The following is a 72089-nucleotide window of genomic DNA, read 5'->3' on the forward strand; positions in this document are numbered from 1 at the left end:
TCCCCTTAAGAAGTGAACATGTTGGCCCATTAGACTTAGAGGACACAGAAGCCCCTAAACAGTTTTTGAAGAGGCAGTAATTTTATAGTAACTAAGTAAAATATAAAATACTAATAGTATATTTTTATAGTGGTTCACAATATCTAAAACACATTCTCAGGATGTTCTACAAAAATTTCTCATAATTCTGTAGCTCAAAACAACATTTTCCTCCATTAAATCCCTTTCTGATTTATCTAAATAACAAGGGCTCATATTATGCCTTTTACTGGAATTTGTGTATCTGTTTGTCCTGTTAAACTGTGAGCTCTTTAAAGGTAGAAACAACCTCCCCTTCAAAGAAAACAGTATTAGTGAGTTGAATGTATTCAATGAATAGGTGTTGAATTGTATAGTATACCTGAGGCAGAATATGGTTTGGGGTACTGTAAACCTAAGACATATGTGGTAGACCCTTCCTTTAATGACCCCCGAATGCACCATGACTTCCAGTATTCATGCCCTTGTGTAATCACCCCTCAACTTGACTTGGGATGATGTATAACTATTTTAACCAATTGAATATGATGAAAGTGATATTGTGCCAGTTCTCCAGCCCTTCCTTGACCTGGAAGTTTCTCTTTTCTCCATCTTGATATTCTCACTCCTGGAATACTGCTTTTGGAACCCAACCACCATGCCGGAAGGCAGCCCAAGCAGCCATGTGGAGAAACCCATATGGAATAGGACTGAAGCCCCCACCCACAGCACTGAGTTCCAGTAGACCCTCCAGATGACTACAACCATCTGACACCACAAAGAACAGAATTACCCAGACAACCTGCAGAATTGTGAGAAGGAATTGTTATTTTGAGCTTCTAGGTTTTGGGGTGATTTTTAATGTAACAGTACATAATCAGAATACCAGGACAACCATATATGTGCAGCACAGGGACACCGTGCTCTGTCTTCTTCCTGCTGAAGCACTCTTGGTGGGACCATAGATCTAGGTTGAGAAGGCAGAGACTCTGCCACCTCTAAGCCATTGAATGGTTCCTGCAGCTTGGAAGAGAGTCTTCTTGCAGTTCCGGAGCCTGAGGAGTATAGGCTAAATGTGGCTTTCAGAGTCTGAGGACATGAATAGTCGGAAGGAGGATTGCCGGGACCTTGTGCTGATTTGAATTCCTCAGAATCTGACTCTCGCTGTCCTCTCTTTTTATCCTCTGAAGACTTAGTAACTAACTCACACTTTCCTTTCTCCTTTTCCATTGGTTTCACCTTCTCCTGACATGGGGGTCTTGTTTCTTATTGTTGAGAATGGCAGTCTTGTGTGTGTAGTCTTTTGATCCCTAGTTGGCCACATAAGAATGAGCTCTGGGCTGGGAATACTTCTTTACCAAGAGCTAAGGAGCCCACCCGCCTATGCTGGGCTTGCCACCTGGTATGGAAGTTATTTTCCCTGTTTGGACCCATTGTGTACTCCTTTGTTCTGCTTAAGTGCATGTGCCCATCAATGGGTCTCAGATGTGCCCCAAGTTTTCTGCATGTCAGAGCTCACAGGGGAGAGCTGGAGTCTTTCTACCGCAGCACATAGTAGGGTACGTGCAGCCAACACTGCCATCATGGGCTGCAGAGTAGACCCACCTACCACTGGGGACGGAGGCATTGCAAGGGGCAGGATGTTTCCATGAGCACTCTCTCCTCTCTTGCTCTAAGTAAATGCTGAGGCTGCTGTGTGCTTTGTTTGTCATCAGTGACCTTGAGCCATCTGCTGGTTTGTTCCCAGGGTGGCACTTATTTGCCTTTTAACCTTGGTGGCACTCATATCCTATCCTGTGACACAGCCTGACCACCCAGGGAATGGCAAAACATTTGCTTTGCAGCCTTTCAACTTCCCTCTTGACTTCCTGTCTTTGATTCTGTACTTTTTCCGGTTCTAGTTCTCCAGTGTAGGGAAAAACAAGAAATATAGAATAAAACAGAATCCATCCCTGAAGCCAAGTGACCCCAATTGCCTAGAGAGACATTCCTGGAAGGCACACCTGTCTGACCTTGCACATTCCTGCAGAAGATGCTGTGCTGTTGATTCACAATAAGCTCGTGTGCTATTAACAAGAAGGCAAAACCAAATGACCACGTGGCTCAAAAAGATGTGGCTCAGGAGCAGGTTCTGAAAGACGAAAGCACCCTTCCCACTCCACATTCTTCCTTCCTCACCCTCCACCCACTCCCCATTTTAAGACCCTTTAGGAAAAGACAAAGGCATTGACTCCATGAGCATTCAGTCCAGCATGAGCTGCTTGTGCTTGTGTGTTGTTTGGGGAGGGAGTGAGATGAATGAGGGATGGAATGGAGCCTGTGGTTTCTGTGAGGGACAAGTGGGAGGGGCAGCAGTGGTGACAAGGGTGGGGGCATGCATGCAGCTGAGGGTCCCCCTCCCTCCTCCCACTCCCTTTATCTACCATCTGCCAGTGTAAACTCCCGTTCTACACTCACACTGGTATAATGGGAGGGACAAGAATGGGTGTGGTGTAAGCAATTGTCTCAATTAGCAGCCTACTGCTACTGTGGGAAGGGAAAAAGGAGGCTGGGAAGATAGTTGCCATCATTGTTTCTAGGAGAGATTTCAATCCCTCATTCTCTAGAACAAGGCACAATTGTTTAAGTAAAGCATGTATTGACAGCTCGAAAAAAGTTTGGTCAGATTATTTATTTTGTTGCCAAGTCCTGTTCTAAGCACTTTACAAATATTAATACATTGAATCCTTACAGCAACTCCATGAGCTAAATACTTAGAGGACAATATTATTATTTTTCAGAGACAGTCTCACTTTGTCATCTAGGTTAGAGTTCAATGGCATGATCTTGGCTCATTGCAGCTTCAAACTGTGGGGCTCAAGAGAGCCTCCCACCTCAGCCTCCTGAGTAGCTAGGATGACAGGTGCATACCACCATGCCCAGCTATTTTTTTAAAAAAATTTTTTGTAGAGACAGGGTCTCATTATGTTGCCCAGGGTGATCTTGAACTCCTGGCCTCAAGCAGTCCTCCTTCCTTAGCCTCGCAAAGTAGTGGGGTTACAGGTGTAAGCCATTGCACCTGGCCTAGATACTCAGAAAATTCTATTTTTATCTCCATTTTGCAGATGAGGAAACTGAGGCCTACAAGGGTTAAAGGCCTTGTACAAGATAAGAGTCGCCAGATTTCAGAAATAAAAATAAAGAAAGCTCGGTTAAATTTGAATTTCAGAATAGCAACTGATAATCTTTTAGTAAAAATATGTCACATATAGTCTGCTCACAAATTCTTGCTAACAAATCAAATATTGTATGCATAGTATATCTAAGATATACTAAAAAATTATTATTTATTTGAAATTCAAATATAACTAGGAATCCTGTATTCTATCTGGCAACCCGAGCTCCAAGAACAGACTTCCAATAAGTGGTGGATCAGGGCTTGAACCTTGAAAGTATGGCTTTCTAGTCCAGGCTTCTAAGAACCTTGCAATGCTGCCTCTCTATTGAACACCGGAATGCTAAGGAATGCTAATTGGCTAAACAAAACACTTATAAAGTTGTGTTTTCTCTCTTGTAGGCTATTTGTGAAAGAATAAACACAGTTTTCTCATTCTGTCTCTTGGAAGGGTGGCCAGAGATTTGTGTCCAGTGGCCTAAGCTTCCCTGGATCCAGGAGAGAATTGAGAAGCTTTTATTTTTTAAATTCTGGGCCCTTGAAGCCATTGGACTAGCTCGTCTAGACGTGTTTCTCAGGCTTAAAGGACTTCAAAGACTGAGCTGTTCTAGGCTCTGGGAGGGCATAGATCTGTACCAGGGTGGAAGGAACTCAAATAAGGATAGCTGCACATATACCTAGAGAGACTGGACACCATGACACACTTGGGAACCTCAGCCTAGAGCCCCATGGTTGAAGGCTGGTACGAAGTGGGCAGAGCCATGTCCTCCCAGTGGAACAGGAGGGCTATGAAGCGAAGAGCCCACAAAGGGCTGCTGTGATCCCACCCTAACTTTTCTGAACTACTTAAACCATAGAATTGATGACTTCAAAAAGAAAAAAGAAGTGACTTTCCCTTCTATGCTGTGTAGAAATCCCACTCCAGTTTTGTTAAAATAAATATATTAGCAAGCAGTTACTGTGTGCCTGGTTCTTACATATTATACTTTCTCATTTGATCCTAACAGCCCTGATACCATACAGACCTAGACATAGAGCTGGAGAATGTTTGCTCTTGTAAATGCAGATTATTTCCGTTGAAAACATAGGGTCTTAATTACCTCCATTGTACTACCTCTCTCCATTCAAAACCTAATTTTAATTTCTTGAGCCAAATTTAGATGTTTGATCTCCTGATGCTGGAGGGCGGGTGGGAAGGGGGTGTAGTTCAAGAACCACATATAGAAAACATTCTTTTTAGACTCTGTAGAGGAAAATTATTCTCAAACATCAAATACTATTGGATTAAAAAGATTGTATTTCAAATCGTTGTCTTTTTTTTTTCAGAATTACATACCCTCTTTTTAATACCCTGAATTTAAAAGTTTAAATATAGATACCTAGTTTGTAAAGCATTGCAGAGAACAGGCTTCTCTCTATAACACAAACTCTGGTGTGATGTAGCCTGGTCTTAGTCATGCCCCTCATCTACATTCCTCTGCTACAGCCATGGTTGAGTCACCATTTCTTGACAGTCAGAGCTCCTGTGGACCCCACGAAGGTCCCTGTGGGAACCAGAAATGCAGTGCACTCAAAGGAGCCAAAGATGTTTACAACATGAATCAGCAATCCATAGCAATTTTTCCCCCTAAAAGTCACATCTTTCATATAAGCAATACTAATTATGCTGTTTAGTTTTGTTTTTCCAAGGCGAATGACAAGAAAAATGTATAACCAAGGGACTGGTTGACAGAACTGAAGAAATATGAGACAACTAAAACAGAGAACAAAAAATAATGAGATAAATGATTAAAAGAACTGAATCGTGTGGGTTGCTCTACTGGTAATGAGCCTGAACTAAATGAAGAAGTTGCATGTATTTATGGAACCTGCAGGAGAGATAAGGAAGTAGTTTTCTCTTAATCTCTAACTGGATTTTGTTTTCTAACTGGGTGGATAATGAAAGCAGCATGAGAAATCTGTCCTGGGGTCACCCCTGCAGCAGTCCTACAAGGGGAGCTAGCCTCATAGATAATTTTTGCTTTTCCTTGCCCCTACCTTTGGATCCCACTCTGCCTGGACTTACTTGGAATTTCACAGCAATTCATACCCAGTTGCGTCTTTCCACACATATATATTAATTGCCTCTCCACACTTACCCAAAGGCCCACTTAACAAGAGTCTTATATTTATGTGCTCCATCTACCTCCCACTCTGAATTAGTTTCTTGTGGCTGTGCAGCAAATCACCCCAAACTGGGTGGCTTAAAAGCAATATAAATTTATTCTCTGGAGGTCAGAAATCTGAAATTGTGTGTTTGTAGGACTTCACTCCCTCTGAAGGTTCTAAAGGAGAAGTTTTTTTGTCTTTTCCAGCTTCTGGTGGGTCTAGGCATTCCTTGGTTTTTGACTGTAGACCTCCAATCTCTGCCTGTCTTCACATGACTTTCTTCTCCCCATCTGCCTTTATCTTATAAGGATACTTGTGATAGCATTTAGGGCCCACCCAGATAACCCAAGATTATGTCATCTTGAGACCCTTAACATATCTGCAAAGACCCCTTTTTAAAATAAGCTTATATTCACAGGTTCTGGGTGAATGTATCTTTTGAGGAAAACCATCATTGAACTAGCTATACTCCCTCTCCTAAACACAAGTTACTCTTACTCCCTAAGAGGAGTAATCAAAGAAGAATCAATTTGTAATTCACCAAGGCACTTTTAAACATCCCCTTTCCTCACTGCTCCAATTTTCTTATAAGCCAAAGCTATTTAAGATCATCATTGTCTTGTAAACTTTCAAAACTCCCTCGAAACTTAAGGTGTACTTTGTCTTTGAGTTCCATATATTCAGCTCTCATTCTTGTAGGCCTACCTTCCACAGTCCTTCTTCCATTGCTGAATTATGTAGACCCACTTGGCTTTCCAAACCAGTGGCTATACATCCTGGTTTACAGAGACAGTTTGGGCTTAAGCCTGTTTGTCCCAGTGTCATTTCTTGTTGGCACCCCCTCTTTAATTCTCAAAATCTACTTCAAATGATACCCCTAACTAGAACACTTTCTCTTTTGTTGAGAAGGTTTGAGGGACAATTTACAGAAAGAATTCTGTTGAGTGAGTGATGAGTGATGAGTGATGAGTGATGAGGAGGGGGAATTTCGTTGCCAGAAGTTGCAAAGTTGGAGGCTAAAATAGGAATGGGAAAGGTCTGAAGGAGACAATTGGCATACAGAATGTATTATAGTGCAATTTAAGACAAGACTTCTGTTCTTCACACTGGGGAGAGAATGAGCATCTACTAGTAGCTTGGGACTTCAGTTTTCTTATTTAAAATAGTCTAGGAGCAATCAGCGTCTGAAGTTTGAGTCTCAGATGTAATTGTATTATTTGGTTTGGTGAAATATGGTCTCTATAAGTTTGCAAGCAAAACATTCCCTAGTAGTGCCACTGAGCTCTGCGTGGGGGCCCAAGGACAAGCCCACCGGGGTCACTGCCACCACTACTGGTGCCCACATGTGCTGCAAGGGAGACTGATGACCTGCCCAGTCAGTGCTTTTGCATTCCCCTGCTCCAGGGACCCAAAACTGGCCTGCCTAGAGTTTCCATCCCCAGAAAAGCTTTGTCATAGCCTTCACAAAAACCACAACCTAAACTATTGACGAACTCACAGGACACTGCTGATACTGATTATAGCTGAAGAAATTATATGGAGATTACATTAGCACAGCCACCCAGAACCAAAGCCAAAACACCCTACTCAATTGGCACTATAGACAGTTCTATAAGAAAAAGTCATTCCCTATAAAAGCTATTGAATAAAAGTGGAAGAAGTGTTTGGTACACCAGATGCACAGATATCAATGTAGGAATAGAAAAAGCATAAAAAGCAAGGGAACATGGCATCTTTAAATGAACATATTGATTCTCCAGTAACAAACCCCAAAGAAAAGAAAAATTTATACAATGCCTGAAAAGGAATTCAAAACAATGATCTTAAGGACACTCAGTGAAATACAAAGAATACAGACAATACAAGGAAATCAGGAAAACACTTCATTATCTGAATGAGAAACTCAATTCATTCAAATTCATCTATCAAAGAGACAGATATCATAAAAAAGAACCAAACAGAAATCTTGAAAAGCCCAAGAATAGACAGTGTTACTGCTGAATTCTGCCAAATTTTCAAAGAAGAACTAAACCAATTCTTCTCAAACTATTACAAGAACTTGAAAAGAAGGGACTTCTTCCTCCTCATTCTACAAGGCCAGTATTACCCTGATACTAAAGCCATATAGGAACACAATTAACAAATACAAAACTATAGGCCAATATCCCTGAACATAGGTACAAAAATTCTCAACAAGATACTAGCAAACTAAATGCAGCACACCAAAAAAATAACACATCATGATCAAGTGGCATTTATTGTAGGGATGCAAGGATAGTTTAACACATGCAAACCAATAAATGTGATGTATAACATCAATGGAAAGAAGTACAAAAACCATATGATCATTTTAATGGACATAGAAAAAGCATTTGATAACATTCAACATCCCTTCGTGATAAAAGCATTAAACAAATTAGGTATAGAAGGAACATATGTTGACACAATAAAAGCCATATAAGAGAAACCCTCAGCTAACAGCAAACTGAATGGAGGAAAGCTGAAAGTATTTCCTCTTAAGAACTGGAACAAGACAAAGATGTCCACTTTTATCACTCTTCTTCAACATAGTATTGGAAGTCCTAGCCAGAGCAGTTAAACAAGAGAAAGAAAAAAGGGCATCCAAATTGGAAAAGAGGGAGTCAAATCATCCCCGTTTGAAGATGACATCCTCTTATATCTAGAAAAACCTGAAAACTCCACCAAAAAACTCTTGGAACTAATAAATGAATTCATAGCCAGGCACAATGCCTCATGCCTATAATCCCAGCATTTTGGGAGGCCAAGGTGGGATAATTGCTTGGGTCCAGGAGTTCAAGACCAGACTGAGCAACATAGTGAGACCCCACATCCACTAATTTTTTTTTTTTTAATTAGCTGGGCATGATGGAATGCACCTGTAGTCCCAGCTACCTGGGAAGCTGAGGTGGGAGTATCACTTGAGCCCAAGAGTCACAGGCTGCAGTGAGCTATGATCAGGCAACTGCACTCCCACCTAGGTGACAGAATGAAACCCTGTCTCTGAAAACAAAACAAAACAAAAAAAACAACAAAAAGCCACTAATAAAAAAAATTTAACAAAGTTTCAGGATACAAAAATCAAAATCCACACATCAGTAGCATTTCTATACACCAATAACAAACTAGCTGAAAAAAGAATCCAGAAAGTAACCCTATTTGAAATAACTACAAAAATAAATAAAATACTTACGATTAAATAACACACTCAGGAATAAATAAAATAAAATCAAGGAGGTGAAAGATCTCTACAATGACAACCATGAAAAGAAAGAGAGAAAGAGAAAGAGAGAAAGAAAGAAAGAGAGAGAGAAATCAATCAATCAATCAATCAATCATACTGAATGGGCAAAACTGGAAGCATTCCCTCTGAAAACCGGCACAAGACAAGGATGCGGTCTCTCACCACTCCTATTCAACATAGTATTGGAAGTGCTGGCCAGGGCAATCAGGCAACAGAAAGAAATAAAGGATATTCAAATAGGAAAAGAGGAAGTCAAATTGTCTCTGTTTGCAGATGACATGATTATATATTTAGAAAACCCTGTCGGCCAGGTGCAGTGGCTAATGCCTATAATCCCAGCATTTTGGGAGGCCAAGGTGGGTGGATCACCTGAGATCAAGAGTTCAAGACCAGCCTGGCCAACATGGTGAAATCCCGTCTCTACTAAAAAATATAAAATTTAGCCAGGCATGGTGGCAGGTGCCTGTAATCCCAGCTACTTGGGAGACTGAGGCAGGAGAATTGCTTGAACCTAGGAGGTGGAGGTTGCAGTGAGCTGAGATCGTGCCATTGCACTCCAGCCTGGGCGACAAGAGTGAAATTCCATCTCAAGAAAAAAAGAAAAAAAAAAAAAAAAAAGAAAACCCCATCATCTCAGTCCCAAAACTCCTTAAGTTGATAAGCAAAATAGGCATTATTATACCCAGTTTGAAAATGGATGAAAATGCCTCAGGTTAAGTAACTTGCCTGAGATCACACAGCAAGTAAGAGCTGGAGTTAGGACTACAGTGAGTTTTAATTCACCCCAAAGCCTAAGTTCCTTTCATGACACGTTCATATGGAGGGTGACAAAAGAGGGGGAACGTTGGAAAATTGTTGAATTGTTTAATTTTCTTTATTGTTTTTGTGCAATGTAGTCTGAACACTGGCTATAACTTATCCATATTATATACATAACTTAAGATTAAACTTATAAAAAGAAAACAAAAGGCCAACATTCTTCAGAAAATTGGGTGACAATTTAAAGACTATCTTTTGCTTCCTCTACCCAAGGCAACAAGAGATTTTGACTCTATGGGGATGTGCTCACAGACCTCTGGCTTTATCTTCACCTGTCTCCCTTAACATACAAAACATAGGGAGCTGGTTAAAGGTTCTAGCATGTTGTTCTTTGGTTCAAGAGAACACACTTGACTTTTTCTTATTATGCTGACACTCCAATAAATCACCAAAGGGGGTGTAAAATTGTCCACTTCAGAACAGTGTGGCAGCCTCTTAAAATGCTGAATATACGCCTCCTTCGTGACTCAGCAGTTTCACTTTTAGGTATTAAAATAAAAATATATATTCATAACAAGAGTTGTACTAGAATATTGACAGCAAAGCTAATTATAATAGCCAATAACTGGATAAATCCCAAAAGTTAGTTAACACAAGAATTGATAAACATGATATAGTCACATAATGATTAGCCATTTAACAAAAAGAATAATTGATTCAATCAATCAATCACTGGTCCTAGAGATTCTCCTTCCAAATAGACCTGCTTCCCTCCTTATCACCACCCTTGTCTAAGCTTTGTAATCATCCTACGTTCTGAGGAATTCAGTGGCCTTCACCTGTATTTCCTTAACTGCTCTTAACTTTCTTAGATTCATTGACCACAGAGCAGCCAGAGTGATCTTCTAAAAACACCACAAACCTGATCTTGGCACCCACTTACTACATCTCTAGTGGCTGCCTCTTCCTTTTGGATGAAGTCTAAGATCTCTGCAGGCCACGAAGACCTGCAGAATCGATTCCATCCCCTTGCTCACTGTGCTGCTGCCACCTGACCTTCTCGCCCAGCCTCCACTGTGTCAGATTTCTTTAGGCATTGGACAGCCTTGCTGAGGTTGTTCTGCCTGCAGCACAGCACCCCCATGTTCTCCTGATCAATTCACCCTAGGCCTCCTCCAGAAAAAGCGAAATCGAGGGAGGTTAGCTCAGCCCATTTTAGGTTCGGCCTCTGTTATGCCTCGTCATGGGATTCTCTGCTTTTCTTTCATGGCACCAATCACATCGATAGTGATAGAGGGTTTCAGATAATTATTTGCTTATTTTTTTGTATTATTTTCCCCTGTTGCTGCTGTAACAAATTACCACAAACTTACTGACTTAAAACAACATTAATATATTATCTTACAGGTCTGGAGGTCAAAAATCTAAAATGAGTTTCAATGGGTCAAAAGCAAGGGCTGTTCTCCCTCTGGAGGCCTTAGCAGAGGATCCATCCTCTTGCCCCATCCAAACTGCTACACATCACCTGTATTCCTTAGCTCATGGCCTCTTCCTCCATATTCGAAGCTAGCAGCGAAACACCTCTCCTCCCTGCTGTCTGCTTTGTTATTCTATCTTCTCTCCCTGACTCTGATCCTCTTGCCTTCCTCTTATAAGGACCCTGATGCTTACATTGGGCCCACCTGATAATTTAGGATCATCTCCCCATCTCAAGATCCTTAATGGAATCATGTCTGCAAAGTCTCCTTTACCATGTGAAGTAACATATTCACGGGCTCTGGGAATGAGGATGTGGCCATATTTGGGAGACCATACTTTGAGCCTACCACATTTGACTTCTCCCAAGGTTTTAAGCTCCATAACGGATAGGAACCATGTCTGTCATATCCACTGCTGAACTCTGACTTCCTGGAAGGTGCTTTGCACAAAATAGGTGCTAAATAATTCGTTTTCTGGATAAAATAATAGCATTGAAGCCACTTGTATGCAAATTGCTTAAATTTTGTAATATTTATTTTTCAGTTTCATTTCCAAGTTATTTTTCAGTTTCATTTCCACATTTCAGACTGCATCACCTTTTGTGGTTCTGTAACCAATAAGGAAGGAGGGCCTGTTTTACCTGAACTTCCTAGTCTCATCAAAATGGCTCTAAAAAAATTACCTGAACCATGATTCAGTTATTTACCAATTCTGTTTGAGTTCTTTGTGTTAAATTCTCTTTGCCTAATCATCTAACACCTAGGAGCAAACACTCCTGAACTCCTCCTGCTTTAAAAGTGTTCTCACCTGCATCACAAACTCCAGAATTCATGTGAATCAGGATGCATCCTCCAGCTCAACAGGCTTCTAAGAGATTTATGTCCCTGCAGTGCTTCTATAAAGCCGGCTATGTTTTTTTGTTTTTGTTTTTAATTCCTACTGTAGGTTCAGGAGGTACATGTTCAGGTTTTTTGTATAGTTAAACTGCATGTCATGGGGGTTTTGTGTACAGACTATTTTGTCACCTAAGTAATAGGCATAGTACCTGATATATAGTTTTTTTATTCTCTCCCTCCTCCAACCCTTCACTCTCAAGTAGTCCCTGCTGTCTGTTGTTCCCCTCTTTCTGTCCATGTGTTCTCATTTAGCTCCCACTTATAAGTGAGAACAGGTAGTATTTGGTTTTCTGTTCCTACATTAGTTTGCTTAGGATAATGGCTTCCAGCTCATCTATGTTGCTGCAAGGGACGTGATCTCATTCTTTTTTATGACTATATAATATTCCATGGTGTATATGTACCACATTTTCTTTATTCAATCTTCCATTGATGGGCACTTAGGTCTTTGCTATTGTGAATATTGCTGCAATAAACATTCACAAGTATGTATCCTTATGGTAGAGCAATTTATTTTCCTTTGGGTATATGCCCAATAACGGGATTGCTGGGTGGAATAGTAATTCTGTTTTAAGTTCTTTTAGGAATCACCACACTGCTTTCCACAATGGCTGAATTGAATAATTTACACTCCCACCAACAGTCTGTAAGTGTTCTTTTTCTCTGCAACCTCACCAGCATCATTTTTTGACTTTTTAATTATAGCCATTCTAACTGGTGTAAGATGGTGTCTCATTGTGGTTTTGATTTGCATTTCTCTAATGATTAGTGATGTTAAGCATGTTTTTTATACGCTTATTGGCCACATGTGTTTCTTCTTTTGAAAAGTGTTCATGTCCTTTGCTCACTTTTTAATAGGCTTGTTTTTATTCTTGTAAATTTTTTTCAGTTCCTTATACATGCTAGATATTAGATCTTTGTCAGATGTGTAGTCTGTAAATATTTTCTCCCATTCTTTAGGTTGTCTGTTTACTCTGTTGATAGTTTCTTTTGCTGTGCAGAAGCTCGTTGATATAATTAGGTTCCATTTGTCAATTTTTGTTTTTGCTGCAATTCATTTTTGTGTCTTTGTTATTAAATCTTTGCCAGATCCTGTGTCCAGAATGTTATTTTCTAGGTTATCTTCCAGAGTTTTCATAGTTTTAGTAATAGGTTTTACATTTATGTCTTTAATCCATCTTGAGTTAATTTCTGTGTAAAGTATAAGAAAGGGGTCTAGTTTCTTATTCTGCTTACGGCTAGCCAGTTATCTTAGGACCATTTATTAAATAGGGAGTCTTTTCCCCATTGATTGTTTTGACTTTGATGAAGATCAGATGGTTGTAGGTGTGTAGCATTATTTCTGGGCTCTGTATTCTATTCCATTGGTCTATGTGTCTGTTTTTGTCCCAGTACCATGCTGTTTTGTTTACTGTATCATTTTAGAATAGTTTGAAGTCAAGTGATGTATTGACTCCAGCTTTGTTCTTTTTGCTTAAGATTGCCTTAGCAATTAGGGCTTTTTTGGTTCCATATGAATTTTGAAATAGTTTTTTCTTATTCTGTGAAGAATGTCATTGGTAATTTGATAGGAATAGCATTGAACCTGTAAATTGCTTTGGGCAGTCTGGCCATTTTAACAATATCCATTCTTCCTATCCATGAGCATGGAATGTGTTTCCATTTGTTTGTGTCATCTCTGATTTCTTTGAACAGTGTTTCGTAATTCTTGTTGTAGAAATCTTTCACCTCCCTGGTTAGCTGTATTCCTAGGTACTTTATCCTTTATGTGGCTATTGTGAATGGGATTGTGTTCTTAATTTGGCTCTCAACTTGGATGTTGTTGGTGCATGGGAATGCTACTGATTTTTGTATGTTAATTTTATATCCTGAAACTTTGCTGAAGTTGTTTATCAGATCAAGGAATTTTGGGACAGAGACTATGGGGATTTATAGGTATACATTCATATCATCTGCAAATGTCCGGAGCTGCACGCCCCGGCCATAGCGAATAATAACTGACGATTAAAAACGCCTGAGCTCTATTCATTTCCACCTTCTACCTCCTCCCTAGATTTACCTTTTTCCCTGTATTAATACCTCATAAAAGATGGCGCTCTTCCTGCTGCTTCTTCACCCATTTTTCCCGCGCCTGCAAAAATTACTACCTGACAGCGCAGGTGCAACATGACGTTTGACCAGATAAACCAATACCTATCTGGCCACGCCTCCACTATGAGATCATTTTCGCCTTGGCCCAACCCCTTCCCCTCCAAGTGTATATAAGGCACTGCATTACCGCCATTAAACGAGACTTGATCAGAGCACTGTCTTGTCTCCATTTCTCGTATCTCTTGTTCCCCAAATTCCCACCCCCTCCTCCAGGGCCTGCTTCGACTATCCCACGGGCCGGGATATGCAAACAGGCATAGTTTGACTTTCTCTCTTCCTGTTTGAATGCCTTTTTTTTTTCTTTCTCTTGCCTGATTGCTCTGGCCAGGATTCCAGTACTACGTTCTGTAGGAGTGATAGAGAGAGCACCCTCTCTTGTTCTGGTTTTCAAGGGAAATGCTTCCAGATTTTGCTCATTCAGTATGTTGGCTGTGGGTTTCTCATAGCTGGCTCTTATTATTTTGAAGAATGTTATTTCAATGCCTAATTTATTGAGCATTTTTAACATGAAGGGATGTTGGATTTTATCAAAAGCTTTTTCTGCATGTATTGAGATAATCACGTAGTTCTTGTTTTAAATTTTGTTTATGGGGTGAATCACATTTATTGATTTGTGCATGTTGAACCAACCTTGCATCCCAGGGATAAAGCTTACTTGTGTGTGTGTGTGTGTGTGTGTGTTTTGTGTGTGTGTGTTCAAAACAGAGACACATCAACTGTACACTGAATACATTTCAAACAGAAACCTTTCATAAATAAGTGAATGAATAAATGAGTGAATACTTCCATATGAGTTAATACTTCCAATCAACAAAAATAAAAGTAGAGAAAATAAAGTCGGCCAAACCATTTTCTTGATACAATTTTTTTGGTCAGGAAGAGAAAAATTTATTATCAGTTGTTCTGATTCTACATGGACACAATCTGAATATGGATACTGCTCTGGTTTGAATATGTCTCCCAAAAGTTCATACCCTAGAAACGTAATACCCAGTGCAACAGTGTTAAGAGGTGGGACCTTTAAGAGGTGATTAGATCATGAGGGTTCCGCCTTCATGAATAGATCAATGCTGTTATTGTGGGAGTGGGTTCCTTACCTCAAGAGTGTGCTCCTGATGAAAGGACAAGCTTGGCTTCTATTTATTCTCTCTCAAGTGTATCCATGTATTTGCCATGTGATGCTTTCATGTGGGGATACACACAGATGAGCAATTAAGGATGCAGTAAGAATATCCTCACCACATGCCAGTGCCAAACTCTTGGACTTCCCAGCCTCCAGACCCATGAGCCAAATAAACTTCTTTTCTTTATAAATTACCCAATCTGTAGTATTGTTACAGCAGCAGAAAATGAACTAAGACAGGCACACTACCCATTTGGCAAATAAAATAACCAAACAGATTTAGAAGATCTTAAACCTAATTATACCCATGAACTTGTGGGGAAAAGAAAGAGAGATCAGCCTGTTACTGTGTCTATATAGAAAGAAGTAGACATAAGAGACTCCATTTTGTTCTGTATTTGAGATGCTGTTAATCTGTAACCCTACCCCCAACCTTGTCCTTGCAAGAGACATGTGCTGCAGTGACTCAAGGTTTAATGGATTTTGGGCTGTGCAGGATGTGTCTTTGTTAAACAAGTGCCTGAAGGCAGCTTGCTGGTTAAAAGTCATCACCATTCTCTTAATTTCCACTACCCAGGGACACTTACACGGCCAAAGGTCGCAGGGACCTCTGCCTAGGAAAGCTAGGTATTGTCCAAGGTTTCTCCCCATGTGATAGACTGAAACAATGCTGCTAAAAGGTTTATGGAGATGTTTGCATATGCATCTCAAGGCACAGCATTTTCCTTTAAACTTATTCATGTCACAGAGGTTTTTGTTCATTTGTCTTACTGCCTGCCGATTTCCTCCCTACAATGATCCTATTGTCCTGCCACTCCCTTATCTTTAAGATGGTAAAGATAATTATCAATAAATACTAAGGGAACTCAGAGACCGGTGCCAGCGTGGGTCCTCTGTAAGCTGAGCACCGGTTCCCTGGGCCCACTTTCTCTTTCTCTATACTTTGTCTGTGTGTCTCATTTCTTTTCTCAAGTCTCTCGTTCCACCTAACGAGAAACACCCACAAGTGTGGAGGGGCAGGCCACCCCTTCAGAACTTCTTATTCTACCTGGTCTGTTTTGAATTTTTGTCTTGGCTTGCTTCATAAGGACCTTATAGAGAAGCCCCAACTTCAAAAAAAAAAAATCACCAAAATAAATAAATAAATAAACCAGTAGATAATTTGTTAAGCCCATTGTCTCTTCTACCTAGCCTTGCTTGGCCTTACAGGACATTGCCTGGACATATGAGACTGTGGAACGTTATTTATTTCTCACAGAGAAGCTAAGTGAGTTGGAATTAGTCTCAATAATGAACGCTTTGATTTAGCCAGGAGTGAGGTTCTTCTCCAATACAATGCATGTACACATTTAGCTAATTGCTCATCTGTGCATATCCCCACATGCAGAGAGAACTTTTACAACCCAGAGTGACAACCATGCACCATGTGTCTCTATTCCAACCAAGGTGAGGAAGGAGAATGTTCAGTTGTCTGCTTTTTATCTTATTGACTGCTTATCCTCGAATGCAATTAACTATCTGGGCAAAGGACTAGAGTTTACTTGGAGCCTGTATACAAACCACTTTGCTATTTATTAACAAATTTTTATTAATAAAAAACCATTTGACTTAACCTCAGATGGGGACAAAGGTATTCAGACATCATAACTGGAAGTTCACTAGATAAATTCTGGAAAATTACTTCCAGAATTACTTGGCCATTTTTATATTTAACCCTTTTTCTCCACTTATCTCAACTTACCACCTGCCTTTTCTTTTACCCTAAAGTATTATTTGTAAATTTCCTACTTCTTTACAAGATTGAGAGTTACTTAGAAAAGCAGATTTTTTTAAAATTATTACTGAAACAATTTTTAAAAACTGGACAAAATATATGGCACAATGGTTAGAAACACTTTGGATAAAAAACAATGTTTTTTATTCTAGTAATAAAAAATAATGAGCCCAGAATGATGGGAAACAAATGCAGTGAGCCCCCAGTTGGCCCAGTTTGCTGCCTGGAGAGAGTGTCTGGCTGAGGCACAGAGTGACATCCCAGCAGAGAACAGTGGCCTCCTGGAGTGGGGAAGAGACAAGAGTCTGCATGGCTAGAGTTTACAGGATAGAGAATAGAGAGAAGAAAACAGCGATCTACTGAGGGCTCTGCTTCCATCTTCAGCTGACTCCTGGTTCCTGTATGTTTCAGAGAACACTATCCAGGTCTGGGGAAAGAACTCTCTGAAAAGATGAAAGGGACAGTGATAGGCCCACACACAAAGCCAGGAATAGTTCCTGCTCCTACCAGCGAGGGTGGAAAACCTCATACTTCACAGGCATTGGGTTGAGTTTTCAGAAAGTCTTAGCTCGAGTCTTGAAACAAAGATACATCTAGATTAAAGGCTGCTCTAGTTCCACTTGGCAAAGCTCAAATGCAAGTTCTGAAAGGATCAAACTGTAAGTAATTCAAGTGCATCCCAGAAAAAAACGTCAAGAATATTTACAAGAACACAAACATATCCACCACCCAAAAAGGTAAAACTTACAATGTCTGATAACCATTCAGCAATTAGCAGAATTAACATTCCAAATTGGCATTTGGAAGTAGGAAATTATGATTTGTAATGAGGACAAAAATCAATCAATTGAAACTGACATAAGAATCATACAGATGATAGAATTACTAGACAGGACATTAAAATAGTTAGTACAACGGTATTCCTAAAGTTCAAGAAGCTAGAGGAAAGATTGCACATGATGACTAGAGGCATGGAAGACCTTCCAGAGATAAAAACTACAATATCTGATATGAAAAATAACAGCAGATTAAACATTGGAGAAAAAAAGGTTAGTAAACTTGAAGACATAGCAATAAAAGCTATCCAAAATGAAACTAGAGAGAATTAAAAAAAAGAAAGAAAGAAAATGAACAGAGCATCGGGGAACCAAGGGACAACTTCAAACATCAAATATACATGTAATTGGAGTTCCCAAAGGACAAGAGAGATTGTTTCCAGTTTTGAGCAATTTTGAATAAAACTTCTGTGAATATCTACATATTTATATGGGCATATGCTTTCAGTTCTCTTGGGTATATACCTGGGAAAGAAACTGCTGAGTCCTAGGGATTGTATATATTTAACTCTTAAAGAAATTGTCAAACCATTTTCCAGGAAAGTTTTGCCATTTTACACTCCTGCCAGGGTGGATTAAAATTCCAACTCCTTCACATCCTCACCAACATTTTATAGTGTTATTACTCATTTTAATTTTTTTAGCTTTCCTAGTGGATGTGTAGTAATATCTCATCGTGGTTTTGATTTGCTTTCCCTGATGACTAATATTGTTGAGTATCTTTTCATGGGTTTGTTGGCTACTTATATATATATATATACTTTTTATGAATGTCTATTGAAATATTTTGCTTTCTGTTTTATTGGGTTATTTGTCTCACAAAGAGTAAGAGTTCTTTATATATCCTGGATATAATTCAAATTTAATTATTGCACATATTTTCTCCTTTTCTGTGGCCTTCATCATTTTTGTAATGATGACTTTTTAAACAGGTTTTTGAGATGTAATTGACATACAATAAACTACACACACTTATAATATAAAATCTTCTGTTTTAACATCTGTTTACATCCCCGAAACACTGTGTACAATCAAGTTAATGAATATATCCTCCACTGCCCAAGTTTCCTGCTGCCCCTTTTGAATACCTCCCTACTACTCTTCTATCCCCATCCTCAGGCAGCTATTAATCTGCTTTATGTCACTACAAGCTACTTTAAATTTTCTATAATCTTATATCCGTGAAATCATATAGTATGTCTTCTTTTTGTTTGTTTTCTTTCATGAGCATAATTATTTTCAGATGCATCACATTGTTCGTGTAATAATCTGTCTCCTTTTATTGCTGAGTAGTAGTCTGTCATATAAATAATAGCACATTCATGTATTTATTTACCTGTTAATGAACCTTTGGGTAGTTTCCAGGTTTGGGCTATTAAAAATGAAGCTTCTGTGAACATTTGTATAAAAGTCTTTGTGTGCATGTGTGATTTCATTTCTCTTTGGTCTGAAATCAATGACCTCAGCATCCACCTTCACATGCAGGAAAAAAGCAAATGAAAGGTATAGATAGCACATGAAAGGAAATAAGAATTCGAGCACGGATCAATGAAATAGAAGACAAAAATGACGGATAAAAATCAATGAAAACAAAATCTGTTTTTTGAGAAGATAATAAAATAGATAAAATTCTGGCAGACCAATCAAAGAAGAAAGAAGACACCAAAAGATATACATTTATATTGTTATTGATATTAATATATCTTCATCAAAAGTTAAAAATTCTGTTCTTCAAAAAAAAAATAGTGCTATGAGAATGAAAAAAGAGGATTCCGAGTAAGAGAAAATATTTTCAAATCATATATGCGATAAAAGGCTGTATCCAGAATATACAAAGAACTCTCAAAACTCAAGAATAAGGAAACGAACAACTCAAGTAAAAAATCAGCAAGAGATTTGAAGTGTTACTTCACTAAAGAAGATAAACATGGCAAATAAGGACATGAAAAGATGTTAACATCATTAGTTATGAGAGAAACACAAAACCACCGTGAGATACAATTACACACTTATTAGAATGTCTAAAATTAAAAAGATTGGCCACATCAAGTGTCGGCAAGGATATGGAGAAATTGGATCTTTTATGAATTGCTGGTGGGAATGTAAAGTGGAACAATGACTTTGGAAAATAGACTGTCAGTTTCTGAACAGGCTAAGCATACATCTCCCAAATGACCTAGCCACCCCATTCCTAAATATTCACTAAAACCCAACATTAAATCTGCAAATTTGAATAACCCAACCATGGAAGGGAGCTTCAAATTTGTGGTTTGGTTTTCCTCACAAGAAAATGTTATTCAAATGTTAATGTAGATAAAATATTATGGTTACTTTGAACATAGGCTTTCTTGCTGCTGGCTGGAGAGCCACATACAGAATTCTAGGTTGAAATGTCATTTTATGTCTTTCAAGTCACAGCATTATTTGAAGAACATCATTCATTCGTTCAACCTTTATTATGTATCAATTCTTCTTAATAACAGCTTTTTCTGTATGCATGTTGAAAGGTCTTAAGCACATGTCTGAACAAAAATTCTTTAACTTGAGCACTTTTAGACTCCCTTTGATGATACCATTGTTTTGCATATTTGCAAAGTGACTATTCCTAAAAATCTGAAATCCTTTCATAGTTTAACTACATTTGGAGTATGTTTTCCCTGGCCTGGCTCAGTTTTTCTATTATGATATCCAGTTCATATTTTCTAGTGTGTAAAAAATCATTTTTTTAAATAAATGTATCTTCATTCTGGAGTCTTCAAGATAAAAATTTTAGCCATCAGGAGCCTGACTGATTACTTTGAGCCTGAAAACCAATTCGATTCTTGTTTCTTTTGTGTCGTTGTAACTCTGGACATGCGTAGAAGCTGGGTTTACAGATCAGTAGGTGTGATATGAGAAATACATTGGGTCAAGCCTCTATCATGGAATCAGGGAAAATCAGTTTGCACTCCAATAAAAACAGAACAACTTGTTTTCGAATCTCCCAGCTTCCAATAATCCCCAGTGCTTCCATTTGTTTGGTGAAGCAGCCCAGTCTCACACTCTCCTGCTGTTGTCAGAGTCTTTGTCTCTGCCTCTGCAGTGCAAAGACCAAAGGAGATCTCAGAAAAAGCAATGGGTAGCTGCATCTCTTGCAGTGGGGAGATATATGTGATTTCACAGTGAGAAAAGACATCTGATCTTTCTAGTCCCCTTTGTTTCCTCTCTCCAAGTTTTACAGCCCTTTTTATCTGTAAATAATAATAATAAAAAAAAGTTGTACATACATTTTCAAAATGTGCTGCATAATACAACTTCATACATTTAGGAAGTTGACAGCTGCCCTCTGAGGTATAGCCTGACAGTCTAAAATCCAGAAATCAATCATTTAGATAGAGCGATGCCATGCTATTGCTCCCGGTATGTATTGCGGCACCCAGGAACCACTTATTTGAGATATGCCATCGTAACTCTGATAGATTAAAGCACCACATCCAGGAAACAATTGTGTGTTGAGGGGAGGGGGGATGCGATCATAGATCTGCCATGTTACAGCCCAGAATCCAGCAGCCAACCAGGCAAGTCTGTGCTGAATCGGAGCTTCCAGAAACCTGCGAAGCAGCAGGATGACAGTTCTGTTCTTCAACAGCCCATTATGAACTAATTAGCATACATGAATTGCAGATTTGAAGTATTAAAGTGATGTACAAATCATTAATTTTTTGTCAAATCTATGTCATCCTTGTGTATGCCTTCCTATTTTAATGTTGCATGACAGTGAAGAGAGGTACAATCCTCTGTATATAAAGAGGAGAGATTTGGTGTAGCTGATATAATGAGATCTATTTAAACACTATGTATTTTTCAGCTTTGAATATATCTGCTTGGAAAAAAAAAATGCTACACTTGTCCCATTAGGGTTAATTGTGAAAGGATGTTAATATATTCAAAACCCCAGGGGTAGTTCTACATATTGTCTGAATGAAACAGGAGATGTAAGACCAACTTCACATTTGAGCTTTCTTTTATAAAAGTCCTCCTTCTGAGTAATAAAAGGAGCCATAAAATCTTGCTCACTGGCTGTGGAAGGTGTAACTATCTAGAATAAGAGCTCAGCTTTCAGGTGTGTGAAAGCTCCCATGCAGCAAGCAGATCTATTCTTGTTAACCCAATGCCAAATTTAATTTATAAAGATGTATAATGTAATGCAGTGGAAAAGGGAAAACAACATCAAAGTCGACTTTCATACTGCAAAAGGTTTCTAAGTATTAATTTGCAGTTTTCTGTATTGTCTCTATGTATTTAATTACTAAAGCTATTTGTGCTTAAACAAATGCTTGGTATTTCATTTGAATTTCTTATTTCATATTACAGTGGAAATTTGTTAGTACTGTAATAGTTTCCATGGTAACAGAGTCTAATGTTATACACAAATATGTATGTGGCATGTATACATGTGTGTATTATAAATATATTCTATAGGTGATTATGACTGTATTCCAAGAGCACATCTCCAAAGAATTAGCTCTTAAGGAAAACCCTAATTTAGAATGCTGGTATATTTTGTGAATCTAAAGAGATGGTTACAAACTGGGTTCTCTTTTTCATATGGGAAGAACGTTAAATTCTGAGAAGCAGGGAGATACTTGCTTTCCCTCTTCTCATAAGTTCTCTTCTGTCTGGGAGCAAAGCCATCTATGCCTAGGGTCCATACTCTATGGATTTCTCTTCTCCCTATCTGTTTCTCCACCAACCTTTTTAACAATAACTTTCCAGGAAGCTCTTACCCAAAACCCATGCTTACTTAATTGCAATTGGCCAGTCTTGTGTCACATGGCTACCAGGAAGGGAAAGGAAATCTGTGGAGTGAGTCATTTTAACTCAACCTAATGTTGCCCATAGTAAAATGAGGGTCTGCTTAGTAAAGAAGAATTGGAGTACGATTATAAAGTGGGCAATGAGCAGCTGTCATCTGTGATAGATATTTCTGTGTGACTTCACCAAAATACACACTGATGTAGGGAAAAGGGCCCTTGCATCACAAGAAATAACTAAACGCATATTCTGGCACGGAGTTAAACATCAGCTGGACATTACTCATTTCTTGCTATTTCTTGAACCTTCAGTTTCCATTCTCAGGCTCCTCTGTTTACTCTCTCTAATTTGGAGTACTGATTGGCTGCCTGATTGGTATTTGACCTTTTGCCTGTTCACTTGATACCTCTACAACACTAGTGAGATGGTAGCTCTGTGCACAGTTTGATGTGTTTTGCAGAAGCTGTGCAACAGAGTGGTTGTATTAGTCTGTTTTCATGCAGCTGATAAAGACATATCCATGCAGCTGATAAAGACATATTTGAGAGTGGGCAATTTACAAAAGAAAGAGGTTTAATGGACTCCATTCCATATTTCTGGGGAGGTCTCACAATCATGGCAGAAGGCAAGGAGAAGCAAGTCACATCTTACATGGATGGCAGCAGGCAAAAAGAGAGAGCTTGTGCAGGGAAACTCCCGCTTATAATACTGTCAGGTCTTGTGAGACTTATTTGCTATCATGAGAACAGCATGGGAAAGACCTGGCCCCATGATTCAATTACCTCCCACCAGGTCCCTCCCACAACACATGTGAATTCAACATGAGATTTCGGTGGGGACACACCAAAACCATATCATTTTGTGCCTGGACCCTCCCAAATCTCATGTCCTCACATTTCAAAACCAATCATGCATGCCTTCCCAACAGTACCCCCAAAGTCTTAACTCATTTCAGCATTAACTCAAAAGTCCACAGTCCCATGTCTCATCTGAGACAAGGCAGGACCCTTCCACATATGAGCCTGTGAAATCAAAAGCAAGTTAATTACTTCCTAGATGCAATGGGAGTACAGGCATTGGGTAAGTACATCCATTCCAAATGGGAGAGACTGGCCAAAACAAAGGGGCTGCAGGCCCCATGCAAGTCTGAAATCCAGCAGGGCAGTCAAATCTTAAAGCTCCTTTGTCCTTTGACTCCATGTCTCACATCCAGGTCATGCTGATGCAAGAGGTGGGTTCCCATGGTCTTGGGCAGTTCTGCCCCTGTGGCTTTGCAGGGTACAGCCTCCCTCCCAGCTGCTTTCATGGGCTGACATTGACTGTCTGTGGCTTTTCCAGGCACATGGGGCAAGTTGTCAGTGGATCTACCATCCTGGGGTCTGGAAGATGGTGGCCTACTTCTCACAGCTCTGCTACACGGTGCCCTAGTAGTAACTCTGTGTGGGGGCTCCAATCCCACATTTTCCATCCTCACTGTCCTAGCAGAGGTTCTTCATGAGAGCCCTGCTCCTGCAGCAAACTTCTGCCTGGACATCCAAGTGTTTCTATACATTCTTTGAAATCTAGGCGGAGGTTCCCAAACCTCAATTCTTGACTTCTGTGCACCCACAGGCTTAACACCATTTGGAAGCTGCCAAGACTTGGGGCTTGTACCCTCTGAAGCCACAGCCTGAGCTGCATCTTGGCCCATTTCAGTCACAGCTGGAGTGGCTGGGATGCAGGGCACCAAGTCCCTAGACTGTACACAGCATGGGTACCCTGTGCCGGCCCATAAAACCATTTTTTCTTCCTAGGCCTCCAGGCCTGTGATGGGAGGAGCTACCATGAAGACCTTTGACATGCCCTGGAGACATTTTCCCCACTGTCTTGGGAATTAACATTCAGATCCTGGTTACTTATGCAAACGTGTGTAACAGGCTTGAATTTGTCCTCAGAAAATGGGATTTTCTTTTCTATTGCATTGTCAGGCTGCAAATTTTCCAAACTGTTATGCTCTGCTTTCTTTATAAAACTGAATGCCTTTGATAGCACCCAAATCACCTTTTGAATGCTTTGCTGCTTTTGAAATTTCTTCTACCAGATACCCTAAATCGTTTCTCTCAAGTTCAAAGTTCCACAGATCTCTAGGGCAGGGGCAAAATGCTGCCAGTCTCTTTGCTAAAACATAACAAGAGTCACCTTTGCTCCTGTTCCCAACAAGTTCCTCATCTCCATCTGAGACCACCTCAGCCTGGACCTTATTTTTCATATCACTATCAGCTTTTTTATCAAAGTCATTCAACAAGTCTCTAGGAGGTTCCAAAATTTCCCACATTATCCTCTCTTCTTCTGAGCCCTCCAAACTGTTCCAAACTCTGCCTGTTACCCAGTTCCAAAGTCACTTCCACATTTTCAGGTATCTTTTCAGCAATGCCCTATTCTAGTGGTAAAATTTACTGTATTAGTCTATTCCCATGCTGTTCACAAAGACATACCCAAGACTGGGCAATTTATAAAAGAAAGAGGTTTAATGGGCTTACAGTTCCACATGGCTGCAGAGGCCTCACAATCATGGCAGAGGGCAAGGCAAGGAGGAGCAAGTTACATCTTACATGAATGGCAGCAGGCAGAAAGAGAGAGCTTGTGCTGGGAAACTCCCCCTTACATACCATTAGATCTCATGAGACTTATTCACTATCACGAGAACAGCATGGGAAAGACCTGCCCATGATTCAATTACCTGCCACCAGGTTCCTTCCACAACACGTGGGAATTCAAGATGGGATTTTGGTGGGGACACAGCCAAACCAAATCAGTGGTCAAGAGCTAAGGAGTCACACAGAACTAGGTTCAAACTTGAGCTTCACCTCTTATAACCTGTGTGATTCTAAGCAAGTTCCTTAACTTTTCTAAACTTTGATTTCCTCACCTTGTAGATGAGGACAATGAAAATACCTTCCTCAGAGGGTTTCTATGAGGAGGAAACAAGTCAATGTACATAAAGCATCCAGAGAAATACCTGACCTATGGTAAGCATTTGAGCAATGTTAACTGTATTATAATAATTTCTGTCAGTCAAGTTATCTGCCATTTTCTTGGACAAGCTACTAAAAGTCTTTGTTCCTCAGTGGATCATATGGAAAATCATTACTTCACAAGGTTATAGACTGTAGATATGGAAAGTACCCAATAAAGTGGCTGATGAATAGTAGGAATGGTAAACCCTACTAGTTAGCTGGAAATATCCATTCTTTTTCTCCCTGTCAGAATTTCATTTTGTTCAGAATAGTGATATGCTCTGCTAAAATAACTTCACCCCCATTTGCAGCTAGGGGATGACAAAGTTCTGGCCAATGTAATGTAAGTGGAATTTACAAGAGAGATTTCTTTCCTTAATAAAATGGCAAAAGCTTACCTTGTGAAAACCCTTCCACCTCTCTTCTTCCTCTTTGTACACCTGGAGATGCTGCCGCCATCTTCAAAGCATGAGGACAAGAGCCATGAACAAATGATGACAGAGCAGGAATGTAGACCTTGGGTCTCTGACAGCATCATTGATCTTCCCATTTCTCAACTCTAGATTTATAATACGAAGAAAACAAACCTAACTGCCTTAGGCCAATATTCCTTGAGTTTTATTTTATGTGCAGCCAAACAGAATGCGTTTTTAATACAGGTTTTTCTGTCAGGTGGAAATTACACTAATAGTAATCATCATCATCATCACCACCTGTATCTATGACACAACCCCAGGATATCCATATCTGTATTCTGTTCTTACAGCACTTACCAAAAGGGTTTGATCATGGCTTTGTGAAAGAAACTTAGCAGGAAATATTGATGAGAACCCCTCTAGGGTCTTCATTTTTCTGGAGAGAACAGGAAAAATCCTAACAGCCTCTGGGACTTGGGGGCAAGGACCAGGCAGCAGTCAGACCAAGTCATAGGGTCCTAAAGTGACTGCTAATCCAGGATAGCCCTGTGCCTACACTGCATCCCACTGAATCCCTCTGGATCTGTAGTCTGGAGATCTGTGAGTTTTCTACCCTCTAATTGCCCACAGGCACCTGGGTAACATTAAGAACATCTGGGACAAGCTAAAGCGAGATCAAATGCTGAGTGGAGGGTAATGTTGCAGATTATTTTGTCAATAACAGTGACTACCGATAAGTAGACATGGGTGATGAATAACTGTCTCCCCCACAACCCTTCACTAGTTTATCTTGAAAGCAAATCTCCGACCAAATTTGGCCACATATAAAAATGTATACTAAACATTTATTAGGAAGCAGTCACAAAACAGCTCATGTAACCAATTCTATAAATTTGGATGAAATTTCAAACTGTTGGATGAAATTCCAACTGTTGGCATTTTAGGTATCCTAACTGCACTGGTGCATGCAATGTTCACTTGAAGCAGATATGATCATATTCTAGAGGCTGGGTTCAATTTGTCTTACAGTAGACATCGGGCAACTCAAGAACTAAGGATTGAGTCAATGGTCAGACTCAGGACAGTGCGGAAATCAGTCTCCAGAAAATATCCCTGAAGGTATAGGACACAGAGTTCTCTACATTTTTATTCTATTTATGCAAGCAGGGAGAGTCAGTCTAAAATATTTTACACATCTTGAACATCACTATTTTCACCAGTGAAATCCCATTTCTAGCATTCAAATGCTAATTGACGAGCTATTAATTTAACCAATGAAAACCCATTTTTAACATGCATTCTGCTAATTAAGAATAACTTGGTGGTGTTCGGAGTTTAAGATAGCTGAATCACCTCTGGAAGATGGGCTTCTAACTAGAAGTCTAGGTGATGACACCTAGGGTATGAATTTTCGGTTTGGGCAAATGACTGCCCCTCAGGAATGGCTTAAGCTGACTGACATTTACTTAATTTATACTGTCTATAAATTAAGGGGAGGTTTAAATTACAGACATTCTGTTAAGTAGTCCATGCAATTAGTAAAAGGCAAAATCAGAAGTAGCCCTTGTATTTTCTGACTCCCAAATTTCAAAGTCTTACCACTGTAGCATCCCAGCTCAGTGTTAATCCGACAAACTGTCCACACTCATTGCCTTAAGAAGTAGCCTTTTCTAAGTTAGACTATTGATATTATAAAAAATGTCCCCACTTAGAGTGAAAAGAGCAAATTTAGTTGCTGATATTTTTCTTGGAGCAGTCTGCACACAGAATAAGGCAGGGTTAAAAAACAGCATCAAATAGTAAAAGTTTGGATTTATAAGAAGTGGTCAAATGTAAAATAACAAAGCTGGTTCCTAGAAAACTAAAAGAAAACAAAATAAGTGTTGACTAAGAAGTTCAAAGCAAATCTTGTTTTGTTATCATCCCTCCTTTATTTTGACTCTGCAGTGTCCATACTTTGCAGGCCCATGCTGATTTCATTACTATTTATGTTCATCTCTTTGATAATTTCTCTTTTATTAGTAAGCATCCACTCCATGACTTCTAATTTATTTTTACATGGCAAATTATGAGAAAGCAATGAAAGAACTCCTAAATGTGATAAATGGTTTCTAGCGGCTTTGCTTACGCTTTCTAAGAAGCTAAGAGATTCCAATGTGGGGATTCCCATGGGGGATTCTGACATGATCTTCTGAAGAAATAAGGAAGGTCTGTATCTACCATCCCAGGCTTCTGCTTAGCAAACCATGTTCCTCCCTCGGCTAGGCTCCCCACCCCACCCACACAGAGGGGATGCCTTCTAATTCCTGCACTTGCTTTATGGCTTTGTGTAAATGTGTTTAGTGCCTTTTGGCTGTTCTTCTGAAGAAAACTCATCTCAATTGTGCTCCCTGGTTTGTTTAATTGTTGTCAAGGTGAAGGCTGGATATTGCCAACAGAGCCTATCAAGAAGATCTTGTTTTACTGGAGAGTATGATTCAGGAAGAATGAGCACACTGATTGAAGCCAAAACTATGATGAAGTTGTTGGATATTTTTGAGAGGGTGCCGAAGGATGGGTAGAATTAATTTCCACCTGAAGAAACTGGTACTTCTCTCCCCACCCCTAAACAATGGTATATTGATATATTTTCTCCATCTGTAAAACAAAGATACTTTTTCAGTCTCATTCATCAAAATGGCAAAGGCTCCTACAAAAAGCTCAGTAAGACACTAAATGTTAAGTCAGTGCTTAATGATAATCTACCGGAGTCTTTATGGCTTGATCTTCTGAGAATTAAAAACCACTTGGCCTTCCCCGAAACGCTCCACTGGGAATAGCAATGGCTCCTAGATTCTGTGTAATTAAACTTCCTGGAAAGGAGTGGGCTGGGAAGCTGTAGACCACTAAATCAATAGATTAAAAACAACAACAACTACAGGTAAATGGGTTAAATGGTTAAGTGGTAATCCATCTGAGTATTGGCCCTTTCTCTAATAAACCTAATATCAAAGAATGAATGCCATGATACGGAGTTCAAAAAGCACCCTAAACCTAAAACACCTATGGAAAAACCAAGCTGGTTTAACTCACATAATTATTGTGGATTCATTGAAGTCTGAACAGCAATGTATTTAAAGCACTGTCAGGAAATATTAAATCTCCCTTCTGAGACTAGGATTGAAAAAAGGTAGGACAAGGCTCATTTTTTACATTAAAGCAAGATTGGGCCTGATTAGTATTTGAAATATTTCTTTCCCAATTTTGGACAGCATTAGATTTTAGCTAGTGAAATATAAATGAACATCAATTGTATATGACAAATGCTGATCCAAGCCACTTAAAATTCCCTGAATGTCCTTTTCTCTCTTAGACTGACTGCTAGAGTCTCATCATCGAAGTCTGCAGAGCCAACCAGAGGCAGCTCTGTGGTAGAGGCCCCGCCTAAGCTGTGAAGGGTTAGAAAGAGAGCTGTTTGTTTTGTAAGGACATGAATCACTATCAGGACCATAACAACATTGCAAGTTAGGTCACAGGACTCCAAGTCAGTGTGCATTTTGCTCAGGGAGAGGGAGCTTAGAGACTTGTTGCTGCCTTTTTGTTTCAGTGGAAATGAAATCCACTTGTGTCACCATTTCCTCCTGTTTCAGGTTGAGACCAAAGAGATTAAGAGAAACACACTAGTGTCACACTTTAAAGCCACAATAATAAAGATGGCCAGTGTACCTAGTAAACATTTTTGTTCACGATTTGGAAAATGAAAACTGAAAAAAAGGAAGGACCCTTTGGTTTGTCCTGGAGAGAAATGTAATTACGGTTAGTCCTTGGCCATCATAATGGGTTCTTTGAAGCAGCTTCCTGGACCAAAATAAACAGTTCATTATATACAAATTCAAGAGATAAGGTTGATTTGGCTCTTTGGAATCAAGGTCCTTATCTTTCTATTAGTTTAGTCTAGAAATATGGTAACCAGATTCACCCAAGACACTGACTCTCTCCTCCCCCCTCCCAGATTTGATTTCAAGATCTTGTCTATAAGATCTATTAGAACAAAGAGCCCACTAATTAAGCAGCTAACCCCAAGACTATGCTGTTAGCCTGGGGGGACTTGTTTTATTCCATTAATTTGAGAGCAGCTACTTTATATCCAGTGGTAATTGGTGCAGGACTATCTCTGTCTACTTACATGGGAGGAAATACCACAATTTACTCAATTTGAATTAAATATTCTACAGTTTAGACTGGCTAACCCCACATTTTTCTTTGTTAGTGATGCTGAAGAAGCCTCCTTTATAGTGTTCTGGAAGATTGCTCCATCTTTATCTATTAGCCATGCAAGTGTTTTGTATTTAGCTAAGGCTGTAGCTGATAGAACCAAAATACTTAGCAGATTTTGGATTGATTCTGCTCTCCACAGCCCAGTCCACTCTTTGCTGTATGAATTGAGCACGAAAGGTCACAGTGAATCAATGCCAGCCTGGCTTTGCAAAAATGTGACTAGAAGGTAGTCAGTCATGGTAGCTCCCTTTTGTGAGAAGGTTATTAAAGTTCACTGGAAAACAATTTCCCCAATCTCACATTTATAATTGAATACTGCTGTTGTGAAGTTTCAATGAGATAAAGTATGTGAAAGTGTTTTGTAAACTCTGTAAAGTAAAAAGTCAAAGAAGAGCTGCATAACCATTCACTGTGGTTCATGCTGAAAAGTGAGATTGTGGGGGAAACTTCACTGTCTCACTTGTACCCTTCTCTAATGTTTAAAATTTTAAAGCTTCAAATGTGTCTTTCTCATAAAATCAGGAAAATAGATAAGAATCTTTCCCTTTTTTCCTGTTTTACACAGGAAGGGATGTAACAGTAGGCTACCTTTTATCTTTAAAACTTACTGTGTCCTGGATTTCAGATGACTAAAACAGGGGTAATTATCAATAGATTTTCAAGGAGAAAAAACTCAAATATCACATACATAGCACAGAGGAGGAAAAGTAAAGCTAGACTTTTCCAGAATCATATCATATTCCATAGATATAATCTTAAAGTTGCTTTTGAGAAAATTTGAAATGATATCTTGTGCATTTAGCTCAGTGTGTAAAAACAACACAATTGTGATTATTTTGAGGAACATGTTTGAGAATGGAACATTAGGCGATTTCGGGACACCAACAGGATTGTTCTGTGGTTCAACATAAAGAAGATGAGGACAAATATAAAAATGGAAACCCCAGGCCCACGGGGCAGCCTAAGGAGGCCCCATTATGAAGGGCACAAGCACCTAAACCTCCTGTACCTTACTCAAGATGTCCTTATTCTGCTGTTCTCTTGTTCTTTAGTGTTCTCTTTCAGGGCTCCTCAAGCACCAATTCTAGGTCCGCCATTTTCTAGCAGTTTGAGGTTGGATCCATGCTTTAAGCTTATTGGGCCGCCTCTGCTAAAGTTCTATGACAGTTAAATGAGATTCATAACAAAAGCAATCCAGGAAGTGCATATCCACCTACAAGTGTAAGGTGAAGTATTACGTATTTACTTTCTATACCAACTTGTCAACATTTAGGCAACTGAAGCCCCGTTGCCTCAGGACTTTGTTTCCAGTAGTTAATCTGATAAACTAAATACTGCTTATATGTTGGGGGTGCTAATGAGCTAACTTAATGGCCATTTCAGATAATACATTTACAATAGGAAGGAACTAAAAGGAGCTTTTCCTAGTTGGGTTAGGGAAGGGGAAGAGAAGCTGGAAAGCGTGTCTACACTTAGTGCCTTATGTGCACTCTAATGGGAACTCCATATGCATTGCATTTTAAATCCATATGAGGTATGTACAGGTGCAAGATTTCATAACCAGCACTGGTGATATATAAGTGGATCAGTTCATTAGGGAAACTTTAAGATTGTAATGTGATCAAAGCAGGAACTGGAACCACAATTTGGAACTTGGGTCTTAGGAAAAAAGCTGTCACTTGCAGTTTATCTGCATTATTTTGTGCTTTGTTTATCTCAATAATAGGTCATCAGGATTATAAGAATACAACCCAAGGTTAATGATAGATCTAGAGGGGATTGGAAAAGAAAAAGACTTTCTCTTTCAGTAAAAAATTTCAAACAACAAAAAGACACAATAGTATAGTGAAACTCCACGTAGCAGATTCAATCCAGATTCAATATTTATCAAGATTTTCCTTCACTTATTTCATTTATTCCCCCCTTTTTGTTCTGAAGCATGTTAAAGCAAATAGTTAATATAGGAAAGTTAGGTTAAATGTTTAATTTCCCCCGAATTGTCAATTGTGAGAATGCAGTATTATATGCAAGTTACCTCCAACCTGACCAAGGAGGGGTGTGTGTGTGTGTGTGTGTGTGTGTGTGTGTATGTTTCATTTTGATTTTGTTTTTATTGCTTTGACTACCCTCTCTTTGTTTGAGCACCATAGCAGATGCATAGGTTTTTTCAGATATTCAATTTTGTGGCAGATGTTGTCAATTCCCTGCCCAAGTCATCCCAACACTCACCATTCCCGAATAGAAAGAAGGAAAGCACCTGCAACTCCCCCCCTGAGGGTTTTATATCCTCCAATGCACAAGGCAGATAGAAGAGCCAGAGAATTAACATATTTTGAGCATTACCTCCAACAGTAATGTAAGAGGACAAGTCTGAGGTGTATTCCACACTATTTCCCAGGAGTCCCGGCAGGATCGAGCCCCTGTTGTCCTGCACAGTAACCTGCTTATTAATACACCTTATATTCGCTTCCTACATTTTCCTGTCTCGCTTTATTCTTGTCTCCTGCAGTCATTCCCCAGTAAACCACATGCACTCAAATCCTTGTCTTGGGGTCTGCTTCTTGGGGAACCCAATCTAAGAAAGTTGATCCAAGAGTGGTTATAGGAAGCTGATTGGAGGGATGGAACAGCCCCTACAACTGGTAAATGGGGCAATGATTACCTCTGGCATGGCATACCATTACAATTTCTTAGATTACACCTACAGTGGATTGAGATGGGGAACATGAAGAAGGGAATGTACTGGCTTATGCAATATGTCTAATGGTTGAAAGATATAGGCCGAGAGAAATTATGAGGATTGGGGAATTAGTTGTTACTAACAGCCACAGGAGGAAAGAAAATAACAGACTGAGATCAGTAGTCTATTAATTCAGGACATGATATGAAAGTTAGAATGCTTTAATAATAGTGTTTATAGAGGCCACCATCTACTGCATCCAAAAGGCTGTGCAAAAAATCTGGGTGCCATGTTTACAGAGACCACTATCTCTTGCACCCAGTGGCTGAACTGAAAAAAGGCTGAGTCCACAGCTCCTATGCTACAGTATCTCCTACACTAAAGTCAGGACGGACCCTAAGACGTATAATGAGAACTGGGTGGATGTGCTTGACCACTGCCAAGGCCCAGAGAGTCCTCTGAGCCCTCTGGTCCAGGTGGGGTGATCTCCTTCTGCTGGCTTGTGGGAAGCAACCTTCCATTTTTCGGTGGCCATACAGAATACTTACTTGAGATGGATTCCCTTCAAGATGGTGTTTCTTCTTTTTAAAATCTCTACTCCTTCCTGACTCCTTTCATTGCATTTAGATCTGTTTTGTCAAATCCAATAGCCACTAGCCACATACAACTATAAACCAATTGCAGTAAAATACAATCAATTTTTTGGGGTCTTATTCACAGTAGCCACATTTAAAGTAAGTCAATAGCCACAAGTGGCTAGTGGCTACCACATTGGATGGAGGACAGATGATAGAACATTTCTATCATTGCAGAAAGTTCTACTGGACAGCACTGATCTAGACCAGAAATTGGCAAACGTATTTGAAAGAATCAGATAGTAAGTACTATAGTGTTTGTAGGCTATATGGTTCCTGTCACTACTACTAAACTCTGCCATCGTAGCGTGAAAGCAGCCCTAACGCATATATAAATAAATTAGTGTGGCTGTGTTCCTTAATGTTACAACAGTTTTAAGTGTCAGGCCAAAGGGCCTTAGTTTGCCCATCTCTGGTCTACACCAAAAACTAGGGTCAACTCTTAGTATGGTGCAAGAAAGAAGTATTGTCCACACTACAGAAAGAAAAGGAATTATTCACTGAAGGGCTTATGTGTACCAATGTGTTTCAGGACAACATGCCCGGGAATGCATCTTGCAGCTGCTCAGAGAAGATGATTACAAGGTTAGTGGGAAAGAGTGTACTGATATGAGTGCAGGCAAGATTTAACATCCCAGAAAGGACTTCTGGTGCCAAGCGTAACAAATGGCTTCTTAACTCTCAAGCCTACCATTCTCTGGAGTCTTATAGTAAATGAAATGGAGATTCCAGAACTGCCTTGGCAGAGTACTAGGGAAAGGATGAAAAGGATCAGAGACGTGCCAAACAAAAACAAAAGTAACAACAACGAACTCCAGCTATCTATGTTCCCCAGGAGGGCCCAGAGGCTATCCCTTCCCTAAAGCAATGAGGAATGGAAGGAGTTAATATAGTCATTTGTGGGCCAGGAGGTGGCAGGGGAGGTTGTTACAGACCTGGCTTACTTAGTATCAATGGAGATGATAAACTTCTGGCATAAGAGAGGCCAGGTGGTAACACTTAACCATCAGAAGCAAAGTGAATGTAATTTCCATAACAGGCAGTGCAGCTGGAATGACAACGAGGCGCCCTTGATCCATAGGAATCTGTGAAGATGTTCAATACACCATGGTATTTTAGTTGGGCAGCTGATCATCAATTGTGGATGATCAGAAAGCTGCCATATTGGAAAATCATGATCTCTCACACCATCCTGAGGCCCAGAGTTAATTGAAGGGAAGGCTATTTCCCTTTGAGGAAATATGCTATAACGCTACCGTAGCTATTTTCCCAATCCATTCCCAATGGCTTTATGTTCATTTACCAAATAATTGTACACTGGGGGAAAGGAGATTTTTCAAGGGCTGAGGGTACTGAATTGTAGGTGATACCGATAAATGAAGAGAATCAAAATGCCTATGGGCTATGGAAGCCATGTGATAAATAGAGTCTTATCCCAGCTCTATCTCACAGTGAATACAATGAATCTGTTTTCCCACCCTATGATGATGTTTTTCCAGCCCCCAAATGCATCATCAGGATGAATTTACCTAGAACTTGGTAGAACCCTCATATTTATGACTTGATTTTGTGAAGTAAGAGGGGTATGATAAGGCAAGTTAGTGGAAGTATTGTAGGCAGAATAATGGCCCCTTATATATGTCCATGTCCTAATCTCTGGAACCTATGAATATATTAGTTTATATTGTAAGGGGTAATTAAAGTTGCAAATGAAACTAAAGTTACTAATCAGCTGACTTTCAGTTGAAGAGATTATTCTGGATTATCTAGGTGGCCCCAAACAATCCTGAGTCCTTATAAATAGAAGAAAGAGGCAGAAAAAGAAGTCAGTCAGAGATTTAAACATGCTACGCGGCTGGCTTTGAAGGTGGAGGAAGGGTACATGAGAGTTCTTCCCTGCCTGCCAAGAAATGCAAGCAGTCTCTAGAAGCTGGAAAAGTCTAGGAAACAAATTCTCTAGACCTCAAGAATAAATATAGCTCTGCTGAAAACTTGATTTTATTTCACTGAGACCCATTCCGGACTTCTAATATCCAGAACTGTAAGATAACAAATTATGCTGTTTTAAGCACTAAATTTGTGGTAATTTGCTACAGCAGTAATAGAAAACTAATATAGGAAGCTCTTAAATTTGTACCAATAACCTCCATCCCTGCAAGAAATTAGAACTTAAGAAATAGCATGTCCCAGATGAATAACAGAGATGAGCACCACTCTCAAGGACTTAAAAGATGTTGAGGTGGGATGTCATATTCTATTTTAACTCACTGAAATGAGTTAAAATAGAACCCCCTGAAAATCAAATCATTTATGGCAGAGCGTGGTGAACTACCATAAACTTAAACAAGTGGGACCTGCAGTTTCAGCTGCTATGCCAATGTGTTATCTTTACTAAAATAGATCAAAACAGTATCTGGTATACAGAATGCAGCTGTTGAGCTAGAAGACGCATTCTTTTCCATTCCTGTCATGAAGGAGAATCAAAAGAAATTCTTGGGAATGGCAGCAGTACACATTCATTTACAGTTGTGTCAGGGTGATGCTACTTTGCTAGTCATGGTAGTCTTTATATTGCAAAGAACGTTATGTTGGCCCAAATTATTAATGATATTATGTTAACCAGACCTGGTGAGCAGGAAATGTCAAGTACTCTGAATGCTCTGAAACTCATGTGCATACCAGGGTGAGAAGGAAATCTTATCAAGGAAGTCTTATGAAGACCATATTGGTGATGTCTTTAGGGGTCCAGTTGTTTGCAGTGTGCCATGACATTCCCTCCAACATAAAACACAAGTTATTGCATCTTGAACATTCTATCACCAAGAAAGAGGCCTTTTAGAATTATTTGTTTAATTTTTTTCATATAGTAAGAAATCTGACTCCTAAGTGTACAACTAGATGAATTTACATATATATATATACACACATAGAGAGAGAGAGAGAGATCTCAAATATTTATGATGCATATCAAGAACATTCCTATTGTCCCAGAAAGTTTTCTCATGCCCTGCTCAGTCAATAGTGTCCCCCAAAGGTAAAAATTATTCTGACTTCTATCACCTTATGTTAACTTGACCTATTTTTCATCTCCTCTAAATGAAATCATAGTGTGCATAACTTATATATTTTACTTATTTTGTACAATATGTTTCTGATATTTATCTATGTTGTTTTTTGTGACAGTGATTTGTTCTTTTTTATTGAGGCATAGTATTCCATTGTGTGGATGTACAAAACTATATTTATCAAGTGTCTTGTTGATGGATGTGTGTGCTGCTTTCAGTTTTGGCATATTATGAATAAAGCTTCTATGAACATTCTTGAACACTGTTTTGTGGACATATGCACTCACTTATTTGGGGAATACAGCCAGGGGTAAAATTGCTAGTCAAAAAGTAAGCATATATTTAACTTTTATTAGGAACTGTAAAACAATTTTCTGCAGTGGTTTTACCCTTTTATACTTTTACCAGTAATGTATGAGAGTTTCACTTGCTCTGCATCCTTTTCAACACTGGTTTTGTCAATCTTCTTAAAGTATTAGCTATTTTGTGTACTACAATAGCATCTCATTTAATTTTCAGTTTTCTAATGATTGCTAATGTTGAATGTCTTTTTGTATGCTTATTGGCCATTTGGATATATTCTTTTGTGAAGTGCCTAGTAAGTCTTTTGCTGTTTGTTTTATGGAATATTTGTCATTTTCTTATTGGTTTGCAGTTCATTATATATTCTAGATATGAATCCTTTGTCAAATATATGTGTTTAAAATACTATCTCACAGGCTAGCGCTTCCATTCTTACTTTTTTAAACACATCTTTTGATGAGAAGTTTTAAGTTTTTATGAAGTCCTACTATTATTATATTTTCTTTTGTGGTTAGTACTTTTTGCATTCCACCCAAGAAATCTTTCTTCACCCCAAGGTCACTGATGTTTTCTTCTAGAAACTTTACGGTTTATGTCCTTCCATTTAGGTCCGTGATAAATTTCAAATTAATTTATATGTATAGTTGAATTATGGGTCAAAATTTACTTTGTCCCTATAGGGACATCCTGTTGTTTCAGCATTGTTTATTAAAAAGACATCCCTTTCTTCACTGAAATGCACTGGGGTCTTTGCCATAGGCATGGGCAAGGACTTCATGACTAAAACACCAAAAGCAATGGCAACAAAAGCCAAAAGTGACAAATGGGATCTAATTAAACTAAAGAGCTTCTACACAGCAAAATAAACTACCATCAGAGTGAACAGGCAACCTACAGAATGGGAGAAAAGTTTTACAATCTACCCATCTGACAAAGGGCTAATATCTAGAATCTACAAGGAACTTAAACAGATTTACAAGAAAAAATCAAACAACCCCATCAAAAAGTGGGCAAAGGATATGAACAGATACTTCTCAAAAGAAGACATTTATGCAGCCAACAGACACATAAAAAAATGCTCATCATCACTGGCCATCAGAGAAAAGCAAATCAAAATCACAATGAGATACCATCTCACACAAGTTAGAATGGTGATCGTTAATAAGTCAGGAAATAACAGGTCCTGGAGAGGATGTGGAGAAATAGGAACACTTTCACACTGTTGGTGGGACTGTAAACTAGTTCAACCATTATGGAAAACAGTATGGCGATTCCTCAAGGATCTAGAACTAGATGTACCATATGACCCAGCCATCCCATTACTGGGGATATACCCAAAGGATTATAAATCATGCTGCTATAAAGACACATGCACATGTATGTTTACTGACACACTATTCACAATAGCAAAGACTTGGAACCAACCCAAATGTCCATCAGTGATAGACTGGATTAAGAAAATGTGGCACATATACACGATGGAATACTATGCAATCATAAAAAAGGATGAGTTCATGTCCTTTGTAGGGACATGGATGCAGCTGAACACCATCATTCTGAGCAAACTATCGCAAGAACAGAAAACCGAATACCGCGTGTTCTCACTCATAGGTGGGAACTGAACAATGAGAACACCTGGACACAGGGTGGGAAACATCACACACTAGGGCCTGTCATGAGGTGGGGAAGAGGGGAAGGATAGCATTAGGAGATATACCTAATGTAAATGATGAGTTAATGGGTGCAGCACAACAACATGGCACATGTATACATATGTAACAAACCTGCATGTTGTACACATGTACCCTAGAACTTAAAATATAATTAAAAAAAAAAAAAGACCTCACTCTAAAGCAAAAAAAAAAAAATTCAAAAATTTTAGAAAAAGAAATGCATTGGGGCCTTTGTTGAAATCAAGTAATTAAATGGATGTGGGTCTATTTCTGGATTTTTTATTCTGTTCCATAGATCTATATATTCACATCCAAACAGCACACTGTCTCAATTACATAGCTTTATTAGAGGTCTCAGACTCTGACAGTGTACATAAGGTAAATTTATCTTCAAGATTGTCTTGGCCATTCTAAGTCCTTTGTATTTCCATATAAATTTTAACGTCATCTTGCCAATTTACAAGTAAATATTGCTAGATTTTGACTGGAATTATATTAAATCTTTAGGTCAGTTTGGTGGGGTTTTTTATTCACCTTGCTTCTACTCTGTTTTATTTTATTTTATTTACTTTTAAATTTTATTTTTCCATACATTATTGGGGCACAGGTGGTATTTGGTTACATGAGTAAATTCTTTAGTGGTGACTTGTGAGATTTTGGTGCACCCATCACCTGAGCAGTGTACACTGCACCGTATTTGTAGTCTTTTATCCTTCGCCACCTCCCACTCTTCCCCATAAGTCCCCGGAGTCCACTGTATCATTCTTACACCTTTACATCCTCATAGCTTAGCTCCCATATACCAGTGAGAACATATGATGTTTGGTTTTCCATTCCTGAGTTACATCGGTTAGAATAATAGTCTCCAATTTCATCTAGGTCACTGTAAGTGCTGTTAATTCATTCCTTTTTATGACTGCATAGTATTCCATTTTATGTACACATATATATTTCATTATATATGTATTTATTTATATATATATATATATATATATATATATATATATATATATATATATATATAACGGTTTTTTTACCCACTCATTGATTGATGGGCATTTGGATTGGTTCCATGATTTTGCAATTGTGAATTGTCCTGCTATAAATGTGCATGTGTAAGTATCTATTTTGAATCTCTTTTGAATAACGACTTCTTTTCCACTGGGTACCCAAATACCCAGTAGCGGGATTGCTGGATCAAATGGTAGCTCTACTTTTTGTCCTTTGAGGAATCTCCACACTGTTTTCCATAGTGGCTGTACTAGTTTACACTCCCACCAACAGTGCAGAAGTGTTCCCTGTTTACCGCATCCATGCCAACATCAACTGTTTTTTGATTTTTTGAGTATAGCCATTCTTGTAAGAGTAAGGTGGTGTTGTGATTTTAATTTGCATTTTCCTGATCATTAGTGATTTTGAGCATTTTTTCATATATTTCTTGGCCATTTGTATATCTTCTTTTGAGAATTGTCTATTCATGTTCTTAGCCCACTCATTTTAATACTGGTTAATACTGGCTAAGACCACAAGTACAAGAGTTGAATAAAACTGGAGATAGTGAAAATCATTGCCTTGTTCCCAATTTTATCAGATTTACTAATTTGTAAAGAGATCTCCCAGTAATGTCATATTTAAAATACAAAGTACTTTCCCAAACTTTGGAGAAAGTGTGCTGATCCCCCCTCACAACTCTCAGCCTTCTGAATCATCTAGTAAATGGTTTGGAGTAATATTCTAAGCTGTGAGATATGCTGTCTGGATTTCCACTTCCAGTTAGTATGCAGACTTTAACAGATCATTGTTCCTAGGGTGAAAAATGAAAAATTAAATTTAATAAAGTCATATTTCCAATAGATCTATTTTTAGAGCACTTTTATGTTACAGAAAAGTTGAACAAAAAGTACAGAGTTCCCAAATAGCCTCCCCACTCCCTGCACACACACATACACACAAGTGGCTTCTCCCACTAACATCTCATACCAGAGGAGTACGTATGTTATAAATGATGAACCTACATTGGAATACCATTATCAACCAGAGTTCATAGTTAACATTAGAGCTCACTTTTGGTGTCTTACATCCTAAGGGTTTTGACAAACATGCAATGACATGCACCCATCACTGTAGTAGTGAACAGTTTCACTGCCCTAAAAATTTCCTGTGCTCTGCCAATTTACCCCTCCCTTCCCTTAAGCCCTGGCAACCACTGATCGTTTTCTTGACCCCGTGGTTTTTCTTTTTCTAGAATGTCACAGTTGGAATCATACAGTATGCAGCCTTTTCAGGTTGGCTTCTTTCACTCAGTAATACCCATTTAAGTTTCCTCCATGTGTTTTCATAGCTGATAGCTTATTTCTTGTTAGCACTGGATAATATTCCTTTGACAGTGCATACCACAATTTATCCTACTGAAGGATACCTTGGTTGCTTTCAAGTTTGGGCAAACATGAATAAAGCTGTTATAAACATCTGTAGGCAAGTTTCATATGGACATAAGTTTTCAACTCAGTGAGTAAACACCAAGCAGTTTGATTGCTGGATTGTGTGGTAAGGGTATGTTTAGTTTTGTAAGAAACTGCCAAACTGTCTTCCAAAGTGGCTATACTGTTTTGTATTCTCACCAACAATTAATGATTGTTCCCATTGCTCCACATCCTCACCAACATTTTGGTGTTGTCAGCATTTTGAATTTTGGCCATTCTAACAGATATGTAGCGGTATGTTATTGTTTTAATTTGCAGTTACCTAATGACATATGATGTTGAGCTCTTTTCATACTCTTATTTGCCGTCTGTATATCTTATCTGATGAGAGATCTTTTCAAGATTTTTGCCCATTCGTAACACACGTTGTTCATTTTCTCTTTGCTGAAGACTGAATATTTGTGCCCCGCTATAATTCATATGCTGAAACCTAATCCCCAGTGTGATTGTATTTGAAGGTAAGGTATTTGGGAGGTGATTGGGTCATGAGGATAAAGCCTTCATGGATAGTATTCATCCTCTTACAAAAGAGACCCCAGAAAGCTCCCTCATTCCTTCCACCATGTGAGAACACAGCAAAAATATGGCTGTCTATGAGCCAGGAAGCAGGCCTTTATCAGACACTGAATCTGCTGGCACCTTGATCTTGAACTTCAAGCCTCCAGAACTGTGAGAAATAAATGTCTCTTGTTTGTAAGATAGATAGTCCATGATAAAATTCTGTGATACCAACCTGAACAGACTAAGATATTTACCATTGAATTTTAAGAGTTCTCTGTATATTTTAGATAGTAGTCCTTTATCAGATGTCTTTTGCAAATATTTTCTTTCAGTCTGTGGCTTGGCTTTTCATTTTCTTAACAGTGTTTTTAAGTAGGGCAGAAATATTTAATTTTAAATAAAGTCCAGCATATCGATTATTTCTTTCCTGGATTGTGTCTTCAATGTTGTATCGAAAAAGTCACCTTCATACTCAAGGTCACCTGGGTTTTCTCCTAGATTATCTTCTAAGAGTTTCATAGTTTTCTGTTTTACACTTATAATCTTTTTGAGTTAGTTTTTGTGAAAAGTATGAGGTCTGCATCTTGGTTCTTTTTTTTGCATGTGGATGCCCAGTTGCACCAGCACCATTTTTTAAAAAGACCATCTTTCTCCAAGATTATAATGTTTGAAAACATATTAAAACACTATGGGTGCAAAGAAGTCTATAGGAAGTAAATTACAGAAAGCAACAGGCCTTTCCTAGATGGGCAGAGATTTCATTTACTCTTCACAACAGCTCCATGAAGTAGAGATTATTATTAAATTACTTGTTCAAGGTCACATAGCCTAATTCCCACCAGTATAGAGTAAATGGAAAAAAGCCCAAGTGACCTCCTATTTGCCAAAATCAATGAAAATACTTCAGCTCTTATCTCACTGGCAACCTTTTGGCAATGTTCTTGAAAATCCTCTCTTTTAACTCCTATGACACTGAATTGTTTCTCTTTTCTTTCTGGCCCCTTTTCCTCATCGCTCATCTCCTGAGTTGTCGGTATTCCAGTTTCATCTTCCGCATTCCTCTCATTTATGCCTTCCCTGAGTAATGACATTTCTTCACGCCAGTGGCCCAAGCCAAAGCTAAGAGTTCCCTAAATATTTACTACCAGCTTAGATATTTTTCCTAATGGCATAGCAGGATCCCCCTTGAATTATGCCTATCAAACAGCAGCCCAAACCCAACCTAACTAAAACTGACTCCATATTTTATGTTGTCCACTTTAGGGAATAGAACTACCTGAAAAGTTCTCTCAAGCCTGAAAATTGGACATAAGCCTAAATCTCTCCTACTACTACTTTCAAACAGGATTAATTAGTCTCTTATATATATTCTTTCTATTCATTCCCCTGCTAATATCTTGTTCCAGATCTTTCTCATTTCTTGCCTGCTTTTTGAAACAATCCCTTAGCTTTTTTCCTGCCGCTAGCCTGATTTCTCTCCAATCCATCATCTGTCATGCTGTTAGAACAATCTTTCTAAAGCCACATTTGTTCATGTGCCCCCCACAACTGAAAACCCTTCAACAGCATCCCACTGGCTTTGGGGGGAAAGAAAACACATCTCATAACATGGTGTCAAAACCATTCAGGGAGCATGAATCTCTAATGTCATTTCTTATGACTCCCATTTTCATTTTCCTAAGTGAGACAAACTCTCCCTTACCTAAGAAATGTATCATGTGCCATTTCTTCTTTCTGCTAATTAGAATGTTTCTTTTTTGTGCTTCCCTCCTATCCTGCTATGTTATTCATTGTGCTTTATTTTAATTGTGTGTTGACTTCTGGCCTTCCCTCTTAACCTGAAGACACTCAGGGGCAAGCACAAGTTGACTTTAGCACCTCCAACCTCTGTAGTTTGGTTGGCACCTACTTAATGGGTGAGTGAAGGAAATCCCCCTCCACAGCTGAGCTTCCTACTCTGCTGACAGTGACTGACTATTCTGCTTTTTGTCTGGGGCTGTCTATGCCTCATTGTGACATTCTTGCTCTTCCTCAGTCCTCAGTAGACTGGTTTTATCATATATAAAGTATTGCTGTGGTTCCTGTGTGATGTTCTATTTCCACCCCACTCACTGGCCTGATACTTCCTGTCATTGACAATGTAAGCATTGGCCTGCAGGTTGGGCCTCTTTGAAGGAAGCACTCTATCCCATGTAATCTCCATACCCAGTTTAATTCAGCTTGGAGTTCCCCTAGCTGCAAGCTCAAAACTGCCTAAAGAGCTATACTCTGACACCTACTGGCCTCTGCTTTCCACCTTAATAGTAATTGACACTTGAGGTCTAAGCTACCTAAAATTATAAATATCATCAAGATAATTATACCAAGGATTTGGGATAGAAGGATGGTTACTAATGTATAATTTAAGGTTATAACTTAGGTACATGTCTGGCAGAAATTGTTGGCACAAATTAAGGGGGAAAATAAGATGACTTTACAATTAGCAAATGGAAAAACTGAACCCTCCACGTACCTTTGCCACAAGGAGAGAGGGAGCAAGGAAAAGCAACATAGAAAACAATAACCAGTGTAGAAATATAGGAGCCAGGAAATAGTATTTCTTGCTAGGGTACTCCTAGAAGTAACTTTGAGATAGTTGTTCAACTGGGATCCTCAGAAGAGGCTTCCAAGTCATGGTTTGAGCCTCAGGCCTCTCTGAGAATGACATGAGAGGAGCTTCAGATCTCTGGTAAGTGAAGGCAGCAGAGCAAAGGGTTGGCTGATACGGTGGGGAGTGGGGTCTTGGGGGTGTGATGAAGTGGGTGGAGAAGTTTTTCTGCAGCCAGACTGCCTGTTTCTGAATCCTGTTTCCACCACTTACTAGATCAAATCATTAACCTTTTTTTGCCTCAGTTTTCTCATACACTCATTGGGGATATCACGACACATCAGTATATAATGAAGATCCCACGAAATAGCTGATGTAAAGTGCTGTCTCAACACACAGAGTTCAATAAATGTCAGATGATGGTGATGTGATTATTATTTTCCTTCTTGTGCCAACATTCTTAGCACTGAGTTGGCGCAAGAAAAATCAATGGGGATTTGGATGTACCCGCTTCACTGCTGAATTGTGCCAAACATTGGAAGAATAACGAATGCCAGTTCTCAAATTATTCCAAAAAATTAAAGAGGAGGGAATTCTATCTAATGCATTCTACTAAGCAAACATCACCCTGATACCAAAATCAGATAAGGACACAACAGAAAATAAAACAGTAAACCAATATTCATGATAAACATAAGTGCAAAAATCCTCAACAAAATACTAGCAAAGCAAATCCAATAGCACATCAAAAAGATTATACACAATGATCAAGTGGAATGTAACCCAGGGCTGCAAAGATGGTTCAACATACACAATCAATAAACGTAATACATCACATCAACTGAATGAAGGACAAATACCATATGATCATTTCAGTAGATGCAGACAAAGCATTTGATAAAATTCAACATGCTTTCATGATTTAAAAAAAACTACCAATCAATTAGGTGTAGAAGGTACATACCTCAACACAATAAAGGCCATATAAGACACACCCACAGCTAACATCATACTTTTCCTCTAAGAACTGGAACAAGACAAGGATGTCCCCTTTCACCACTCATATTCAACATAGTACTGGAGGTCCTAGTCAGAGCAATTAGGCAAGTGGAAGAAATAAAGTACAGCCAGATTGAAAGGAGAAAGTCAGATTTTTCCTGTTTGCAGATGGCATAATTTTATATTTAGAAAAACCTAAAGCCTCTACCAGAACTAGTAAAGTTCAATAAAGTTGCAGGATACAAAATCAATACACAAAAATCAGTAGCATTTTGATACATTAATAACAAACTAGCTGAAAGAGAAATAAAAAATTCTCATTTACAACAGATGTAAAAATAAAATACCTTGGATTAAATCTAACCAAGGATATTAAAGATTTCTATAAAGAATACTATAAAACACTAATGAGAGAAATTGTAGAGGACACACACAAACACAAACACACATAAACATAAACACAAACACACACAAATGAAAAGACATCCCATGTTTGTGAATTGGAAAAATTAATGTCATTAAAATGACCATACCATCCAAAGCAATCTACAGATTCAATACACTCCCTTTCAAAATACTAATGACATTCTTCACAGAAGTAGAAAAAACAATCCTAAAATTTTTTATAGAACCAGAAAGGACCCAAACTAGACAAAGCAGTCTTGAGCATAAAGAACAAAGCTGGAAACATCACACTACCTAACTTCAAAGTATACTACAAAGCTAGAATAATGAAAACTGCATGCTACTGGCATAAAAATAGACCCAAAGACAAATAGAATAGAACAGATTGAGACTTACAAAATAAATCCACCTATTCACAGCCAACAGATTTCTGACAAAGGCACCAAGAACATACATTGGGGACAGACCACCATCTTCAATGAATGGTGGCTAGGAAAACTGGACAACCATTTGCAGAAGAATAAAATTAGACCCCTATCTCTCACTATATATAAAAAGCACCTTAAAATAGATTAAAGACTTCAATGTAAGTCCCAAAACTATAAAACCACTAGGAAAAAAATAGGGGAAATTCTTCAGGACATTAGTCTGAGCAAAGATTTTATGAACAGGACCTCAAAAGCATAGACAACAAAAGAAAAATTGGACAAATGGGACTATATCCAGCTAAAAAGCTTCTGCACAGTGAAGGAAACAATAAACAGAGTAAAGAAACAACCTGTAGAATTGGAGAAAATATTTGCAAACTATTTATCTGACAAGGGATTAATATCCAGAATATACAAGGAACTTAACAGCAAAATCATCATCATCATCATCATCACCATAAGAGCAAAAATGTGCAAATTATCTGTTAGGTCAATGCAAAAGTAATTGTGGTTTTTGCCATGACTTTCAATGGCAAAACTACAATTACTTTTGCACCAACCCAATACATAGACATTTCTCAAAAGAAGACATACAAATGGTCAACAAGTATATGAAAAAATTCTCAACATCACTAATCATCAAGGAAATACAGATCAAAACCACAATGAGATATCATCTTATCAGTCAGAATGGCTATTATCAAAACATGTATCATCTGTTAAGATACCATCTTAGCCAGTTCAAATGGCTGTTGCCAATATGACAAAAAAATAACAAATACTGGTAAGATGGGGAGAAAGGGGAACTCTTATTTGCTGTTGATAGGAATGTAAATTAGTACAGCCATTATGGAAAACAGAATGAAGTTTCCTCAATAAACTAAAAATAGAACCACTATATGATCCAGCAATTCCGCTACTGAGTATATATCCAAAGGAAAGAAATCAGTATGTCCAAGAGATACCTGCACTTCTATGTGTATTGTAACACTATTCACAATAGCCATGATATAGAATCAACCTAAGAGATCATGTACAGATGAATGGATAAAGAAAATGTGGTATATATAAACAAAGGAATACTATTCAACCATAAAAATGAATGGAATTCTGTCATTTTTGCCAACATGGATGAACCTGGAGGACTGTGTTAAGTGAAATAAGCCAGGCACAGAGAGAGAAATATGTTCTCACTCATATGTGGCAACTAAAAAAGTTGATCTCATAGAAATGGAGTAGTTACCAGAAGCTGGGAACAGTAGGGGGACAGGGAGAAGTTGGTTAATGAATACGAACTTACAGCTAGGAGGAATAAGATCTAGTGCTCTGTAGCACTGTAGGTTGATATTTTAATTACCCTGATTTGATCATTACACATTGTATACATATATTGAAATATCACACTGTACCCCAGAAATATGTACAATGGTTATGTGCCAATTAAAAAGAATAGTAATTTCAAAAATTTCTTTTAAAATTGTTCAATAAAAAAGTGAACTATGCCATTTTTGTGGAAAAAAAAAAAATTGCAGGGTTGGATGCATTGTTCCATCCCAGCAATTTCATTCTTTCCACTCTACGCCACTTAGTCTTGGCCTATTTGCTCTCAGATCCATCCCGGTCTTCTCCTTGTTCCAGTCTATATTGCAGGCTAGCATGCCAGGCTACCATATCTGCTGCCTTATGGTTCATTTAGCGTGAGGCACTGCAAGATGATTGAAGGGTGGGAGGAAGGGAGGCCAGAGTATTTCTTCCTCTCCCTCTCTGCTCAGGAGGTGTCTCTGGCAGTCACGGAGTCTCTTCCTTGGCTCAAACCATCGGACAAGCCCATCATGGTTTCAACTTCCATGGAGCTTGAGTAACTCTGCCTTTCCCTTTTCCCTTCCACTCCTAGGTGGTAAGGGGCTTCCTACTCTGGCTAATCTCTGAGTTGTCTCACTGTTTCCTATTTCATTTTTTTCTTCCCTTGCCTGTGCAGCCAATCCCTTGAATTAAATTCTCACTTTTTAAAAATAGAGTGGTTTCTGTTTTCTGGTTTGGAGTCCACTAATACTCTCTCCTTTCCTGTCCCAGCCATCCTATACTGTCTGTGGGCTGATGAAATTAAGGGACACTGCCTGGAGCTTGTGCAGCTTGAAGAAAGGGATGATGACTGATTCTGCATCCCTCTCACTTCCGGGAATTCTCAGAGTCTGGGTGGGAAGTCCCTCTGTACACACAAAGGCTGTTAAGCAGAAGCATTCCCTATCCTGAGCTGTGTAGGATGATTCCCCAACAGTCCCAAACATTGCTGCTGTCTATATGACAGCAAAGAAATGTTTTGGCAGAAGCCAGTCTGGGCATCAAAATGCGGAGGCCCATATGTTTCTGCTAACTTCCTGCCAAAATGTTGTTGTTTGAGTTATGAAAAATATAACTTTTTAATTCAGAATAAAAAGGGGATTCTAACCCAGGATACATTTTAAACTGAAAAAAAAAAAAGCAAATAGAAATTAGTTGAAACATAATGAAAATAATAAAAGAGAAAGAGGGATTGAGAATGGGGCATGCAGAAAATGTTGAACAGGTTAGAAGTTTCTGCTCTCTGCCACATCCTGGGATTTTAACCTCAGTGGCTTACCCCTGTACCAGCTGGGGTGAATGTACCAGATGGGCGGGCCTGAGCCCTTCAACATGCTCCCACCAAAGAAGGAGAATTTGGACCTTACAAAATATAGGCAAAGAAAGAAAAGAGTGACAGAACCTAGTAGAGAGAGAAAACACAGTAGTGGACTGGGAAATAAAGCAAATTTTGCAAGTGTAACCTTTTCATTCCTTGTCAGAAATCATAATTTACAAATCATAAGGTACATTCATGAGTTGGTAATAATAAAAAAGAAATGTTAGTAAGGGTTTTGGGATGCATGGCCCCAGTGATTGAGAAATTCTGAGGGGCATCATTTTAAACATAGGTTCCTGCTGTTGGTCCCACCCATCCCCCACGCCCACTCCAGAGGTCACCTGCATATAGTTTCCAGATATGCTGATGGTGTCTTGCCTCTCTCTGCCTGTGGGGTTCCTCTGGCATGTTCATTTGTGCATGAGGCAGGCTGGAAGTGCTGGGGAGTAAGGATAGAGAAAAAGAACTTCAACCATGGAGAGATAAGAACTGATGGATAAACATCCAGGTTTTTCAAGCCCTGATGGGACAATTATAAAGTGTCTTCTACAGTGACCTAGAAGGTCCCAGGGAGCCCCCAATTTCCCACATGGTAGCCTAGTCATTAATACACCTTTTACAGCCTTTACTTCTTTTCTGATTTATCAGCTCACCACTACTTCACCATGCTTCCTGGGATCACCCCCAGATAAACTAATTGCACTGAAATCCTTGTCCTAAGTACTTCCTTAGGGGCAACCCAATCCAGAGACAATATTATTCCCTCTAGCTCATGGGTCAGTCCTTCCTACCACATCCTTCAGTAGTTATCCAACCTACATTTCAATTAGGGCTTTTAAAAACTCCACTAAGGAATGCCAAGAGCAGAACAAAAAGCTAAAACCTTAATGTTAATGTTGCAATCCACGTACTACTGAAAGGGAACTTACAGGGCTGCCAATGGTCAAAACAGCTTTCTGTAATTATTTTATAAAGAATGCTAAGTCTGAATATTAAGCCTGAATATCCCTATGCATAAAACCTAGAACAAATTAGAAATACTCCATCGAGATTTTATTAACCTTTTTAAAAGAGGCTATTTTGCATCAGATATTATGCTAAGATTTTATATGTCATGATATTAAATCCTCACAATCATTCCATTATGATTAAATAAAATTAAGCTAATTTTCTAGTTGAGAACACAAAGAATTAATGGTAAAACAACTTGTGCAAAACTTTAGATTTTTTGTGTGGGTAATTTTGGATTTGATGTCTGTCTTAGTCTGTTTTCTGTTGCTTATAACAGAATGCCTGAAACCGGGTAATTTATAAAGAAAAAGAATGTATTTCTTACAGTTACACAGGCTGAGAAGTACCAGGTCAAGAGGCCATATCTGGTGAGGGCCTTCTTGCTGGTGGGGACTCTCTGCAGAGTCTTGAGATGGCAGAAGGCATCTAATGGTGAGGGGGCAGTGTGCTGGCTTAGGCTTCTTTTTATCTTCTTATTATATATCACTCCCATTATAGTCCATTAATCCTTTCATTGATTAATCAACCATTCATTAATCAATGAATAGATTAATTCATTCATGAGGGCAGAGTCCTCAAGACCCAATCACCTCTTAAAGGCCCTACCTCTCAGTACTACCACATTGGGGATTAAGTTTCAACATTAGTCTTAGAGGGGACAAACATTTAAATCATAGTAATATCTTTGGGGATATATGTACAGAGACTGAGTACTCTGCCCTTCAATCCATATGCTCCAAGGTGTTTCCTAACTTCTACAGTTTGGTTGGAACTAATTAATGGGGTCCTGGCCAATGAGAAATGAGTTAAAATAATGTAAGCCTCTTCCAGAGCATCCCTAAAGTTTTCCAGTGTGGTTATCCAGCCCTTTCATTCCAAAACTTCAGCAGTGTTGGAGGCCAAGTATTCACAATGACACAGCTATAAGATAGGAGAGGGCTACCTACCATGCATTACACATTGTGTGAGCTGAAAATAATCTTTATTGTCAATGTCACTGAAATCTGGGAGGTTGACAGTTTTGCAAATCAGGGATTTTTTATTTTTGTTTCATTTTTCATTACATCTCTGCTACTCAAGCTACTAGCACATAGCATTGGATTCATGGGTGGCCAGTAGGTGGTGAAGAAACTAATAGTGGAGGCTGGAAAAGTCTTGATTTATGTCATGCAGTGGCAAAACATTTGAAAATTTGCACCTGCAATAATTTGCAAGATGGCCTATGTGATTACTGACCTGACATCTCCAGGGGAAAAGGTTGGAAAACAATAAGTTAGTACTGTGTGTTGGTTCCTATTGGCTGTGTTTGGCAAGATGTTATATAGAAGAGATGAGTTCAGAAGAGAACTGATGAGTTTATAAACAGAAATCAAGTCCAGAAATTTGAGGCACTGTAGGACTGGAAAAGCCTATTGCTTCTAGATTCCAAAAGGTAAAGATGGAATTTAAAAAGAGTTTGATCAGCAAATATCTAGCAAAATGTGAATAAAATTATTCTGAGCACAGATCAGATTAAAGGAGTGACCTTTCTCTCCACACTGGAAATATGAACATAGCCACTATTAAGTTAAAATAAAAAATAGAGGTAAGAAAAGAGTAGATTTGAGGACTATATCTGGAAGATAACTTTAGATGTGTTTATTAGCACATGGAACTGATTAGAATCAACTAGATCAAAGGTCTGCTGAATTTTTGAAGGATGTTATTTTCCCCACAAAACTTTATGAGCAAAAGGGAGGGGCCAAGATGGCTGACTTGAAACAGCTGTGGTCAGAGGCACCCATCGAGTAGGACAAAAACAGCGAGTGAATACTGCACCGGCAACTGATGAGCCATTAACCAGAATAACCAGTTTGGAGAGGAAGATAAATGACCTGATGGAACTGAAAAACACAACACGAGAACTTCACAAAGCAACCACGAGTATCAATAACCGAATAGACCAAGCAGAGAAAGAATTTCAGAGCTTGAAAACTATCTTGCTGAAATAAGACAGGCAGACAAGATTAGAGGGAAAAAAATGAAAAGGAATGAACAAAACCTCTGAGAACTATTTAGGATAGTTAGCTCTTCTTGGGATTATGTAAAAAGATCAAACCTACGACTGATTGGGGGATGGAATCAAGTTAGAACCCCAACCTAATAAGACAGACCAACATTCAAATTCAGGAAATCCAGAGAACCCCAGTAAGACACTGCATGAAAAGATCAACCCCAAGACATATCATCAGATTCTCCAAGGTCAAAATGAAGGAACAAATATTAAGGACAGCCAGAGAGAAAGACCATGTCACCTACAAAGGGAAACCCACCAGATGAACCGCAGGCCTCTCAGCAGAAACCCTACAAGCCAGAAGAGATTAGGGACCAGTATTCAACATTCTTAAAAGAATTTCCAACCCAGAATTTCATATCTGGCCAAACTAAAGCCTCATAAGCGAAGGAGAAATAAAATCCTTTCAGACAAACTAGTATCAAAGGAATTTGTTACCACCAGGCCTGCCTTGCAAGGGGTCCTGAAGGAAGCACTAAATATGGAAGGGAAAAACCATTACCAACCACTGCAAAAACATACTGAAGTACAAAGACTAATGACTCTATGAAGCAACTACATTAACAAGTCTCTAAAATAACCAGCTAGCATCATGATGACAGGATCAAATTCACATATAACAATATTAACCTTAACTGGAAACGAGCTAAATGTCTCAATTAAAAGACACAGAATGGCAGGCTGGAAAAGTAGTCAAGAGAAATCCATCTCACGTGCAAAGACACACATGCGCTCAAAATAAAGGGATGCAGGAAAATTTAACAAGAAAATGGAAAGCAGAAAAAAGCACAGGCTGCAATCCTAGTTTCTGACAAAACAGACTTTAAACGAACAAAGATCAAAAAGACAAAGAAGGGCATTACATCACCCCTGTAATCCCAGCACTTTGGGAGGTCAAGGCAGGTGGATCATGAGGTGACGAGTTCAAGACCAGCCTGGCCAAGATGGTGAAACCCAGTCTCTATTAAAAATACAAAAATTAGCCGGGTATGGTGGCAGGCACCTGTAATCCAGCTACTCGGGAGGCTGAGTCAGGAGAACTTCTTGAACTCGGTAGGCAGAGGTTGCAGTGAACTGAAATTGCACCACTGCACTCCAGCCTGGTCAACAAGAGTGAAACTCCATCTCAAAAAAATAAAAAATAAAAATAAAAAAGAAAGGCATAACCTAATGATAAAGGGATTAATTCAACAAGAAGAGCTAACTATCCTAAATATATATGTATCCAATATAGGAGCACCCAGATTCATAAAACAAGTTCTTAGAGACCTACAAAGAGACTTAGACTCCTGCACAATAATAGTGGGAGACTTAATACTGGGAGACTTTAACACCCCACTGTCAACATTAGACAGATCATCAAGACAGAAGATTAACAAGGATATTCAGGACTTGAGCTCAGCTCTGGATCAAGCGGATCTGATAGATATCTTCAGAACTCTCCACCCCAAAACAACAGAATGTATGTTCTTCTGGGCAACACATGGCACTTACTCTAAAATCAATCACATAAGTGGAAGTAAAACACTCCTGAACAGGTGCGAAAGAACTGAAATCATAACAGTCTCTCAGACCACAGTGCAATCAAATTAGAACTCACTATTGAGAAACTCAATTAAAACCACACAACTACATGGAAATTGAACAACCTGCTCCTGAATGACTCCTGGGAAAATAATGAAATTAAGGCAGAAATCAAGAACTTCTTTGAAACCAATGAGAAAAAAGGGACAACATACCAGAATCTCTGGAATACTGTTAAAGCAGTGTTAGGAGGGAAATTTATAGCACTAAATGCCCACATCAAAAAGCTTAAATGTAAAACCCAAAACTATTAAAACCCTAGAAGAAAATCTAGGCAATACCATTCAAGGAATAGGCATGGGCAAAATTTCACGATGAAAACATCAAAAGCAATTGCAACAAAAGCAAGAATTGACAAATGGGATCTGATTAAAAGAGCTTCTACACAGCAAAAGAAACTATCACCAGAGTGAATAGACAACCTACAGAATGGGAGAAAATTTTTGCAGTCTATCCATCTGACAAAGGTCTAATATCCAGAATCTACAAGGAACTTAAATCATTTAAAAGAAAAAAACCAACAACCCCATTAAAAAGTGGGCAAAGGACATGAACAGACACTTCTCAAAAGAAGACATTTATGCAGCCAACAAACATAAGGAAAAAAGCTCAACATAACTGATCATTAAAGAAATGCAACTCAAAATCACAATGAGATACCATCTCACACCAGTCAGAATGACGATTATTAAAAAGTCACGAAGCAACAGATGCAGGCAAGGCTGTGGAGAAATAGCAACACTTTTACACTGCTGGTCGGAACGTATTTAGTTCAACCTTTGTGGAAGACAGTGTGGTAATTCCTCAAAGACCTAGAACTAGAAATACCATTGGACCCAGCAATTCCATTACTGGGTATATACCCAAAGGCATAAAAATCATTCTATTATAAAGATACATGCACATGTATGTTCACTGCAGCACTATTTACAATAACAAAGACATGGAATCAACCCGGATAGATGGGATAAAGAAAATGTAGAACATATACACCATGGAATACTATGCAGCCATAAAAAGGAGCAAGATCATGTCCTTTGCAGGGACATGGATGGAGCTGGAAGCCATTATCCTCAGCAAATGAACACAAGAACAGGAAACCAAATACCGCATGTTCTCACTTATAAGTGGGAGCTGAAAAATGAGAACACATGGACACAGGGAGGGGAACAACACACACTGGGGCCTATCAGGGGAGGGAGGGGGACAAGGTGGGAGGTACAGTATCTGGATAAATAGCTAATGCATATGGGGCTTAATACCTAGGTGGTGATGGGTTGACCTGTGCAGCAAACCACCATGGCACATGTTTACCTATGTAACAAACCTGCACGTCCTGGACATATATGCTAGAACTTAAAATAAGATAAACATTTTTAAAAATCTATTAGTATGGAGTATAAAAAGGCCTTTGATGGTTTGAGATATACAGCAATTCTTGGTTCCTCAATCTTCCATGAGCAGAAGCAGGTGTTGAAGCTATGCAGCCTGGAGGAGGAGATGATTCCTCACAAATTTCAGATGAGGACAAAGAAGATAGTAAGTAAGGGAAGACCCTCCTGGAGGACAGAATTAGGGCTAATCCAGGAACGTCCCTCTCCCAGGATAGGAATCTTCAAAATGTGTTCGGCGGGATTTCAGAACTCCAGATCTGTGACTGCTTTGTACCTCCCTTACTTTTCCTAATAGGAGCATTTATCAAGGGGTGGTTAGGGTGGTACCCATTCCACCACTGTACATTGGACGGGACAGAGAATTCATCTTTTTAAAGTTCATAAGTCTCTGAAGCCACATCTAGATTTGATAGAGAATAATGTGTATTACCCAGAGATCCTGGACATTAAGCTAAATGCACTGAATTAAGGATTAGTTCACATCTGTGTGTAGGATAAAGGGGCAGAGGGGTACTCAGAAATGTTGGATTAAACTAATTTGGCCTGAAGCTGCCTCCATACTTCTGGTCCCTACAGAACAAACTACAACCTAACTTAGTACATGAACTAACTGAAAGCCTAACTTAGGAGTGTACTCCTGCAACAGATAGCTGAATCTCAACCAATCATAGCAGCTGAGCTTCAGTCAGTCACAGGTGGCCAACTGATCAGACTATGTTCAAATAAGGCAAATGCAGAGTGTGGCCAATTAAACTGTTTCTGTATCTCACCTCCATTTTCTGTTCCTAAATTTTCTGTTCCTAAATGCTGCCTGCCCACATTGCAAGGCAGAATTCTCTTCACCTCTTTTGGTTCAGAGGGTTGTCTGATTTGCCAATAGTTCTTTGCTTGATTAAACTTTGTGAAATGTATGTAAAGTTCTTTTAACAGTTACCATAAAGCAGATTGAGGCAGAGCTGCTGGTGCCCTATGCCTATGCTCCTGCGGATTTCCAGCCTTTCTAGTAGTTAGGTTGAGGTCATGTGACTGGGTCGTGACTCTTGGATGTAAGTAGAATCCCTCCCTGTGATTTTCCAGCTTCCTCTTCCTCTATCATGGTGACCTTGGAGGGCTCAAGTTCCTGATGGTGTGTTGACAAGACAAAAGAGACTACCTCACACATACTGGGCTTTGTGTGAGCTAGAAAGAAATGTATATTCAATTAAGCCACTGAGATTTTAAGGTGTATTGGTAACTATATCACAGCTTAGCCTATTCTGAATAATATCCTCTCCTATTCTATCAGAGAATATTAATAATATGGAGAACTTGGAGATACTTTTCCAAGGCTAGGAAAATGGGTGGTTTTGAAACATACCTGTTCCTATTTAAGGTTGAAACTATACTGACAGTTGACTGTAAGCAAATTTGGAATGAGGGTAGGCAGAGTTCATTTTTTAATTTCATAGTAGAAATTATATACAAAGTAAAATAATATTTTAGGATTTTGTGAGATGATAGTTTACATAAACTGAAAATTAAATCCAAACAATTTTTGGAAAAAAAAGCTATTTTGAAAACAACTGTACTCTGCCATTGCCGTAAGTATTGGTTCAGCCACTCTCTTAGATTTATCTCATCTACCTCAGCATAAGGTTTGTCTTCACACTTACAGTCTTTTCTCTTCTGATGCACAAATCCATGAATTTGCCTGAGAAAAATTTTTAGCAGTGTTCTTTCATCTCTGGGTCAGGGAAGAGATTTGTTCAAGAATTACAGCATCATGTTTAGCAAAAAATGAACAATGTGGGGCTCTTTAAACTGTAAACATCTTCAAAATCTTTGACAATGCTGTAGACTGACACTACTACCTGAAATTCTGGATATTTTATTATCAAATGATATAAAGTAACTATACCATGGCAGAATCCAACACCAACCATCTGGGTAGAACAGTCCTGTTTCAGATATTATATTAGATTTTATAATCAATCTTTTTGGCATCTCTTGATTGAAAACTAAAAGAAAGACTAGTCATTATAGGATGCTACAGTTCTGGTCCCAGAGAAAAGTCTGAAGCAATGACTGTGTATACATTGCTGAATTTCATATTGCCCATATAGTTGGAATTTGGCATTTGTTAGCTTAATAAAGCTTGAATGACAACCACAGCTGTGCTGTGTCCATATTAACCAGTTTTCTGATATAAGCCTTGAGATGTTCAATTTGGACTCTGTGTCCCATTACTCTATACTATTATCTTATGGTCAACATTATATGAACAACAGAAAGCTCTGTTAGTCATTGAAATAATTAATGATTTTCTGGTTATGAAATTGAAGTACAGATCAGAAATTACTTGCTCGAGCACTTGGTCTGACATTTCTTTCTAATCACCAGTGTATTGATCTGTTTGGTGTTGCTAAAAAGGAAAACCTGAGGCGGGGCATGGTGGCTCATGTCTGTAATCCCAGCACTTTGGGAGGCCAAGGCAGGCAGATCACCTGAGGTCAAGGGTTCAAGACCAGCCTGGCCAACATGGTGAAACCTTGTCTCTACTAAAATTTTTTTTAAAAAATTAACTGGATGTGGTGGCACTGTAGTCCAGCCACTCAGGGAGGCTGAGGCAGGAGAATCGCTTGATCCCAGGAGGCAGAGGTTGCAGTGAGCCAAGATTGTGCCACTGCACTCCAGCCTGGGCAACAGAGGGAGATTCTATTAAAAAAAAGAAAAGAAAGGAAAAAAAGAAAAAAGAAAGAAAAACCTGAGGCTGAGTAATTGATTTTTTTTAAAAAAGGGGTTTATTTGGCTCACAATTCTGATGTCTCGAAAAGTTCAAAGATATTGAGCATCTGCATTTGGTGACAACCACAGACTCATGGCAGAAGATGAAGGGGAGCCTGTGTGTGCAGAGATCACACGGTGAGAGTGGATGCAAGGGAGCGCAAGAGCCAGAGGGGCAGGCTCTTTCTAACAACAAGCTCTTTCGGGAACTGGCAGAGTGAGAACTCACTTACTACCCGGGGAGGGTATAATCTATTTCCGAGGGATTCACCTCCACGAGCCAAACACCTCCCATGGGGCGCCACCTCTAACACTGGGGATCAAACTCCAACATGAGGTTTCAGGGAACAAATATCCAAACTATAGCAATCAGAAAGAGCATAAAACTCAGTGTTGTTTTGTTTTCCTTCCCACTTTCCTGTCAGTATTATTACCTCCATATGGCTGCTCCTTCTTCCAGAAATCTACTTCATTATTGCCAATTTCTGTCAGGCATGGAATTTTACCCTCCATCCACATAAAGACCTCCTTTCTGACAGTGAAGCTGCTGTTTTTCATGGCCCCATCCAGGAAAACCCATTGTATTAGTCTCTTCTCATGCTGCTTCTAAAGACATAGCTGAGACTGGGTAATGAATAAAGAAAAAGACGTTTAATGGACTCACAGTTCCACATGGCTGGGGAGGCCTCACAATCATGGTGGAAGGCAAAGAAGGAGCAAAGGCATGCCTTACATGGCAGCAGGCAAGAGAGCATGTGCGGGGGAACTGCCCTTTATAAAACTATCAGATCTTGTGAGACTTACTATCACAAGAACAGCACAGGAAATCCCACTCCCGTGATTCAGTTTCCTCCCACTGGGTCCCTCCTGTGACACATGGTGATTATGAGAGTTACAATTCAAGATAAGATTTGGGTGGGGACACAGCCAAACCATGTCACCCATCATTGGGCCCTTTGCCTTTGCTGGTCCCTCTGCATGGGGTAATTTCCCTCTGGATAACCCATAACTAGGTTCCTCACTCTTAGGTTTTTGCTCAATGTCACTTTCTCAGTGAGGCCTTCTCTGACCACCCTATTTAAAATTTCAGTTCCTAACTCCACCCATAGAATTCCATATCATCTTTGTCTAATGCATCTGAATTACTGTGTATTTCTTTTTTTTATTTCTTTATTTTCTCTTTCCTCTCCCACTTAGATGCAAGCCCCATGGAGACAGGGTGTTTGTCTGGTTATTCACTGTGCTATCTCTAGCACTTAGAATAGTGCCTGGCTTATAGAATACACTTTGTGAAATCAGTAACTGACTTGAGCTGAGCTTGTGATTCTGCAGTCACATTGGGGTCTCTGAAGGGTCGACACATTTTAGGGATATACTAGGAGGAGTGCTCGGGGCCCAGGAACACAAAGTAAATGCTGGGTCAAGCCATTTGGGGCCAGATATGAAAGAAAAAGGCAGTAGCATTGGTCTTGTCTTTAACATTTTGATATCTTATTTACCATGGTTTTTTTTTTTTGCATAATTTTTATTTTTCAAAATATTGTAAGATACCATTTACGTGATTACTGAGTCCTTTGTGCTGCCTTAAATTTTGTGCCTGAGGCAAGTGCCTCACTGGCCTCCCCTAGTCTTGACCCTGAAAGAGGAGCAAAGGGCCCTAGAATTGGTCACTAAATATGTGCTGAGATGGCCTGGAAGACCTGTTGCATCTCTTTCCAAGATGTTCTCGAAATGCTTCTGATTATACAATGTGTGAAAAAGGCTGATGCTTTAAGTATAATCTTTTAAGGGGAAATCTGAGCAGAATGCCAAAAGAGGGGTTTTCCAAGCGACAATATAAAGTTTTGACAGACTATTAGTAAAGATGATGTTTGTTGGTGATGATGATGACGATGTTGACAACGATGGCATTTAAAATGCCAATGTATCTTATGAAGGAATTCAGATATTAAGTCAAAGCCTAAGGCAAAAATGACATTTTATTAGTTTTTTCCCTTGATATCTTAGAGAGTCATGCTGGAGACCAAACCACAATTCTGCATAAGCCTAACTTTAGTTGTTCTTCCATTATGAAAGCAGATTGGTGTTTCTTCATGTGTGCACCAGATGAAGTCTCTGGCTTCCATTTAAAGGACTTGATGTATAACAAACATATACTTTATAAAGACCTTCTCGGGGGCATAGAGATGCTCATGGTATGAGAGGCATGCAGAGGCTGACACTGACTGAGAGACCCACAAACTCACAGATCCCTTCTCATGCTTACTCCAAGTCACACACACAAATCAATAGATATTTATTTCTCTTTTTTCTTGTTCTGTTGAGGACGTATGTCAGGCTGAATTAGCCCAGGCTGAATGTGTTAAGGTAGGACTCTACTATCTTGAGTACTTGCTATGTGCAGATATTGTGCTATTTGCTTGTATGCATTACTATTTAGTTTTCACAACTGTATGACATAGCCACCCTTATTATGCTCCTTTAACAGATAAGAACACTGAGGATTGGAAAAGTCCGTTGTCCTCAAGGTCACATAACTAATCTTGAATGGGGAATTCAAACAGATATTCAAAGACCTTTTGCTTCACCACTCTACAGCCCTGTCAACTTTTGCCTTCAGGTCTCTCCAGTCTAAAAGATCAGAAAAACTTGACCTTAGCCTCATTTGCTGTCATGCCATGTACTATCGGGCCTTACCTGCCTTTTCTCCATATATTATATAGAAAAAAAACACCTGGCCTGGAGTATAGCTCACTAAAATTTTTCTCTTTGTTCTGTCACTGGCTTCATTTGTAATTTTAGGCAGGTTCCCCAGTTTCTTAAGGACTAAGTTAAGTCTATTGTAAAATAAAAGTTTTATATTAGATTATCTTTCATATAATCTTTTTAGCTCAAGTTTTCCATTATTCCATTTCATGATTTAATGCATCTGTAGTTGCCACAAAACTCTTAATTGGAAAAGTCATATGGCAACATTTCATTGAACAGTTGCCACCACTTTTAAACCATTGCTCTAAAGCCAAGGTAAGATTTAAAAGTGAGGTAGGGAACAATTACAGAAGAAAGAGAATTTTAGTGAAGGGGATGCATTCAGCCTCAAAGACACTCTTTGTGAGTATGTGTGCCCCAAAAGCCAAGAATATCTATGCCACTCCTTTGATACAAGGGCAGAAGATATTTTGAGAGAAGAGAGGCCTTTTACAAATATATTGCTCTGCGGGACTCCCAGTGCTCCAATGTTAACACGGTTTTGGGTAAGAACAGTTAAGAAGAAACCAGACATTGTATGTGTAGAGAAGTAACATTACTGAACTCTTTACCCTTGAGAAAGAAAGATTGAAGCTTAGGGGCTGAGTGTTCATTTACTCAGACAGAGTAACTGAAAGATTTTTGAAATTCACACCAAAGCACCAGTGCCAGTGCATGATCTTCAAGGAAGGGAGTTGGGTTGAAGATACAGAATGGCACAGTGATCTTGATTATGGCCTGATAATACCACTTAACCCAAGACCTTCATCAAAGCCTTGGCAAGGGATGATGCACAGCGAACAGTAGAATCGCACTTTACAATATCTATTGTTGTGCTCTCTGTTCACACTTAACTGTGATTTTGTCGTGTGTGATTCACTTTAGAGAATGAATTTAGCTTTTCTGAAGTAAATTTTAAATTTCCTTCTAAAGTCCCTCCTTGCTTCTCCTCTTTAGCTCTCCCTCCATCTCACCCCTTCCCCCACTTTCTCTCTTAACATATATTTATTGGCTACCTAGTTGGTATTCAGATGCTGTGTATACAATGGTGAACAAAAAACAGACATTGTTCCTGCTTCATAGAGTTTTGGGGCTTTGGGGCCAATGCATAACCTCTTCCACTCATATTAAGGAGGGCTAGATAAACCAGGGGAAAATAACTGACATTTCATTCACTATTATGAGTCCCCAGACTGGTAAGAAATCCTTGAACAGAAACTTCCCTGTCGAGCAATATAGCCCTGAATAGTTCTTCTATATGTGACATCTACTTCATCTCCTAGAGAAGCAACAGGCAACATAGTTAATAATGCAAGAAGTTTCAAGAGTTACTTTCACTAAGGTAGGGCATGACTCTAGAACAAATACTTTAAAGCAGGGGTCCCCACCCCCAGGAAGTGACCCGTAGCCTGTTAAAAACTAGACCACACAGCAAGAGGTGAGCAGTGGGTGAGCAAGCGAAGCTTCCTCTGTATTTACAGCCACTCCCCATTCTTGCATTACCATCTGAGCTCCGTCTCCTCTCAGATCAGCAGCAGCATTAGATTCTCATAGGAGTGCAAACCCTATTGTGAACTGCACCTGCAAGGGATCTAGACTGCGGGCTCCTTATGAGAATCTAATGCCTGATGATCTGTCAGTGTCTCCCATCGCCCCTACATGGGAACATCTGGTTGCAGGAAAACAAGCTCAGGGCTCCCACTGAGTCTACATTTGGTGAGTTGTATAATTATTTCATTATATATTACAATATAATAATAATAGAAATAAAGTACTCAAATCATCCTAAAACCTTCCACACCTGCTGCCCATGAAAAAATTGTCTTTCACAAAACCGGTCCCTGATGCCAAAAAGGTTGGGGACCACTACTTTAGAGCTTCCTCAAAAGATTATTTTATGCCATTTAAGTTCATTTATTTCCGCATTTATTAAACACATACCTGGTGTTACCTACCAGAGCACGTGCTACAGATTAATAATGGAGCACACACTACTATTCGTTGTTGGACGTTCCAAAGTGATTGAGACATAGTTACTGAGAGTGATGAGACATAGTTCACATTGTTTGCAGTGTAGCTGGGAAGAAAACACAGAAATCATTACAATAGAGGGCAATACAGGGCAATGATGGAAGTATTGATGAGGTACTGAAGCAGGGCAGAGAAATGAGGGATTAATTCTATCCTGGCCAGGGAAGGGCTCCCAGAGTAGAATGTTTTTGGAGAGGGTTTAGAAAGCTGGACAGGAATTTTCTAGGCTAAGGGAGTAGGAAGCTAAGATGGAGGGAGGACTGGTAGAGTGGTAAGAGCATTGCAAGCAGAGGGAACAACATGTGCAAAAGGCATGGAGGTCTGCAGTGAAGGAGAGGACATTAGTAGTTTGTGTTTTGGGAGCATAAAGTGAGCTGGAAGATGAGGGTGAGGCTGTAGATAGGATGATGATCCTTATGTGTCTGTTTATTTATTTATTTGTTGATTTATTTATTTTAAAAAATAGAGACATGGTCTCACTGTGTTGCTTAGGCTGGTCTTGAACTCCTGGCCTCAAACAATCCTCCTGCCTTAACTTCTCAAAATGCTCAGATTCCAGGTGTGAGCCACCATGCCTGGCCTATGTGTCTATTTAGAGTTTGGATTTTTGTCTTCTACTCTGGGCAATGCACGGGCCGTTGCTAAATCAGTTGAATACAGGAGAATGACAATGTTACATTTGCTTTTCCCAGTTTCCCTAGGACTGTGTCAGATAAGAACCTGTTCATAGGACCATGCAGATCACACCCAAAATTGTTCCTTTCCCACAATCATCAATCAGTGTGCCACGGTCCAGATGCTTCAAGTCTCCCATACCTCAGAGGGAATCATTCTCTGAAAAGCTGTCCTCGGCAAGTGACTCAAACCTATGGCCCAGGGCCTGACCTTTTGTCCCGTTTCAAATTCCTCTCAGAGAACCCTTCAGGTCTTCATGAAAAGGACTTTGGTTCCTGAGAGAGGTTAACTTGTTCAGTTTCCTCTTGAGGGCCAATATATTATATGCATAATCCCTTAGGTATAATCTAGTTGGCTGAAAGTAGCAAAGTCAACTTAATTTAATAAAGAAAAATAAACATTTTTAAAAATATTATTTAAGAATGCAATGGTAGCTCAAAGAACCTAAGCGCAGTGATGTAATCAGACTTCAAGAAGAACTCTAAGTGGGAAATGGAACTTTCAGATGCACGGCCAGTACTCTCCCTTTACCTCATTTTAAAAGTCTCTTTCTAACCTGCACGTTATGCACATGTACCCTAGAACTTAAAGTATAATAATAATAATAATAATAAATAAATAAATAAATAAAAATAAAATAAAAGTCTCTTTCTTTATATCTTCTGTACTTTTTATTAAACCCATAAACAAGCTTTCTTTGCTCCCTGTTTCTTATGGAATTATGTGGAAAACTTTAATTTCCAACTCTCTGTTTTAGATGCAGTCATATTGAAAAGCTGCCTAAGTGAGAATTCCAGATTCTCCAGAGAGGATTTGATTGGCCTGCCCTGGGTCAGGTTTTACTGCTGGTCCAATCAGCCATCTCTAAGAATAGGTGTCACACTCCCAAGATGGCTGACAGGGCCCCACACCTGTGACTTTAAGGATCACATGTGGGGTGGAAGAAGATGGGGCTGTGGGGAGGAGGGGGAGGTGGTTCCTGAAGGATTGACCAGAAACAGAAAAGGAAAGTCCCAAAGTAAAGCATTGTAAGTTGAGAGCTGGGCAGACGCCCTGAAATGTCCTATAAATACAAGCACAATCACACTGATTTAACTTAATAAAGAAACATGCCACACATACATGCATTCCCCAATAAGTGAACAGCAGCCAAATGTTACCACTATTTAATAACTAGTTAAACAAAATGATAATTTCTTGCACTTCTACAGTCAAGAAAAATATATTGTATTGCTTTAAGTAAAATTTTACCCTTGTGATAGCTTTTTTATTTCCCTCAACTAAGGAGTTGAATTCTGTAACCCCTAAGTTTTCTTACAATGCTACAATTCTTTGATTAAAGGCATGAGGGATTGTCAGGCACAGTGAGTGAATTTCCACATATCTTGCAATTTTCAGCAGGAAATTAACTGAGCTCAGTAGACCTAAGATGTTACTTAAACTAACACATAGCTGCTCATTCACTAGTTATCTTGGGTCCAGATATATTTGACTATTTGCCAAAATCAAATCTACCCTCACATGACAAAAAATTTCCTCCATTGATGATATTCAGTCAAAACTACTATAAGTTTTAGTAGCAATTCTGATGATGGTGTTACAGCAAAACGAAACCAAACAGAACCATGGTTGAAAATTAAAAGCTAAAATGCAAAAACTTAGCCTTCTAAGTTGTCTACTTTTAAGGTATAGGTATGTAAAAGTCTGGGCTATATATACAAGCTCTGGCATGTTTCTTTCTTTTTTTTTTTTTTTAAAAAAGCACTATTCCCTTATTAATACTACACTTCAAATATATAGGTCCTAACTTGATTTTTTTTTAAAAAAAAGGACTATTATGATGTTCAAACATTTGACAATATCACCCTTATACTCATAAACACACTTAATCTTTAGTTACCTTCCTGCTTTCTCAGCCTAAAAGAAGACAAGGGGTTAAGAAGATAAACACAAAGATCCTGAGGCATATATTAATTCCCATGAAAATGGAAAAGAAAGGGAATAGACAATGTGCATTAATGTCATTTCAGCCTCGTGCATAATTTAGGGCTCTCTGCAGACTGATTTGGTTTAGCTCACTGGTCCTTCACATGACTATATTCACATAGCCTTACATTATAAATCTACTTATTAATTTTTGCCGAAAGTATTCTGGAGACAATTTCCAGTCAGGGTTCTTCACACGGATGATAATGGTAGACATGTCATCTAAAATTCTTCTGATTTCCCTTAGTCTAACGAGTCATCTCTTCCCCTCACGTATTTAGAAGGCCCCAAGCACACAGGGCAAAGCAGTCTTTTTAAATGGACAAAACAAAATCTTCGTCCTATATTTATTTCCATTAGGAAGAAAAAATATGCAAATCTCATCGTGGAGTGCAGCTGAGGGATACATAAGCAATTGATGAAAAGACATTCATTTGAAATACAATTTCTCTGCAGTTGCTGGATCCCCCTCCCCACCCTCTCTCCAACTGTCTGGACTAGACGGGGGAGAGGTTACTCAGCTATGAATGTATTTCCCATATTGGATAGGAAGCAGGAGTGGAGCTAATGTACTGTGTATTCAAATGAGACTCTTTAAAGCAAAGTAGAATTGAACTCAGATGCAAATCACAGTGGCAGGAGCACTTTCTGCTGCCCTTTGTCCTTTCTGTCTGTGTCCTTAAGCACATAGTCAAGGGCTCCCAGCCGAAATGTTTAGCCTTCTGAGAAAGTAAACAATCTGGGCCTCCCTCCCTTAATATAGACACATTCATGATGTGCCCTGCCTGCTGAAAATGTGTGGGCAAGATCGTTCTCATCTGAGATGGGGCTGTGGGGAGGAGGGGGAGGTGGTTCCTGAAGGATTGACCAGAAACAAAAAAGGAAAGAAGGCAAGTTCTGTAATGGGGAACAGAGAAGTACTGAAAATAAAGAAAGGTGGTAAGAAGAGAGAAGGACCTGAGACTCCTTAGCAAGAAAGGAGAACAAATAGGAAGGAAGAACACTTTAGACATGAATAAAATGCTGCATGGTATTTGTAACTATGCATAATTAGTTTCTCTGCAACTTACAAGCACTCTGAGAGAATGCTCTGATACAAATCAAACAAAATATAGAAAATTTACCCCAACCTCCCAACCCCTAAAAGGTGGTCTATGTTTGGTTCTTAAGGGGAAAATGCTATGTCTCCTATGCCCCCTCCATTCCTGAAAGCCTTCCTGCTTGGCAAGGTGTTTCCATCACACATGGTACTCCCATTTGACAAGGAAGAAAAGAGGCCATGGGCACTCACCAAGAGTCACCCACAGTCAATCAGAATGAAGCCAAATGGAAATTTCTCATTCCAAATGCTCCCTTAGCCCCTTGTCTTTCTGCCCCTTCCTCCTCTCATCTTCTGCTCCCTCCCCGGGATAAGTTAAAGATTCACTGGAAAAATGATGCATGGCATTGAGAAAATACCATTCAGATCATTTGGCTGAAAACGGAGCCCTAAATAGCCTTTTAAGGAGAGGCGGGGGTTAGAGGAGTGGAGGCTGTCTTTGTACTGTATTAGTGGCTGAACTAGTGCAAGAATAAAATAGTACGTGATTTCCTTTAAAAAAATGCTGAATGAAATTTAGCAGGCTTAGTTAAATATATGAGCTAATTATCTGTTGCAAGTGAATTAAAAATGTGGAAAGTTTCACAAAGCATATTGACTTTTTGAAGAAATAATTTTACTTCTGCTAACTAAATGTCAGCTTAGCTTCACTTGTAGGATTCCATCAGATTCTTTTTAGGTTTCATGATTCTATTTATTTTTCACAAGAAAGGAAAGGTTCCCATCTCACAATTCTGTAATGTAAAACATCCTGCTCTGGGTGGACAAAAAAAGCAAAATTTTGGAAGGGTTAATTCCTTATGGCTTAAACTAGCGTGTTCACTTTGTTGCAACACTGAATGTCGTGTGTGTACAAATTGATTTGGGCTGACTGGGCATATGTATAGAGTCAGTATACACTGGATATGCAAGTGATGCGGTTATTATGGAATTTTGTCCACCATAAATATGGTCCCAGTTTCTTATCCATGTGATGAGTTTTGGTCATGATATCAGGCCTACCACAAAAAGGGGGACTGTTGTTGTTAATAGCATGTGGCCTTGCACACCTGAAGTTGGTCATAGCTTCCTTATTTTCCATTGCTGGTGGCTGCTGACAATTCTTCCCCAGTGTGGGCAGAACTTCATTTCACTGAAAAAGACTTCGTTTTTCTATAACTTGTAGTGAGTTGGAGGGGTTGAGGCTGTATTTTTAACCCCTGTAAAGGAAATTACCCACCCTTCCGGATGCCAAGTAGCATCTATATCACTTCAATTATTTTATCAAATGGAAAACCGGGATAGTAAAATGCCCAACAACACACTGCGTCAGAGAGACCCCCGAAATCAAAAGAAAATGTGTTTCTGATGGGTAGAAGACAAGAGGGAAGGCAGTACGTTTTGGAAGACAGGCCTCTGATCACCAAAGGCAGCAGGTAGCGCCTTCAGAACGCCATTTGGAACTAATTTACAGTGTCAGCAATGAGCAAGAATCATCTGCAGGCCTCGCTAGCCTGCTTGACCAAAAATAAGTGGTACCTGTCAGGCAATACCATGCCTTTGTTTTGGGAACTCAAGAGTAAGGGTGATGAAAATGGGGGAGATTTGAGAATGCAGCCTGTAGGGTACAGGCAAAACAGTCTTCACTTGCTGCCTTGACCCAGATGAGGCTTCCTTCAGAGTCAGAAGATGTAGCAGGTTTCCATGGGGCCTCTGTACATGGAAGGGAAACGGCACCAGGCTCAAGAACTTGGGTCTGAATGATACTGACATGTGCTCTGTCTCTCTCAACACAACATAGTTTTCCCCATTTTTCAATTAATCACCTCTTCCCAGAATCGTTTTTGGGTAAATGAAGGATGCAGGAAGGTATTTTGTAGGGCTGCCGGGAGGTTGGGAGTCAGGCATAGAAATAGTGTTGAAGAAATAATTAATTAGCTGACATGCTCTCAGAAAACTCTGTTTGGGAAAAGTGCAGAAGAATAAGCTGAAAGAAAATAGGAAAAGAGAAAGGAAAGAACAGATGAGGGAATGGAGAGAAGATTTACAAAAGGAAGAAAAAGTAAAATTGCTTTTATTTGTCCTTTCAAAAGCATTTTAAAGAGACCTTTCCTGCAACCTAATCCACAATATTCCTGTTCTGTCAGTGTTATCAAGTTGTTTTTTTTCCCCCAATGAATAAAGAGCAAACTGTTTCTTCAGGAGTAAATTGTATTTACTGCATACACAATTAACCATAGTGCTCGCACATCTTTAATGTTGCTTTCATTCACAGTCAGCTTGTGTGGAGGAACTTGGAATACACAAATGATCAAAACTCAGCAGAATTTACTCTATCATCTATGCCAAAAATTCAATCTGCTGTCCCAACAGCCTTTCAAGATGTCAAAGATGTCCTTGACCCTTCATAAATAATGAACGCTAAAGGTTAAAAACCTAATTATTTATCTGACTTTCTAAGACTTTTTCTTTTATTTTGGGGGGCTTCGTATATTTGGCTGCACTCTTCAAGAACAAAAGATGTATCTATTTACAATTGACCTTTCCATGGTTCCTCCAAATTGTCTATATTCTTTGTAAGTGGCCATGTGGCTAGGAAATGGGGTGAGGTTTAGAGGAGTTAGGTAGTGCAGTCTGCTGCTTAATTTTAAGTAATAAACAGTGACATAGCAGTTATGGAGCTATCTGGTGGCACCTCCACTGTGTGATTTCTGGCCCATGGAGAAGATGGTGTTTTTAGCAAAACCATTCTTGACAAAACCTGAGAAATAGAAAAATGATCAGTCAAGGATGGACTATATATGTGCATTCATATTTTTGACTGATTAAATGAAAACAATTAAGGATGGTCTAAGGGTCAAGAGGTTTTCACGTCTGGAAGAAACAGAAATCCAGGGTTGAGATCAAGGAAAAACTTAAATCCAAGCAATTCCCAAAAAACAAAAAAGAAAATATTTAGAGATGACATAATAATTTAGCTACAGTGTCGGATCCTAGATTTCGGCTCAAGTACTTGCAATGATAACGTAGCATTTAGTATGCCCCAGGTGCTATTTAAAATATTTTATGTGTATTAATTACCTAATTCTCACAGTGGCCCTATAAGGGAGGTAATAGAGTTATTCCCATCTTACAGATGAGGCAACTGTGGCTTGGAGAGTTTAAGCAAGTTGGCTTCTATAGCAAGCGAGTGGTGGAGATAGACTTGAACTCAGACAGGCTGATTCCAGAGCCTATGATCTTGGTTGCTTCATGAACCTACTCAGATATAGGAATGTGTTTTTCTGTCTTTATTAAAGGGGATTTTTCCATATCTACAATTACCTTCAGTGCTTATCGCTTCCTGAATTGAGAAGCTGGTTCTGACACATCTACTGCCAAATTTCAAATATTCAGCAACAGGAACATGTTATCAAATAAAACATTAAAAGATGATTTTTTAAATCTTCAATGGAACTTCTTATTCCCGGGGTACCAACTCCCAAGTCCTTTGTTATGCTAAGTAGGCTTGTTGTGATTGCAAGCTTGTACATTTCAACCTGCACTCAGAGAGAAAATACAGTCTGTAATTCACACTCAGTACCGGGTTCTTTCTCAGAGCAGTATCACAACTGCAGTGAATTACTTGTTATTTGTTCAATGTGGACCTCCCTTGCTGAGATCATCACTGAATTTCTGGTATACACCAGAAAATGCTCAAGACACAGTAGATGCTTAAGAAATATTTGTTGAGCAAATGAATGAATGAATATGGCCCAACAGCATCTTACTAGTTCATCAAAGCCAATTTTCCCTCTAGAAATTGTTATCCCATGGAAATGGGGGCAACATATGGAATGTTTACCCTTTACTCTTACTTGGCAATTCATCACGGAATTTTTCTGTTCACTAGCAGATTCACATGCTTGCTTTGTTTAAGAGGGATTTCAGTGTGTTACACAGGGGATTTTTTTCCTAAGGATGTGATTATTCCCGGCTTGATCCTGCTGCTGTGATATGGCCATGGCTGGCACAGAGCTCACGTGGCATGGGATTAGGCTGTCTTCATTGTGTGAAGTGACTTGGACACGTTGCTGTGGTTATTAGAGTGGGGTATTGTGGATCACTTTACAAAGGCAACAGCTGCAGCCATTACTCCAACAGTTATGTCATAATTTGGTGTGTGGAACACCTCTGTATGGCGCATGCAACAAAAACATTTATTCTTCTCATCTGTCAATATATTTGTGCCTCTCATCTCTCTCCTTTTTTTTCTCTTTTTGCTTCTTTTCACAAGTGGCAGAATGCATCCCAATTCCCAAACAATTGGCTTCTCTGCAGAAATATTCTTAAGGCAGCTTCTTTCTTATTGCACGTTTTTGAGTGATTGCATATTTTTTTTTTCTTAATAAGAAACAGGCATTTTGAAATGCAGTGACAGTTTCAAAGCACATAATGATATTCAATTAACCAAATATGGGCTACACCTCAGTGGTGTGGGTTAGTACAAACACTCTGTTTGACTCTTGGGAAAACCAAGACTTTCATGGGATTATCTGGTCTAAAACACACTGAATCCTTAAAACAGGCCAGAGGAGGGCACTTTTCATAATGTGCTCATTCCACCTCTGCCCCCAAATGATACAGGATCTGAGATGGTGTGAGATAATCCCCCAATTAGGATCTGGGGGAAACTGGGCTGAAATGGCTTATCTGAAGTCACACAGTTAATCAACACAAGAGCAGGATTAAGCTCAGGGTTGCTGGATCACAGCCATGTGCATATTATACTTCTTTCAAGCCATTAGTCTATGAGCGAACTTGACAATCATTGGTGTGGCCAGGGTTGAAACATCAGGCTTAGGTGCCCAGAGTCAGGCATGACATGAATACATGGTGAAGGCACCACTGGTACACAGCAGCAAGTTTTCTGACAACTTCATTTCTTCCCTGAGAAGTGTGACACTCTAGCCCTCTGCACTGTGTGCCTCCCTGTATTTACAGAGCTAGGAAGTGTGGGGCTTTCTTTGAACCTGGACAGTAGGCTTTTCCTAATATGAGCTTCTCCAGCTGTCAGGGTGTGGGTAGCTGCAGGCAGGGCCAGCACCCAGCTAAGCTGAAGGATCTGATGAATACCCAGGGGGAGGAGGAGGTGTGGGCCAGGGAGGTCAGCTGCGGCAGTGAGGAGGTGAAGGAGAAGACAAAGAAAATGATATTTATTGTGTTTCTACCATGTGCTGCCCATGATGAGAGGTTTTCTTATTCTCATTTTATTGATGAGACAATGAGGCTTTGGGAAGATGCATGACATGCTCACTTTCTGGTAAAAGCACAAGGCTTTGAGTTTTAGTTCATTTGATCCCAACACTCTTGACCAGGGGCATCACTGAGGGCTGTACCAGTTGTGCCCTGGTGCAGAGATGCCAGGCAGAGGGAGTAAATGGAAGATGAAATCCCACTAGGACTCACCACACTATTTATTTGGGGACAAAGGCAGCTTTTTTTAGCAGCAGCTTCTTCGTAACTCTTTCACTTCATCCCGGTATGTCCATGGACCGAGTAGCCAAAGAGTGGGAAATCTACTCTGTAACCAAGAGCTTACAGTCGACAAGGAGACAAAGATTGCCCCAGGTATGAGGATGCTCTGATACTACAGGGAGAGTTTTACTTTGCTGCCGCTATTATTGCATGTTGGTTTCCTGTTGGTTGTGGATGGCCCAGGAATGTTGTTGATCGCAGTTGGAGAAGACCCAGGCTGTTCGGATGAATCTTGGTTCCGATGGAAACAAGTCCACACATGCCTGAACTTCCTGGAGAATGTAATCGTTCAGTTTTCTTCATCCTTTGCTTTTAGCTCAGAAGTGTTAGGAAGAATCTGGGGCTAAAAGAGTTGGCAGCAAGGCTCGACTCTTCTTCCTACATACTGAGGACTCCAACAAAACTGGTAGAAGCAGCAAAGCAAGGCCATCCGGACTGCTAGTTCTGAGACGACGAGGAGCAGTATAGGATATTTTCAAAAGAAATGGAGGCTTCATCTCAGGGTGATCAGGTCAAATCATTTTTAATAAATGAGAATAATTTGTATCCAAGGTTTAAACTAGACTATAAAGCTAATTTAAGAATACAACAATTCCAGCCAGATTTGGTTAAACCATAGGGCAATTTATCATCTCACGCAAAAGGAAGTTCAGAAGTAGAGAAGGCTTCAGGGTTTATTGATTCCACAGCTCGGAGATATTTTCAGACCTAGGTTCTTTTTGGCTTTCGCTTTGCTGTCAGTGGTATCAGCTTTATCCTAAAGCTGGT

General features: G+C 39.2%; 2 long non-coding RNA genes across 2 annotated transcripts; both read right to left on the minus strand.

Moving 5' to 3' along the window:
- Nucleotides 1-20053: 20053 nt before the first annotated feature.
- Nucleotides 20054-31198, minus strand: LOC126932219 (uncharacterized). The gene is made up of 3 exons (XR_007718139.1): nt 31073-31198; nt 25789-25949; nt 20054-20830 (listed from the first exon to the last, which is right to left on the minus strand). It is a non-coding gene; the product is annotated as an uncharacterized LOC126932219 (long non-coding RNA).
- Nucleotides 31199-36149: 4951 nt separating this feature from the next.
- Nucleotides 36150-49233, minus strand: LOC126932212 (uncharacterized). Its single transcript, XR_007718132.1, has 3 exons — nt 49135-49233; nt 48823-48920; nt 36150-36191 (listed from the first exon to the last, which is right to left on the minus strand). It is a non-coding gene; the product is annotated as an uncharacterized LOC126932212 (long non-coding RNA).
- Nucleotides 49234-72089: the final 22856 nt, after the last annotated feature.

This window comes from Macaca thibetana, chromosome 12, assembly GCF_024542745.1.
Source record: "Macaca thibetana thibetana isolate TM-01 chromosome 12, ASM2454274v1, whole genome shotgun sequence".
NCBI classification, from domain to species: Eukaryota; Metazoa; Chordata; class Mammalia; order Primates; family Cercopithecidae; genus Macaca; species Macaca thibetana.